The 72,089-nt window shown below is 39.7% G+C and overlaps 1 protein-coding gene across 8 annotated transcripts; it reads right to left on the bottom strand.

The window, feature by feature from the left end:
- Positions 1–21,138: 21,138 nt before the first annotated feature.
- Positions 21,139–71,805, bottom strand: ZNF438 (zinc finger protein 438). 8 transcript variants are annotated; one of them, XM_071428721.1, is made up of 8 exons: positions 71,688–71,805; positions 69,530–69,611; positions 68,992–69,045; positions 57,259–57,389; positions 39,815–39,871; positions 30,084–30,188; positions 23,686–25,528; positions 21,139–22,144 (listed from the first exon to the last, which is right to left on the bottom strand). In XM_071428721.1, the coding sequence occupies exons 5-8, from the start codon at positions 39,840–39,842 to the stop codon at positions 21,532–21,534; spliced, it is 2,589 nt and encodes an 862-aa protein (XP_071284822.1). In that variant the 5' UTR covers positions 39,843–39,871; positions 57,259–57,389; positions 68,992–69,045; positions 69,530–69,611; positions 71,688–71,805; the 3' UTR covers positions 21,139–21,531. The 8 variants fall into 8 exon arrangements, with proteins under 8 accessions (XP_071284822.1, XP_071284826.1, XP_071284821.1 ...); XM_071428725.1 differs by lacking the exon at positions 30,084–30,188; XM_071428720.1 differs by lacking the exon at positions 57,259–57,389.
- Positions 71,806–72,089: the final 284 nt, after the last annotated feature.

Here is a 72,089-nt window from a genome sequence, read left to right as displayed (position 1 = left end):
GTGAGAGAGGAACTGGCAAAGGAGGTGTTTCTTCACAGAGATGGGTTTTGACAGCCCTCAGGCCACTGGTGCCTCCTCATTCTATGAAATAACAGCTTTGTTAGAGAAATGCAAGGGAAAGTATCATTGCCAGATTTGCACTATTTCCCCTCTCACAGATTGTGTATTTTACACAGTGTATTTGTTACAGCCTACCTTCAGATGTGTGCCAGCAGGACATACTGGAAATTGTGCATCCAGACCAGAGGATTTCTAACCATAGGCCTCTGACATCTGCTGCACACTTGTTACATGGCTGGAACATGAACAGAGCTTTTAATTTTGCTCTTTGATTTTTGCATTCCTGTTTTTAAATGCTGTTTGTGTAATTTATGCCTTGCAAGCCCACAGAAGTTTGGTGGAAAGGAACTTCTTTATTTGAACTCTCTGAAGTGCAATATTTCTCTTGGCTTAATTTTTCCCTCCTTCTAAGCTTATGAATTATCATCTGACAAATTGGATCTGTTCTTTTCCAGCAAGTTATTTGAACACATACTTGTAGCTGTTTTTAAGAACAGTACAGCTTTCAGATAACTTCATTGTTATTTTATGTGCCAGATGTGGTTTGTTTTCCACAGTTGGAGTATTAGAAAAATGTTGCATAACCACAAACATCCATCTATTCTTTTACAAATAGAAATTAAAATCTACAGATAAAAGGTAAGTGGATCATGCAGAACCCAACACTGCCTGATTTCACTTGTCTCTTTATGCTGAAATGAGTTCAGGCTTGCAGTCACCTCCCTGCCAAAACACAAGCTTGTTGCTCATCTTCCCCGTGCCTGGGCTTCCCCAGCCATCCTGCTCCTCTGCACTCCACTGACTGCATTTCACTTAACATGCCCATTGACCAGAAGTATCCAAAGAAATCCTTCTTTATTCAAACCTTCAAAGCAAGTTCAGTAAGCCTTCTGGTTACTCTCCACTGACTGTGTCACCCACATTAGCAGATTTACTTTTGATATTCAGAGTTTCATTAAAAGCTAGAATGTGCCCTGAATTTTATCCATATTCTGTGCAGCCTCTGTTTATTTCTTTCTTTTGGGAGTTGTTACACAGAGGAATTGCTGGTGTCTCTGACTTTTTATCAAGTGCCCTGAATATCACTTCTGGGGGCTGTGGGATGAACCCATGGAACTCAGTGGCTCTGCAGTGAGATTATACACTGTGAGACTCTCTCCCTTCAAGTAGGTTAAATGCAAACAAACACATTTAACTCAGTGGGGATCCAACAGGGCAGCCAGCATGTGCATCCAGCTGTGAGCTCTGTGAGGTCTGGGTGACACTGACTTTCTTCAAAGGAAAAGACTGAAACAAAATGATTTTACAAATTCCATGAAAGCTGCCTTTGCAGATGATGACTGAAGAAACAGAGGTACCAGTTTGGCAGAAAGCTAAATTTGCTCCCAAGTTCCACAATAACAGCAGCTCATCTTTCTTTGGGAATTGCTTGTCCGTGTGTGTCTGTGTGCAGCACTTGTCACTGGGTGCTCCCTTTGCAGAGTGTCCTGTGTCACCAGGGTAGGCACAGGGTGGAAAGGCTGCCATGGTCCATGCTTCAGCTGAGGACAAGGGGAGGTAGCCCAGTGCAACATGCAAAGCCAGACAGTGCATAAATTACAATTACTGATGAGCCAAATCTGCAGAAACCTTCAAAGCAGCATGCTTGAAACATTGCTAATATTTTAACACTTTAATTAAGTAGATGTTTTATGTATTCATGCTGTAAGTTATTTCTGATCACTGACTCTGCAGTCTTCTGGACTTCAGACCTCAAAGAGGTAGAAAAGGGAACACCCCACATACAGGAGAAGAAGAGTCTTCTTCAGATGACAGGACTCAATATTTTTCTGGTTTATTTTTAGTTTTATAGATAGAATTGATCAGGAATTGACATACCAAGTCATTATGCCTTCAAAAAGTTTAAATGTAAGCCACTTTGTCATTAGAAGAATACTTAGGGACATATGCAGCATTTTCTGTTTTCAAGGTGCCACAATTGTTAATTAGCAAATGAATTTTGCTTGCCTTAGCTAGAAATGTCCCCTGTCACTCTTGGACTTTCCCCCAAAGCCAACAGCAACAGCCTTTAGCATAACTGCTGCAGCAGCACTGGGCACAGATCATGTCTTGACTAAGGAGATATGATGCAATAAAAAGCTTTATAGATAATGAAACCATCCCACTAAAGCAGTACATTGAGAGGAGACTGGACACTGTTACAGGAAGTTATGGATTCCCAGCCCATGCTGCCAGCAGGCAGCTCTCTGCCCACCCAGCACAAACCCAGGCAGCTTCCCTGGTCCTGCTGAAAAATCCCAAAGGGATTTCACCATGTGGGCTCCTGCCCCTCAGAGGGTTGTTGGCATGGGCCTGCAGGGTGGGAGTGGAAAGCCTTGCATGGTGCTGATTTCCATACCCTGAATCTGCTTACCCAGGGATATAAAGGCTTGGAGGGCTTCACAGCCAAAGTGGTCTTTCCTTGGGGAATATACAGCCTGGAAAATTCATGGGATGGAGCTGCTGTGAAGGGGGGTTCTCAAACAGACAGGTTCAATGTATTTTGGTTTGTCTGTGCAATGTTCTAATGTAACAGCTCCCAGTTCCTTGGTTTCTAAACTATGTTTCATCAGTAATTCTGAGGTATCCTAGGGGGACAGCAAAGTACAGGAATCATGTCTTGAAAAGGAACAAGAGCTTCAAATCCCTTTATTTATCAAAGATATTCTTGGTGACAATGTAATGAAATACTAGAAGGAATCAAAATCACAGAATAAGCTGAGTTGGAAGAAACCCAGATGGATCATCAAAGTCCAACTCCTGGCCTTGCACAGAACAGCCCCAAGGATGACACCCTCTCAATGTGCCAGAGAGCATTGTCCAAAAGCTTCTTGAGCTCTGTCAGGCTCAGTGCTGTGACAGCTTCCCTGAGGAGCTGTTCCAATGCCCAACCATCATCTGGGTAAAGGACTTTTTTATAATATCCAACCTAAACCTCCTGTGAAAACTTCAGGCCATTCCCTTGAATCCTGTCACTGGTCACCAGAGAGGAGAGAAAAAAAGGGAAACGGTGTCTGTTCCTTCTCTTCCCCTCACAAGGAAGTTGTAACTGCAGTGAGGTCTCCCCTCAGTCTCCCCTTGCCCAGGCTGAACAGACCGAGTGATCTCAGCTGCTCCTCACACGGCTTCCCCTCAAGGCCTGCACCATCTTTGTGGCTCTCCTTTTCATGCTTTCTGACAGTTTTGTATCTTTCTTACACTGTGGCACCCAGACCTGCCCCCAGCACTCGAGCTGAGGCCCCTCCAGTGCAGAGCAGAGCAGGACAATGCCCTCCCTTGCCCTGCTGGCCATGCTGTGCCTGATGCCCCCCAGGACAGGGTTGGCCCTCCTGGCTGCCAGGGCACTGCTGGCTCAGGTTCACCTTGCCATGGACCAGGACCCCCAGGTCCCTTCTGTGCACTACTCACCACCCTCCCATTGCCCAGTCTCTACATCCAGGGTTGCCCCATCTCTGGTGCAGAATCCAGCACTTTGCCTTGCTGAGGTTCATGTGGTTTGTGAGTGCCCAAACCTCTGATCTGTGCAGCTCTCTCTGCAGGGCCTCCCTGCCTCAAAGGGAGTCAACAGCTCCTCCCAGTTTTGTGTAAACTGCAAACTTCCAGTCCCGTGTCCAAGTCATTTATGAAGATGTTGAAGAGCACAACAAGGATGGAGCCCTGTGGAACCCCACTAGTGACAGGCCACTGGTCTGGTGTCACCCCATTCACTGTAATCCCTTGTGCCCAACCCACGGGACAGTTGCTCACCCACTGCATGACGTGGGGAGCACAAGGACATGGGTATCACATACAAGCAAGAGAGGTCTGCCAACAGTGAGGGAGGGAAGAGTCTGTGGCTGTACAGAACTCAGGAGTGAGGCTGGGAGCCACAGAGGTGCATCCACAGGAAGGTGCATGACAAAGTCAGAGTAGAGGAAAATTATTTCAGTGAGACCAGTTTTGGTAAGAGGATTGGCAGACTCAAGGTGAGGCAGAGAAGAAAGAAGATGGAGAAACAGGCTGTACTAAACTGGATCATGAGGTAACATTCTACAAGAAATTATTCTGCTTGTGCATTTCTTTATGTCTCCTTTACAATTCTATGCCAGCATATCATATAGGTAAATCTTATTTTCCCAATTATTCCTGTTGGCTCTGCATCACTGTAATTGAAGGGTTTTGCTCTTCTCTCAGCATGAGCTCACCAAGAACAAATTGCTCTTACAGAGGAGCTGATGTGTGAGCACATGCTGGGAGGACTTGACAGCGCGTGGGGCAGCTCAGCCCCTGGCACAGGACCAGCTCTCAGGGAGCAGGGAGCAGGCATGCCACTTCTAATTACATGACTTCTTAATGTCAATATCTCTGGGAGAAAAAAATAGTGCCTTCAACAGGACATTTCTTCCCCTGGTCTCAAAATGCTCTCCAGAGGTGGTGGTATCTAGTCACAGTTAGAACGAGACACAGTTAGAAATTCAGCAATGTCTGTCCATCCTGATCTGAATCACTAAAATCTTTTCAGGATTGTTAGATGGGAAGAGGAGGGAATCAAAAGACTGTTGCCAACAGCATCTGCCAACAAACCTGCTTCTTTTTTTTACCATCTCATGTTTGGACCTCACAATATCTCATTGTGGAAAGCATTTCTAAGACTCAATTTCATTATTCTGATTCATATCACTACTGCAATCATGCTGGTCAATGAGTTCTTTGATTCTGATGTTAACTGCCACTGTCCCACTAATTGACTCAATAGAGAGAATTACAGTTACTGGTCAGTGTAGTGGAACATTGAATAATCACAACTGTTTCAACCTTAAAAAAAAAAAAAAGGCTTCAAGTAGCTGAGATAAAGCACAGGATTAAAGGAACAGGCTAATAAAATCATTATAGACAGGATCTGCATTTTTTATTCTGACCAGCACTTTGCAGTCAAACACAACACCTTTTGTGTGGTATATGACAACACTAAATTTTAAAGAAAAGTTCCACTGGGCAGGTAAATACTACATTGAATTAAAAGGTGCCTCTCATTTCCTATGAGATTTAAAATTATTAACCTAGGGAAAATAATTGCCTGACTGCAGAGAAATGATACATAAAGCAAAGTCATAAAGGCATTATATACTCTGTATGTATTTAAATGTTCCCTCGTTACCCCTGATTACAGCTTGCCACATCAACAAAACACCTGGTCTGGTATTTTTCTTACATTGAAGCCTCTTGGCCAGTTGGAATTTTTATTTGAAAAGCAGCTGAAACCTTTGTTTACCATCTCACAGGACATGTTGTTGCAGTCTCGTGCTGAAGATCTTTTTTAATGACATGCTTGACGGGACTGAACGGTGCGTGTTCACCAGCTTTCACCTTCACTATTAATAACAGCACAGTTCCTACCTGAAATGTCTTCTATAATTGTGTAATTACACAGCTCATTTATCCAATTGTTAAGCCAGGAGTCTGATTAAATATTAACAACAGCTTGGTTCTCCTAGTGTCATTAGTTGGAAAGCAACCCTGTAATCTCAGGTAACCCATGATGGTAATTATCCTTCACAGTTCCCCTCAGCTGAAAATCCAGCACAATCAGAGCAGATGAGGCTGCTGGGCAGAAAACACATCATCCCTCTGTTCCCCCTCACCTCAATACTACCTGAGCCCTGTCCTGTGTTTGTGGACTTCCCATGATTGAAAAACAGGTACAGAGCACTGCAGAGGGTGGCACGGGCTCGATTTGCTTCTTTAATCCCATGCTGCATGTTGAGAAATTACAGCCTGATTTCCAAAGTCATTTGTTACTTTAAATCAAAGAAGGGGAAGTTTGGTTTGGCCCAAACATTCCTTCCCATGGAAAACAAGGGGAAAAGCAGAGCATCCCAGTTTGTGACGAGCTGTGAGGGATGCTCCTGTATGTGGTCTTGCATCAGAGGGGCACATGCCCAGGGAAGATCCCAAATTATAGATGACCTAAAATGAAATGCATAAACCAGGAGCAAGCTGCACTTCCAATGCACTCTGCATGGGAGCATCACAAGGCCCTTTAAAATAAAATGTTGCAGAAGAGAGCATCAAAATGCTATAAACAACCCAAAGCAATGGCAAACAGATGTTTAGCTGAGCCCCCTGAGGAGGAGCCCTGTGTGCTGGGGCAGCAGCCCCACCAAACACCTGGGGACCCACCTGAGCTGGGTGGGAGGACACGAGCAGACACTCTGTGCCTCTGGGATGGGGACCACATCATGGGGACATTTGAATGAGCAATGGGCATGGGGGATGCACAGGTGTGGGCATTGCTGAAACCGATCCAGAAGATCCAATTTTCCCAGCTGCAGCGTTAACAGACGAGTGCCTGGAGCAGCAGGGCTTTCCCCCCATTAACATCCTATTAGGATGAAAGGCACAGTTTATACCTCCCAGAGTTATTGCTTCCAGCCTTTCTGCAGACTCAGGTGAGGCCGTGCATCTGGTTCAGGTTTTCAGCCTTTCCGCTGCAGCGGGGAGGACGGGATCATAATTTGTGTGTGAGGAGAGCAGGGCTGGAGGTGGCTGGGACGGGGAGGGGGGGTTGCCACCCATCGAGCTGGGCCCCCAGCCCAGAGCTGCCATGAGCTGTGCCAGCCCCTCGGGGCAGCGAGGCCCAGCGCGGCCTTGCCCGCGGGTCCGGAGGGGAAGGGCCGGGCTGGGCCTCGGGGTGCTCCGGGACCCCTCCCGGCTTTGGGCAGGGAGAGCAGCAGCAGCAGCCGGCACCGGGCAGCCCCGGGAACCCCCTGATCCAGAACTGCTCAGGCTCCCAGCACGGCTCTGCCAGGTGATGAACCTGAAATAGGATTTGTAGGATCAGAGTCAGAAATCAATAAACTCCATCAGCTAGGATCTAGCAGCTGCCCGAAACAACAGGTTACGGCAGCTGATAAATACTTTAAGGTGGAGGAAATGAATTAAAAATAAGACCAAAATATGATCATAAATCATGCTCTCCAGCTGCTAACACTATATGGGGAACAAAACCCAGGAAATAACCATGTTCAGGTATATCCCTTAAAACACAGGTAGCACAACCTCTCCAAGGGTGGAAACCTTTATAGGGAGGGCAGGTTATGCTACAAGTGACCAAATAGCTCCTTATTTAAGTTTTAGCTGCCAGGTTCTTGTGGTTCAGAAAGCTGAATTACCAATTCCTCTATTCTTTCTGAAATCCACTTCAGAAAATCCTCATCCACCCCTTTCCAGTAATCTTTCTCTTATATTTGCACCAATTGTGTAAATAAATGATTCAGTGAAATACTATAGATCCTCATGACTCTCAGCCTCAGCAGGGATTTTTTGGAAGCAGAGAAAATGTTTGGGCTCACCTCACCAGCAGGCATTTTGCAGGTGGGACATGCATTAGGAGATGCTCTTGTCTGAGAAGCATTGGGGAACCCTCCATGGCCTGCAGCTGAGGCTTCCTTCTCCTTCATTTTCCTTTGCAGCCAAAGCTATTAAAAATGGGTTTTAAGCTAGTACATATTAATATAAACAAGAAAGACAGAAGACCAACATGTCTGAGAGGCAGGGGTGGCCAATGAGGCAAGCCTGGAGATATCAGAGCTACCTCCATCCTCCAGGACCAGAGTGGGAATTTCCCAACTTCTCCAGCCTGGGCTGGGACAAAGCACTGGGACCTGGCTCTGCCAAGGCAGGCTGGGGAGATGCCAGAAGCTTCACTCTCCCTGGAAGTGCTGCCTCCAACCCTGTGAGAGGGAGACCCAGCAGTCTGTGAGAAGAACTGACTTGTCATTAATTTGTTACAGCATCCAGGTGCCTGTGTGGCTGCATTTTCTCCTGTGTGGCACAGGTCACACACAGGGGGTGACTCTGCAGTCACCTGTGGGCAGCAAATGTGGAGCTGCAGGCTCATGTGCTGCTTTCCCACTGGAATCACAGGGAGAGTTGGGGCAGATGGGCAGTTGTAGCCTTTGTGGGCAATGGATGAAAAGCACACAAAATATTGGCAAGGACACTTGTTTGCAGCCGTGCTCAATAGCTTTAGCAAGCTCCTAAGGACTGCAAAGATCATCTCAGGAAAGGAGGCTCTGACATGGCCACCATTCCTGAAGATGTTTCTGGCTCATTACAGTCTTTGTGCCTTATGCTAAATAAACCACTTAAAATGATGTTGTTGGTATTTAAACATTTGTAACAATTGATAATCAGAAAACATCCAACAGGCCTTTGATGAAGAATCAAAGAGATCACACATGAAACTTGACTTTTGCAGCACATCACTCACTGCCTTCTGTAATGCTGCAAGTAGCTCTACTGAAAAATAAAACCACCTGGAGGAATAAATTTGTTCCGTTGAGGCTGACCAGAATAAAAGTTGGTTTTTTTTTTCCTTCTGGCCTTGCACAGACATTTTACAAACTGTTGTTTTCCACACCAGTGTATCGATTTTCAGCAATACTGAGGCTGTGTGCCAGGGCCTGCCTGTGCTCTGGTGCTGCAGAGGATCACAGAATGTGGCTGCTGCCCTGCAGCAGAATTGCCCAGCTCCCCAGAAAGATGTGAGCAGCCATTCAGAGACCCAGAGCAGCACCTGCTCCAGCAGCATGTTAGTTCCAGCCAGCAGAGCTGTGTGATCTCGGGGAGCCACCTGCAAAAGCCCACACAAAAATGCTCCCCAGAAACCTTCCAGCCTCATAAACCTCTCACAGGCCCCCAAAGGCCATAAATCCTGCAGGGTCTCTCACAACTGTTTCAAAACATTTAATGTTTTCCTTCTGCTCTGTGGTTTCACTGCCCACAGTGGGATCTCTGCACCCACCTGATATTGAGCCTGGAAGAGTTTTGCTCCATATGCCAAAAACTGCTGTGGAATGGAGCTAAATTGTCTTAGCTGATGCCTGTCTAGATAAGATATCTAACCCACTTCCTTTTAATATTATTTATTTTGAATTAGACAGGGGAAAAAAAGCAATTGGGGTAAGTATTTGAATCAGATTTTCAGTTTCTGATGCCAGGCTTTAAGATACTGGTGGAACAGTTTAATGGCATCAGCTCTGAACTGAAGAACTTGAGTGTGGGACAAGTATAATATTTCTCTCCATAAACATAAAAATGCTGTTTAAGAACCAGCACCCCAAACAAGGAGAAGCAACTTGTAAGGAAAATGCCTCATCCTGTCACCTCAGTAGGAGTGAACACTGAATGAGTTACTGAAAACAAAACTGATTGAAAATGCAAAGTTCACTCATATAGGAAAGAAAGTGTAGGAATGTGAACAAACCCAGCTGGGCCATGAAAAGAAAACTGAGAAATGGGAATGGCAATGCAAAACTGGAAGTGCCTGAAAAACCACCTGAAAAAGATTTTGTTGCACAGAAACTGGGAATGACCCCCTTGTTTCTGCTGCCAAACATCAAATGAAGAACATCGATATGTGAGCCAGAACTACATCATAGAGAGGGAAACCCAAGCTATAATCTCCATGATTATAGCTAGTTTGGTCCATTCTCAATATTGAACTGTGATTTGGAAGCATTTATGAAGAAACATAGGAAAAACAAAAGAAAAAGAAAGACATGAAGGTTGGTATATACACCCCAAAGTTGTCAGCCCTCAACCTCGTCTCCCACCATTCTTCAGTGAGATGAGTGATGTTTTGTGAGTGGGGTGCACTGGGTGAAATGACCTGCACCTCATGAGGAGGTGCCCTACAGGAACAGGGCACTGAACCAGGCACTTCTGTCATGGGCAGGGACAGGCCCAGAGGAAAACAGCCTTGGGCTGTGCTGAGAGAGGAGCCTCAGGAAAGACAAGGTACCACCATTTCTGAAGGCTCAGCATTTCAAGTTATTTATTTAATACCTTTTATTAATGAGGTAGGAGAATCCTAATGAAATCTGTGGATCTGACAAAAGTTAATTGGTTTAATAAGAGAGATTGGAATACCATGCATGAGACCTGGATGACTTTGTGGGTTTGAGTATTAGAAACAGATAAAACTTGACTGCACCAACTGTTCATCACACACCTGGAGACTCCTAAGTGGAACTGTAGCTTTCACATGGGGACTTACTTGGTTTGACATCAAAAGGGAAGAGCTTTAGCTCACAGGAGGATTATGAGCTGCCAGCACAGTGAGGCAGTATGGAATGAGATCAAACTCTAGGACCTGAGAAGTTTATTCCTATTGCTCTGAACTTCATGAACAGCCACTCATGCTTTCTTCTGCAAGGGTTCTTCTGCTCATAGTTCCCTGCTGCCTGCAGCTCCTGTGGGAGCTGCCATAGCCCTCCCAGCATGGCAGAGCTCCCAGGCCTGTTTGCAGGGCAGCCACTCCTTGAGTGCCAGCTCAGGGCACTCACACCACACGTGGCGAACGAGAGACAAAGAAATGAAATAATGTGAACCCTTATATTGTCTCCAAAACTTGGCCAAGACTGTAAGCCAGCCTTGCAGCTGGGCAGTGAAAGAGACGCTCTGCTCTTCCTAGCTTGCCACCATGTGCAGAATCCTCCTCCCTCTGCTGCAGCTGGCCCAGGGCTCAGTGGAGGAGAGATCTGTGTGCTCCTTGCTCCTGCTCCTCAGCCAGAGTGCTCGAGGCTTGAAGTATCCTAATGCACCAAGCTGAGCTTCACATCCATTATTTTAACATGAAGCCTGTACCAGATTCCACTAGCAAAGCATTTCTTGTGAGACAAAAATATTCTGTTTCCAGCAGTGAGCCATGTATTTTCTTGTTTGGGCACTGATGGAGCCTGTGATGGAAGCACTGAAGGGGAAGCAAGAGGCTCGGTGTGCTTGTAGCTCTCCCCTTCCCTGGACACACATCTCCCCAAAGGAAAAGGGATTCCACTCTGTGTCCAGGGGTGCACTTCACTCAGTTGTGATGCTCATCACTTGGTAAAAAATATACAGGTTTTTGTTAATTTCTAATACCTTTTGAAAGTTTCTTATACAATGAATGACTAAAAGGGATTTTGCTGGAAGGGACTTCTATATGCAAAGAGGAGGGTACAGATGGAAGGACAACAAAAAATACTGCTTAACACAGCACACCTGAGAGTACCAACCTGCTGCTACATTTTCATGGCTATTTCTGAAAGTACCTTACAATCTTACTCTATTTGAAATCCCTGAAAACACCTCCAGACCTGCTTGTCTTCATTAATTTTCTTACACTGTCTATAAAACATCAATCAATAACCAGTGCTACAGATGAGAAACTCTGTGCGAGGGAGGAAAAAACTAAAGCAAATCATGTGGTCTTTGAGTTTCAAAGAAAGAAATCACTGTGGCCACCTGTGGCTAGTCAGTTTTCACTTATTAATTTCTATTTGGCATTAGATGCTGCTGTTCTTTGCAGAGACTGAGACTTTTTACACAAATGATAATTAGGAAATTTTTCTGCTTTCTACCTGAGCAGCCCCCACTGCAGTCAACAGGAGCCCAGGGAGCACAGTGAACCTGCCCTTGGTGAGGGTCTTGATGAGGGATGCTGCCATGTCTGAAAGAGAACACAGGAAGGGTGGAAAAGCTCCTCACTGACTTTAACCTGAAATGGGGTTAAAGTCATTTTAAATACACTTTCCTTTTAATTTCCTTCTAAAATACTCTTTTCCTTTTAATCCCTTGCAGTGATTTTAAAAATACATTTTAAAAATTGTACGTAAAATACCTTTTTAGTTATCTTACCTTCACTCTTAATAAATATCTAGCTCTAGAAATATTTTAAAATTTCTTCAGGTCCTCTCATGCTTTTATTGCCCTGGCTTGGTACCTTCTGCAAAATGCAATTTGATGGGTGAGTTCAGACCAGTCTATTCCAGCTTATATTGTAATTGTATACAATTATAATAAATAATTTGTATACAAGATGTTCCAGCTTATACAATATAAGGTGGAACATCTTTCTTCATAACTAAGTTAACATATTTCTCCATAGCTAAGTAAATAAAACTATTCCTTGGATTTCCTCATTTTAACCTTCCTGTCAGACTCACTCTTTGCCCCATAATTACTTATAACCTACCAGTGAGGACATTCACTGAAATCCAAGTAAGGTTCTTGTACTGATATTTGTCTTTTGTTTTGATTGCTGTAATCAGCATGAGGAACAGGACTTTTACTGGTTCACACTCAATTTTCTCATGAATGAATTAGAAGAGATAAGATACGCTGCTCCATAATTCACTTAATTCTCCCTTCTCACCATATCCTCCCATAACCTTGCCCAGGGCTGTGGCTGTTGGCCAGCAGGGCACAAGACGTGCCAGCAGGGGCTGGTTGTGACATGTCACATCACGAGTGCCTGTCCTGCAGAGGCTTGCAGTTAGAATACTATGAGCTGCCACAGAAATTCTCCAAATATCTAATTGTTAGTGTTTGCAGGATCTGCTGCCTAAATCTGCTGCTTTGGTGTTTGCAGCCCCCGCTGCAGGGCTCCCCTGGCTGGGGCAGCAGCAGTTCCTGCCCACGCTGTGCCAGCTGAGCCCAGCCCTGGGCAGCCACCGCAGCCTGAGCCAGGCAGAGGCAGGGGCTGCACTGGGAGGCACAGCATGGGCTCACCTGGAGCTGGCGAGCCCAGGGGTGACCTCAGCCCTCCTGAGTGAATCCTGCTCTTGAGACACATCTGCTTCTAAGGCTGTGAAAATGTTTCCAATGTATTTTATTAATGTTCCACCAGCTGAGTTACGGAGCAGCTCAAGGTTCTCCCACCCAATTACAGCTCTGGCCATTAATGCACAGGTTATTAGAGCCAAGTTGAAGAAGGAAAGGGGCTGGATTTGCCACACTGCTTTATTTCTCAGAAGCTTGGTGCTTAGAAATAAACTAATCACTTCCACAGCAAACAAGGCATTCTCTGCTCTGTTGTCCGAGTCTTCAGAAGCCTTTGGATACATTTAGAGGTTTGTTAGAATGGGGTTTGCCTGTTCAGAGCAGGATGCTGGGTAACTGTGCTGAGCTGATCATATATATGGGTGATATAACAGGCAGAAAATTTGAAAGGTGAAAAGGTGAATGATGAGAGCTTCATTATAATGCCTTTTCTTTCACTGAAGACTCCTGTTGCCAAACACTGAAGGTTCAGTCAATTTTCAGACTTAGCAGAGATTAAAGTTCTACCATCTATTTGCCATGGAAAAGTACTACTATGGCATTATGTCAAAGAAAGGAGGTTGCAATCAGATGCTGCACAGAGAACTGAACAGTGATTCCAAGTTAACTTCATACCTGCAGCTCCCCCTTGCCTCAGGGAGAACTTCTCAGTTCCCCTTAAGACAAAAAGATCTAATGTTTTCTTTTGGTTCAAAAGTTGTTCTCAATTATATTGCAATTTCATGAGAGTAGCTGAACAGCTAGACCACTCTACTATGAATTTTATCTGTAAGTAGTCACTTGCACTCAGAGATCCTGTGTGTGTTGGGGATTTTTGTTGAGTTTTTTTCAAAGCTTTGTTTCTCTCTGCTTACAGTTTACTTTCTTTTTCCTCTCTTAATGTTTTCAGCCTGATGTTTTTGAAAATCACTGCCATATTTCAGGGACTCTGAAAAGATCTTGAGTAATAAACCCCTAAATTTTCTTTCAAGTGAGAATGAATCCTAAAAAATGTCATGAGCTGGAACGCTTTAAAACAGGGAATGCTTCCCTAAGCCTCATGTCAACCATATCTCCTAGAACAAAACCTTATTCAGTGCTGAGTAAACAATAATGTACTTCCCCTCTTAAATCTAACCTGTTGATTTATCATCTTACTTTCCTTGGACACAACAGCAGAAGCAGAATTATTTTTCACAGCTGACAGTGGGAATGCAGAGCCCAGGAGTCTGAGAGCCCCAGAGACCTGACAGTCTTCTTGAACTGCCTGAAAAATGCCTGAAAAATGCAATTCATCTGAACAATGCAGAGAAAAGGCAGAAAAAAGGATGAGCCTAATTGGTTCTGACTATTAAAGTCAGATCTCAAGTTTTCTCTAGAGATGTGTACTAGAGCAACCACTATTAGTGTACCCAGATCCCTTTTAAAAGGGCTAATTTGATCAAATGCTACAATAATTTAAGCATATGACACTGTCAGGAGATCTGCATATGATACTTGACAGTAAAAACCATCAAATATCTGTCATTGACAGCAAATGAATCATTTGGAAGATGGTACCAGCAGGAGCCAAAGGCAGCAGTCTGGCACACAATGAGGCTTCAGAATAGAGTTTGCTGAGCACCAGCTCAAACCCAGATCCTATTTATGATGCACAAAATGAACACAAGACAAAAGCTCAAAAGATGAAGAGCTCCTACCATGCAGGTGTGGAACAGTTTATCACCAAGTGATGGCTGAGATGAGGTTGGTGTCAGCAAACCCTCTCGTGCTGCACACGATGCTCAGTGCTCCCAAACCCTCGGCTGCAAGGAGCAGCTTTGGTCGAGCAGCATTTCCAGACTGGCCAAGCCTCCCCCAGGGCTCCCAGCACACCTGAGGGGAGCAGGAACTGCAGCAGACTTTCCCTGTGCCCTCTGCCTGCATGTGGAGCTTTCACATGGATCCCCCAAGGCCTGCAGCTTTCTCATTTTTTTCAATCTCTCACCTTACATAAGCACTTCATTTATCAGAAAGAAAGGAGGAAAAATCCATTCCGTGTTGAAATTGACTGCCACCTGCATTGCTTCCTAATGTAAGCAAATCCCAGTGGAAAGGTTTAGCACCAGACTTTCCTGCTGGACCAGTAAATCACTCTCAGAAATATCATTTCAACCTTATAAGTGGTGTTAACCAGCAGGAGTGGCACATTTTTTAAAAAGAAATTCCAACAATACAACAATTAATCCGATTTCCTGGAAGAACTTGTGTGACCTCTGTGTATTTCAGGGTTCAGATCAGCCATACATATATTAGCAATAAAATAATAACACTGCTACTGCATTTTAATAAAAATAATTAGAAAATACTGTCCAGTGTGACATTAACATGCAGGTCAGAAGCGTTCCAGAGACTTAATCCTTTTATAATTTTGTGTGTGATTGTGTGTGCATGCCTGTATAGACACTGGAAACGCTGCTCTTGAAAGACATGAGACTATTAACCTGTGCAGCCATTGCAGTTCTCTCCTGGAGTGCTGGTATCCCATCCTTTTATCAGCCCAGCTGTCTCACAACGTAAAAATAAAATGGTGCTTTCAGTTTAACAGGCTGCAATCAACTTAAGGAGCAGGGCTGGGCTCTGCTGTACTGGGCTTGGGAGTCTAAAAAGTGGATTAGGAGAGTAGCACATAAAACAGCACAAACCTCCTAAATTCTACCCTAGAAAACTTTGTCTACAAATATTCATAAAAAAGATTAAAAATAAGTGAGCTTTCAAACAGTCTGTACCAATTCTCTATTTTATAGTTCACTGCAATTTCGTTTAATTACCTTGCAATTTAAATTGGTTGAATCCTAGAGCTGGTTCCCCTTAAAAAAAGTCTTCTTGAAAACTTTGATTAGCTCCAGAGAAAAGAGAGCAGATGACTTTAAATGGCACAGAGGTGGATTTATTGGCAAGTGGGTCAGGTTTGCACTTAGCAAGGAATTGGCAGATAGCAGAATATGGCTGGACAGGATTCAAACTCCAAGGACTTGGAGCTGAAAAAGGATTTATTTGAATAGCAAAGTATAGGAGTGTATTTGCTGCAGTTAAAATTATTAGAAGCTTTTAACTAAAAATATGAAGAAATTAAACTTCCCGTGAAAGGCAAGCAACTGCATTACTTCAAAGGTATTGTCACAGGGACATTTATTTCTTTCCTCCCTCACTGTGTCACTTACTGCTCCTAGCAATAGGAGGGTATATGGATCTCCTTGATCAGGTGTATGGTCAAAAGCCAGATTAAACCTGAACCTGTACAAAATTACTGAGCATTCAGGAAATGAAATGCTTTATTTCTATCTTAAATCAACTGTAGGGGAAAAAAAAAGTAGTCTATTCACTGCATGTGAAAAGTAGGGAGCCTGTAGTCCCAGAAAACGCAGAGTCAAAGGAGCGTGAGCTGTTTCACATGGACAGACAAGAGGCTTGGCCATGGTCTGAAGCAGCAAAGCCAGGGGGGTGTGCTGAGAGAAACTCACATTTACTGAAGGACTGCCAGCTGAAACTAGAACTTTATTTGGGGTTGTGGGGATGTTTTTGTCTCAAATATCATGTTTTCTCCAAAAAAAGTAAAAAAATTGCTTGTGACAGTGCTTGAAGTGTCAGGTCACACACTGGAGCCTTGTTTACACTCATGACCCTCACACTGGCAGTGAACCAGTGGGAACTGCAACAGAAGTGGCTTCCAAAAAGCAAAAACCACTGCTCTGCTCCTGGGCTGGTGCTAAGCCCTGCTTTGTGCAGGAGGCTGGCCCAGCATCCCCTGCAACCTGTTTTCCTGACACATTCTGCAAAGCAGTGGTCAGAGCTACCCAGTCCCAGGGTTTGGATGATGAAAAAGAGGGGCAGGACGAGGAGAGGCAAGGTGAGATCTCAGTCACCGTGTGTCTGAACTGCTGCTTTATGCCATCACATCTGCGTGAGACACTTTCATGGAACTTCTCTGATTCCATTCTTCAATTCTAAACAGGTGACAGGGCATTCTGGTCTTTTACAATGGCACATAAATACCCCAAATCCCATTCAGCAGCTGTTTTTTCTTATAGCAACACTTCACTTTTTTTACCCTGCTACTTATCAGTGTTGCAAACTGCAGGAAACTCAGTGAACCATTTTCCTACTTTTTTAAGCACAGATAAAGCTTTTGATTTCATGTTTATGGACTAAAGCTACAAGATGTTTTCCTCAGAAAGCTCAACAACCACATTGCATATCTGGCAGCAGCTGGTCTCAGCAGCCAGCACGTGGCTCACCCAACTACCAGCAAGTCACTGAGACACCAAAAGAAGAGGACATTGGCAAAGGAATCTGTGCCATTTGGAAAAGCTCATGCCTAAGGCAGCTGAGGGTGCTCCAGACTGAGGTTCCTCACATGGAAGCAGAGTCTGGAATGATGGAACAAAGGGGGTGGAATGGAGAAGTTTAAGGCTCCAGGACACTTCCACCGGTCACACAGAAGCTTGAACTTACATTCAAAACATTGTGCCAGCCTCCATCACCACTCCTTCCCTCACACATTCCCTTCCCTTTCCTCCACTGAAATCTGCTCTAAAGCCCCTAGAAAGTGCTTGAATGTCTTCATGGCTTGGACCACAATCTGGATTGGCACAACGGCAGAAATACTTAGCAGAAAAATTCAAGTCAAAAAGAAGGCATGGACATTTTTAAATTCTTATTTCCCTTGGCCAAGCTAAGTAACTCTAGATAAGAACAAACTGTTTGTACCATCAGTAGAAGACCTGTCCTCTATAAACATCACCCACAGCAGTATAAGTGTGCAGAGCAAGCCTCATATGGAACACTTTGCTCACGTATCTCTTTCCTATAGAACTTGCTTTTTCTGGTTTCATCTGTTATTCTAGATGAAAATGGGAGGTTTCTGCAAAGCAGCTTCAGAATGGTGTTTCTGGGTTTGTCAGCAGCAAAAATCATAATTCATCCCATCATTTCTAATGCTTACACAGAAAAGTCAATAAAATTTAAAAAAAAGAATGAAAGGGAGAAAGCTTCCTTTGTACTCGACAGCATCAGCATTATCATATTTTACACCACCTCTGGTACCACCACGTCCAAAAAATTGCCTAACAAAGCACAAATAGAGAAGTATCTTATTGCCATTTTTTAGGATTTCTTGAAGGTTTGTCAATAAGGTATTAGAAATTCACCCAAGTCTGAAAACCGAGTTATTTTTACACTGAAATTTCTAATTCCTGAGAACTTGAAAACTGCAGAATGCTCAGCCTCATGGGGTCATACACTGAACCCCAAACCTTGCATGTTTCCCCACATTTTGCATATATACATGCATGTGTGTGTGTATATATATGTATGTATGTATGTATGTATGTATGTATGTAATCCCATCAAGACTTTTGAGTCCATGGAACATGTCTGCTTGTTTAGAACAAAGGAGACACATTTTTCACTGAAACTTGCTTGCAGACTCAGGTCTTCTTCAGTACTCCTCACCAAGAAAAATCATGGCAATTTAATAAAAAGTGGAGAAAATCCTGCAATGTGACAGATCAGCTATAAAAGTGCACACTGAAATGAGGACAACCTTTAAGCCATTAGACTTTTCTTCATGAGACCAGATTTTTTCTGTGTCATACTCAGCACACAGAGATTTTCATTTTTCAGAGCTATAGGAATTTGACAAGTAAACCTACTAGAGTTAATAGCATTTTAATCTTTATGCATAACAATCCCAAACCTGCATTGCACAGGTTGGATAATAGTAACTGACAGCTGAATTTGAAGTACACATTTCGTTCCAAAATAGATGCACGTGTAGGTGGATGTGTTGTAGAAATACAATGTACTACAGGGCTGAGCCCAGATAAGCTGGTGATCCTCAAACATCAGCATCATCTGCATGAAATGGGCAGAATTCTACTCCTTTAAATACCTGTTCATCCTTCTTATGACACCTTCTTCAAAGAGCTCAGTGAATAATAGATAAAATAAGAATCTAATGAGGTATGACAGAAACTCCAACTGAGCTAAGAAGCAGCAAGCTGAATTCTAATAAATAAATGAAGCAAAACATTTACTGCCAGCAACTATGTCAGGTTAGACATAGGAAACTGTAGCTCTGCAGCTGGAGAAGGGCAATACTCTGCAAGCCAGAAAAGTGATGGAACTCCTCCAGCTTTGGTTATTTATGGTGTGATGATGAAGGAACAACTTTCCATGTGAGGAATGGCTTTAAAGTTGAACAGTGGAGCTGAAAGAGAGACTTAATGAAAAATCAGAGGGGAACAAAACTACAGCTACAAAAACAATGACATTCGGTTTAACAATTTAAAAACATAATTTGTGTGCAAAACCAGATGTGAACTTGTCCAGCTTCAAGGTAAACAGCAAACTGTATTTATAACAATCCTTCTGCAGGACAGCAAACACACACTACTAAATGTTGCAGTATATAAGGCTCACTTTGGGCCTCCAAATCTTACCAAAATGAACACAAATGCCAAACAAACATTTTAAACAAAGGATACATCTGTATTTAATGCAAAGCTATTTTCAAAAAACCCCAACCTTTCATAATCTACCATAATTGCAATAGCCTGAAACATAAGAATGCTTTCAGGCTCATAAAAAAAGGCTTCTAATTTTAAACATTTATGAGGACACTGAGAAGTGGCTTAGAACTATGCTTTAAAACATGTTTTCAGGTTTTAAACTGCTGAAAGCTGAGACCCCTTTACCCATTTGGCCTGGAGAAAGGGAGAGAAGTACAAAAATATGATGAGAAGACTGCACATGAAAATTTCTACTACAGAAAATGCAACTGACTCCTTCATTCCAGCCCCTTCCTCCCATCACCAGTGCACCTCCCCCTCCAGGGAAAGTGCACCCCCAGACACATCATCGACATCACTGGCTCTGATGCACCACTGTTTGTAACAAATACCTTTTGAAAATCATTTTAAAGGGCCACTCTGCCATGGCTGCTGCTGTTCCTGAACAGAAGGGACTCTGTCTCAGTACTGAATTTATGTCAGCTCATTTTAAACTATACCTTGGGATGGGTGATTTAATGTTCATTCTACAAAATATCACGATCAAAACTTTTAAATGGTTTTTCCCAACTCATAAAATGCATGCTTTATGCTGGGAATGAACCTCCCTTTGACACAGTGTAACTATGGGAAGGAGGGATTGTTCTCACATTTCTGTTTCATGGAAAACACCCTGCTGTTTGATTTTTAAAGTTAAAGGATTAAGTTGCAGGGGCAAAAAATGCTGCTAAATGCAGCACACTCTACTAAGTTAAATACAGCCTCAGTCTGAGATGAACCACTGACTTTAAAAATAGCTGTTCCTGACCAAATATACCAGTGAAAATAAATATGAATATATTGTAACATTATAAATAATGTATAATATATTGTAACATTAAAAGATGAATGTGTCAAGAATAAGTACTACTTTTAGGGTAATTTAGCATTAAAAAACCCCAATATATGAAAGCAAAGAAACAGCTACAAATCTGAATTTATAGCAACAGATAGTAGGAAGAAAGTTTTGAAAATCCATGGGAAAATACAGTTCTGTGGGTATTTTCTTTTTGTCTTTTGTTATTCTTGATTCCTACTTTACAGTTCAACTTCAGGGCAAAGCACCACTCAACAAGAAATCACATTCAAAACTATTAGGTAGTCAAAATTGCCTTTACTGTTTAAAAACAAAACACATACACAAAATATTGCAGCAGCTTGTGGAATCCCACTCAGAAAGCTCAACACTTTTAGACCTCTTCTCATGTTTTCATCACCATAATTTTTGCAAAATTGTAAGAGGCAACCCAGGCAATTTTAGGAATTACTCTTTTCTCACTGCAATCCCTCCATGACAGCTGAGCACAAGAAGGAATGAATAGAGTGGTACTGCAGGGACACCACTGCTGTATCTTTCAACTTGTGCTCCTCTGATGTGCTCTGACTTTTGCTGGAGAATGATGTGGTGATTTCTTAGACTTGCCTCCATTATTGCTCCCAAAATAATTCAGAGGAACATAAGGCTTTAAGCAGTTTAAACATCAATTTCAATTTGGATTCAGTGGTTTCAAGGACCTTTTCAGCAAAACCAAGCTCCAGAACTCCACCCTCTCACAGCCTGACCCCCTTGGAGCTGTGCTGGGCTCCATCTCAATGGGTGCCAACTCACACTCAACCCAAAAAGCTACAGGCATATAAATACATGTGAAGCTTTTACTTCTAAAATACAAATGTCTTTGCTGTTACCAGGACAGAACTGAACACCAAAAACACCTGCAAGCAATGAACATGTTTGAAGACACTGAAATCAAGAAAACAAGAATCAGAAGTTCTTAAATTATAGACTACAAAGCTCCTGAGTGCTGGCTGCATGAATGCACATTTAAGTGATTGAGAGAACTGCATGGAAATATTCATTTACCACAAAATCTGGGAGCACTGTCGGAACCTGAATTCCAGTCAAGTTTTTAATTTCATTTAAGACTGAGATTACTTCATATAAATTGATTTATTTCTGAGTGTACAGTATATTTTAACTTGCAAATATATTTCAGTGAGGTTAATAATTAGTATTGAGTATTTGCTGTTATAAAGTTCCTTAAGCATGAATTTTAAGTACAAGGATTCATAATCAGCTTCCGTGTACCCATCTGGAATGATACAGAATAAACACATTTTCTAGTCACCAAAATAAACGTTAATATGGCTTTGTAAAAAATCCCCTACAAACCCAACTAACAAACCTTTTAAGTGATACATCTGTTGAGTTAGTTTAGCAAGACAGTGAAAGAACAATTTGTTAAGGTAGTTAAGGTTTTTCATAGCATAGCAGAGTTGAGCTTCAATATTCACCATTATCAGAAAGTTCAATAATTCCTTGTTTTGATACCAAAGTAAAAATTGTCCATAAAGTGGAAGGGTCTTCACAATTATGATGACTCTGCCAATGATTACAAAGATCCTCTTTTCTTCCAAATAACTGTTTGCATAAGATGCAGTTATAGCCTGCTTTAGACCAAAATTCTATTTTTTTCCTTTGTGTGCCAAGCCCCACATTTTGCATCTCCTTAGAGGCTTCACTACCTCCTGACTGGGTTGGTTCACTTTTAGGTACAATACTGACATTATTTTGCTGGTGGAAGTACATCTGTCTCTTTGGTTTTGGAACATTATACAGCTCCTCCTGACGGGCACTGCACTGTGCTAAATGTCTTCTCTCATTGTGCTGTTTCCACACGTGGGTTGTATGTTTGACCAGCTTCCCCTTTGTTCCTCTGTTTTCTTGCAAAACCCCTTCCTTCACTCTTCCCTGAATCTCTTCTCCATGACAGCACAATAAATGAAACTTCATTTCACCAAAAGACTCTGCAATAAACTGGCATCGACCACATTTGACCTGTAATTTCACTCCTCCTGGGTTATGGAACAGGTCCTCAAAATTGCACTTATTCCCCCTGTTAAAAAAAGGAAATACAAACTATATAAGTATTAGCCAGGCAGAGAAGAGGGATGGCAATTTCTGTCCTTACAAGTTCCAAGAGACGACAGTCATGAAACACTTCTAATTAAAAAAAGGCATTGCTTCTACAGTATCTAATTCATTTGGAAGAAGAAAAAAAAAAAGAAAATAAATAAATACTAGCAAGGCTGATTAGTAAAAAACTGAAAACAAATGACACTTTTGAGTTTAAGAATTGCCTCCAAAATTAGCTTTGATAGAAATAACCTTTTAATAACCCTTTAATACCCTTTAATAAAAGGCTGATAATTTTTGTTAAAGTTCTGATTCAGGGAGGTCAATCCAAATACTTCTAGTGCTGTGCTAGAAAAGTGAAAATTACTATTACCTGCAATGTATACAAGTAAGAGAAACCTACTTGTTAACAGTGAGTGACCTAGGTCAATTTGAGGCAAAACCACCTCCCTTTCCAAGATGGAAACTGAAATTTCAAAGTTTCTTGCCTTTTTTTTTCCTACAAGTGGGTAACATGGTTAGGAATAGTTTAAATACCTAATAGGCAATTGGACAGCCCCTCCCCTGATTTAGGAGAGCTCTGTAGTATAAAGGATACACAGGCAGTCCTTGGTTAACACAAGATCTCCAAACACATCCTCTCACAACATCTCCAAGAAGGACCTCACAACACTGTATTTATACATATTAGACTGATTGCCAACAAAACAGATAAACTGAATGATTCAGTGTGTGACAGCTACTAAGACTGACAGAAAAGGACTGGTGTTTCTTAGTCTCAAACCATAGAAGTTTCTGACTGCTGCTCCAGAGAGTGGAGCTATGAAAAGTAAAATGAGCAGAATGGAACTGCAGTGTTGCAGTGAGCAGTTACATTGAAGCCCCAAGTGTTCTTCAGCAAAAATAAATGCACTGGAGCAAACAAAAAAGGCAACATTTATACTGTATCAAGGGATTTCACCTCAAAATCATAATACAAACATAAAGGTATGTTCTACCCATCTTAATATAATGCATGTTAACTTTTCTACTTGGCTGAGTGATTGCAAAAGCAGCAGTAAACTCAGGTCAGATTAGCTCACAGCATTCTCAGAAAGGAAGTGGGATAATGATATTTAACAGAGAAAGCAAACTACAGGCTAATACTGAAATATTGTTTTTTCCTTACTGCAATTGGTTCCCTTATCTTCTAGGGAAAACCCCAAAGTGGGTAGGACAGAAGACAGAGCACTAGCTACAAGAAACCAACTGACCCAAATATGGCAGGATATCGTGTGTTACTAGATTATATGCAAATTTATTTTGGATATTCAGGTGTCAATAATGATTTATAGCCAGTAAATCAGCTAAAATACACTGGTTGGTTTAATGGATCGACTAGATTCAAATGGAATATTTACACCATTAGGAATCTCACTTGGTGGAAAAAAGCAACAATTTTCATAGTGGTGAGGTTTATTAATTTCCACTGACAACCTGAAATCCAGTTTTCATTCGCATTTAATTAGTGAAAACTCTCACCTCTCTGCAGCTTCTTCTGCCTCTTTTATATTCCTGTCTCTCTTCTTTAAAGTATCTTGCACCTGCTGCTCGCTAGTGTGGGGCTCTGTGCTGATAACAACCCTGTGGACTTCTCTGAGGTGCCCAAAGTACACTTTCGCATGGCCAAACACTTTAGCACAGAATTCACAGCACACCAGCTTTTTGGATTTGCCTTCATTGTGATGAAGCTTCATATGGGTGCTCAGGCTCCCAGAGTGGATATATGCCTTCCTGCAGATCCTGCAGCTGTAGGGCCTCCTGCTCGTGTGCGTGTTCATGTGGTCCTGGAGGTGGTGCTTGAAGCGGAATGTATGGTTACAAACATGGCACCTGTGCAGCCCCTTAGGGACGGCTGAGTGTGTATTTCTGCTTAGATCACTTGATTTAGCTGCTGGAGCACCACTGTGCTTGGAGCTCACACATTTATTGGTGAGTGAACCATTTAAAAGTGAGTCCTGCCCACGAGACGGCGTCTCCACGACTGCTGCAGGAGGCAGCGGCGCGAGCGCCTGCACGACCACCACGGGTTTTGGTCTGATACTGCGGTACCGTTTCACTGCTCCTGCTTTGTTATCTTCAGGTGTCTCACTACCAACCTTTGCCCTCTCTCTTCCTTCTCTAAACTTATTAATGATGCATTTCCTTCGCTTGGCCTGAAAAGCCAATAAATCTTCCGGAGCTCTTTTTTTCCTGCCTCTTCTTTTAGAGGTTGCACTGCCCAATTTTTTAAGACTGTCGACATCATCCTCTTTGCTGGAGGGAGAGAAGGTGTTTTCTCCAATGGATTGTTTGGGGACTTGTGTAAATGATACACTTAATTGCTTATCAAAGGCTCTGGTTTTCATCAGAGATGGTATCTTTTCACATTCAGATTTTAGTAAATGACCAGGTATGTCCATAACATTAATATTCTGCTTAGATTTACAGAAAACTGAATTTTTCATTCTGGAGTAAGGCAAAATAGGAAGTTTTCCTTTTGGTGCTGATGGAGTCATCTGAATTGTACTGCCAAAAACTGCTGGTGACAAGACAGCAACAGGATTTGCAGAATTTGTGGGTTTCTCCTTTAGTTTCTCAGATGTCAGGAGTGATTCTCTTGTGGTTTCCTGTGCTGTCTTCACAGAGTGTAGACTTAGTTTCATGGGATTAGTTGTACTTGCTGGCTTGGATAGAGAGTTTTCAAATACAGATGGTCCAGAAGTATTATTGCTAACAATTTTAGTTTTGTTCATTAAAAGAGATCTAGACTCCACACAATTGCTTTTATTCATTAATGTGACAACTCCAATTTCAGCTAAGTCACAGTCTGCTATCATCCCTTGCTCAGCTGAATCTGAACTACAACGAGCTTCAGGACAGTCTTCAGGTAGAGCAGTCATGGGGGAAGTCTGTGATGAGATCAGTGCTTTGGTAAGAATCTTGTTACGCGCACTCAACCCAGAGATTTGCGCTGGTTTTCTGTCACTCAGCAATTTATTTCTTACAGATTGGTACCTGGGGATGGGCAGCTTTAGATTTTCAGAGGGGGCCACAGTCGACTGCTGAACTTGCTGTGTTAGGGCAGGTGCAACACATGGCACAGCCAACAGGGAAAATGTGCCCTTGTGAGCAGCCACCTGCATGACAGCATAGTTCTGAGCTGGCACCACCAGGGGCTTAGAGCCTGAAGCTGAAATTGGTGTCATTGGCTCAGGCAAAGATGACTGAAGGCAAGAAACCACTCCAGATGTTAAAATTTTTGGTACCATTTTTGGAGCAATGGTCCTAAACTGACTTTTCTTCTGAAAACTTTGTATTATATCCGAAGGGGATTTGTGTTTATCTGTAAGAATAACATAACACAGATGTAAAATGATACATGGTATTTTTTAAAAATTACTCTGTCAAAAATAAAACTGCTTATGAAGAACACTATTACACCCAAGCTTATTAAAAATAAGCTTGACCACTAAATGACCACCAAATTAAATCTAGAATTGCTGAAGTTTCATAGACAAAAGTACTGTCTGAAGCAATGTGCTTGAACAGAGATTTGCAAAATAAACTTCTCTTAATCCAATCTTCATTGGATGTTTCATTCTAGGTTAGAAACTACATGACATTTCAGAACAAATACACTCATAAGCCTCTTCAGCCCTGGAAAAACTGTGAGAGCATGCTGGCAATATTCTGCTGGAAAAGCAGGACAGGATTTAAGCTCCATGACACAGAACTTCTCTGAGCACCAGCTCCGAACACGTATCTCAAACAGAATCATGCCATCTTTCACACATTCTCTACTATTTAGAATTTGTGGGTTTTGTAGGATACAGACCAAAGTTTGCCTGATGAAGTCTTAGAAAAATTCCTGCTACAAAACATGCAAATAATGTATAATAAAATCAAAAGGACTTGAAAAAATATGTGAATATTAACTACTGTTAAATACCCAATCACAAAAATTACTCAGGTGGCACTAATGCACAACAGAACTACTGCAGTTAATTGTTTAAACACTTCCTTGAAAGATGCAATTTATCAAGGTTATATAACAATTTCTTCCAGTTTCTGTTTGTGCTCATAAAAGTCACAAATGTTTTTAGTAAAAAATGTGAGGATAATTAAAACAAACAAAAGGAAAATTACAAAATCCATATGCTATAATATGCACTAGGTAGCAAAGACACCTGCTGACCTTTCAGACTCCCCAGAAAAGGAGTTGATACATAGTTAATTTTACCACTACCATTTCATCTATCAGTCTCATTACCCACTCTCAAATTCAATTATTGACGCCTCCAGTTCTCCAAACCTGAAACAGGTTTCCTGGAAAAATGGAAATTGCAACCACTGAAAATTCAGCTACAAAGATTCCAGGCAGAAAGGCAATTTGGACATAAGCAAAAACCATTTGAGAGAGGAATCACATTTGAATTGAATACGTGAAACTAAATGCTGCAACCTTGAAATATTGTAGTACGATAATTCCATAGGAAAGTTTCCATTCCTTGCCATTTTAAAGACTTGTATTACAAATGCATTTATAGGTGATTCTGGACTTAAAAACATAACTGTGAATTAGTACCAATACGGCAAACTCCAGTAAATTTATCTTAATCCTGGATGTTCTTCTCAGACATCACACACTTTGCAACAAGCCCCACAAGCTACAGACCTATCGTGTTTCATGACCAGAACTCCTGGACACATACATATGCATATCCATGGTGTGCACATGTGCAGTAAAGCCACTGCCTTCAGGACATGCTGGATTCACTGAGCAATCACATATAAACTGAACTGTTCATATTTAGTGGATCTGATGCTTTTCAAAACTCTTTGATCAGCAGATTCATAGAGCAATAACTATGCAGGGCATAAGCCTTTGATCCTTTTATTGCCTTCTGTTGCATCAAACCCCAAGTCCATTATGCACTTTCTTTATACTCCAGTTAAGTGAAACTACTGGGCACCACCATAACTTTCTCTCTGCTCACTGGCTGTAGAGACCTTTTGAATTTCTAGACATTCTGTGCAGACTGGGTTACTGTACACCTGGAAGTCCTACATAAATAGAGATCCCTGCACACAGGGCTAAATCCAGGTTTGTGCAACCTAAAAAAGGAGAGACATGATATGTTTAAAATTGTTTCCCTACAGCGTTTTTCGTCTCAATTTTTAATTTTTTTTTAAATCTAGTCACCAAATGTATAGAACATTACATTTTCAGCTACTAAGATTTCTGCTAGTCAGATGATGATTTGTTTCCTACAAGGTATCTTCCTGCTGCTTTTGAGTAAACAATTTAAGTACTTGTGAGAAGAAAAATAAAATTATGTGAAGTATTGTAATGACTAACCAAACTAGCCCTGAACTTTAATGATAGTTACAGGTCAAACCATATAGCTTAAATACAGCAGACACCAGAATAACAGTACTTTCCTTTTAGGGGACAGAATCAGTTCTTATTTATCCAGATTATGCTTGTGACAATAAAGACTTTCTCCAAATCAGCAGCTATTCAGCTTGCCACAATATTCAACATGAAGCTGTTTCCATTCTCTCTCATTTCTCTTTTTCCTCTCCTTTTTTATTTCAAAATTTCATTCATTGTGTTGCATAAAACTTTTAGGAATGCTGGAGTTTCAGCAGATTACTACCCCTGCTACTTCAAGTTACAAGGCACCCACTCTTCAAGCAATGGTAACAGGAAAAGGTGGAAGGTTTGCTGTGGACATGTCATCTCTACAAATGGCAGCCATAAAAGCAAGGTTAATTTGAAGTTAGGAGGAAATATTTGTAGAAATAATGTATGGCATTAACTTTAAAAAGAACCATATGTTTCTCAAATGCATTGACTTGCCTAATGCAGAATTAAGCAGTAAAATCACTTTTCTATAAAGAAAGTATCTCCACTTATTTTCTCAGCATTCCACAGGAGAGTGTTGCTCTAAAAGCCAAGACCTTCACCGATATCAAACACAAGAATCTCTTTGAAACAAGGTCTGTTTAGATCAATACCCTTCTTACACAGGTAACACAATACTAAGAATGGATAAAACTGCTTGAGAAGGGATTTTTATACAAACACTTTTTCCAACTAGTGTAATTTTATCATAAGTTTTCCAGGCAAACTGTGTTTGGTACCAACCTTCAGTACAATTTTTTTTTTTTTGTTCCCCTCCTTTTTCACAAGTTTACATTAGACATTTTAGTGCACAAATATTCATTGCAGTGCTTCTGGTAAGCAAAGGAATACTCAGCTCTGCATTTCCCTCCCCTCCAACACAGCTACTGTAGTTAAGCTGCTTAGCCAGTGCCTAAATATAGAGCAGGGCTAGATGCAGACTAGCTGCCTGATGATGCTCCAGGCTCTGATAACATTTTGCCTGCAGACTGGGAAAGCTAATTGGAAGAACTGGTGCAAGATGACTTAGCATCCTGGATCAGGAGAAAGCAGCCAGTCAATTCACAGACTGGAGGTTCTACTGACCCCACCCAGAGCATGCAAGTATCATCAAGGACTAAAATTCTGGTTTTAGTTTATGGTTGGTGAAAAGTTTCCTTTGCACACAGCAAGAGCTATAGCAATTCATGTCTTCACCACACTGAAGGACTTGAATATGCTCTGGCTGGCTGGCTTGTGCAAAGGCAGCTTGGAAACCTCATATGCATCTCTCAGGAGCTTTCCATTTCTTCCAAATTATTTCTGTCTCTGACTCAAAGGACTCATTTTGACTTGTCATCTGTGAGCTGAGGAAAAGCCTTTGTGCCTATGCAATCCCATGAAGTCTTCCACCAAAGAAGGGGAAATTTCAGTTAAGAGAGGCTCTGCAATGGCATTTATGAGGATGGTCCTTTGTTTTAGACAACATTCTTTCCACAAGTAAATCTGCAAATCATTCACTGGAAGGCAACAATCTTTATACTTTCTTTAAAATTTTCATTAATACCAAAGGAAATAAATGAAAGCATTAGATTTAGTATCTGAAGGATGTGAAGCTCATTTTTAACTGCTGTGTCCTCAGTCTTTCAGATGAGTGTGAAGGTGGGGCAACAGGTAGACACTTTTACATAATTACACACAAGGCTAAACCAAATGCAGTTCAACCTATTTACTTTAAAAGTCTCTGTTAAAAGATTAATGGTTACCATGCTAGGACCTGCAAGTATCAAATCCCTCAGATACTTGCAGGATGTCATAAGCTTTCATCCCTTCTAAATAACCTTAAAATTGTGTAGAAGTGGACAGTGACACACCAACACAAAAACCAATGATGCATTAAATTCTCTGACAGATCCATGCTGGGAAGACTCCTCTGGAGGAAATGGAGTTTCCATGGGTTGCTGCTTCTTCATGGTTCCCCTGCCTTCCCAAATCATCCAAGTCTGGTCTACCTCAGCCTAGTCTGCCTTATTTTGTGAACTTCCTTTAGTCTGTTCCCTATGTAAAGCACACAACATTGCTGAACTCAGATGCCATAGAATGTATCAGAAGAAATTTCATTTTCAGTACTATCTGGTCAATTTTGAAAATAACCACCAAACAGCCACCACAGAAACCACTGAGTATTAGTGTTCATTTTTTAAATGATCCTTGTAGGTCCACCTCAGCTGTGCACGTATGCATTTCATTTATGCATGAATTGACATATGAGAGAAAATAAAACTAAAAAAAGAATAATCTTGTTTTGAAGGACAAGGCAGAATACAGATGAAGATTAATGAGTATTCAATGAATATTAATGCTGCTGAGTCTTTTGCTGACTTTGAAAGGAAGAGTATCTTTTCTGTGGGAAAGAAAAAAATGCACAACTGTCTAACACACAACATTAGATCTTTTTCTGCCAATGATAGTTAATCATTCATTTTGCCAAATCTCCATACACACTAAATACCTGTGGATACTGTCTTTCCAGCACAAGTTTCTTGCTTTTGCTGACCCAGCATACTTTGTTGGACACAATGTTTCTCTGCAGGATTAGCATGCAAAAAAACACCACCTGCAAAAGTGCTTCAGTTATAAATAGATCCCAGGACAAAAAACCCAAAACAACCAAACCCCCAAAACCAACAAAATCCAGAAAAAGACAATATAAAATGTTAATAAAACATTAACTTAGAGTTAATGCATTAAGAAAACTATGGCTTTTTGCTCTTTGCCATTTTTCTCTCCTCAAAATACACTTTAAAATCTAATATGTTACATGCCAAATGCAAGGTGATAGCTTAATAACTGAGTAAAGCTGGTTAATGTGGCAAACAGATGGGATGGTTTAGCTTCAGTGTCATGGCAGACAGTCAACAGCAGCAAAACAAAATGCTTAAAAAAATGAAGATCCAGTAGCTTTATTGAGTAGTTTTAACACAGAGGCTAAATTCTGTGCTCATTTACACTTTCCATAATTCCATACAAATAAACTGCAGATTTTATAGAAAACAGAATTTGGACTTTATTCAAAACCAGTCTTCCCAAACACCTGTACAAAGTAAGATCAGTAATAAAGCCTACAAACCATGAGTTTCCAGGTCTATACATTACAGCAATTAATTTGTAGTTGTTTCTACCTTTGCTAGTAATAACTACCTGAGTAGAATGTTCTGGGTATTTGCATCAGAAAATTTTCTAAAATTAATTTCAGCAGAAAATACCAGCCATTCTCAGTATGTCTGCATTAAAAAAAAATTTAAAAAGAAAGAAAAAAAATAATCTAGTGACACATCTGTGCATCAGGTGAAGATCTTCATATGTGACACATCAATGTCTCTTTGATCTGTGAAAAGCTACCCAAATTAGGCAAAGCTGTAGACTCTGGGCATGTGTTCAGTAGATACTTCAAGCAGCTAACTTTTCCAATGATTACATTCTATTGAATGTGCTCCTGCTTCAGCCTGGGCCGTATTTTCCCTGAACTATGGCTTTAGGTCCAAGCACCCAAGCTGGGAAAAGGAAATGGCCTCTCCTTATCTCTGAACTGCAGAGCTGCCAGTGTGGAAGAGAAACAGGAGAATATACAGGGCAAGCAGAAAAAGGACAAGACTAGAAATGAGACTTGAAAGGTGTCCAGGCCAAAGAGTCAGGGTGGGATACGGGAATTAAATGCAGACTTAAGACAGGTAACCAACATTACACATGAGGTGGAAAGGAGAAGCATTTAGGCCAAAAGAAGAATCTCACATTTCTTAACTTTTCAGTACTTGATTTTTTAAAGAGTATTATAACTGTGTTTACATAAGAGTGTTTTTGTGCAATTTAAACTGGCATAGAAAAATAAACAATACAACAAAGTATTTTAATGCAAGATTGGAAAAGCTCTGTAGATCATTCACATAAACACTAAGATACAGAATGTGCAAATACACTTAAAAAACTTATTCTGGTATTCCAAAGGAGGAACAAAATAATTTGTTAAAATTCTAGAAGCTTTTAGCTGTATCTTTAAAGCTATATATAATTAAATCTGATTTAAGCATAATGTGATTTGCTAGTTGAGCAGTAAGCATTATATAATTTAGAAAAGTCCTCTTTACAGACTGTGCAAGTTTATTATTTTAAGGGATTAGGATTATAGAGCATTTCAAGAAATTCTGTGAGCAGTGGGATGCTTTCTGGATTCCTTAAATGGTCTCCAAAAGACTCTCCTTAGCAGAAAAGCACATTGAAATAACAAAGGTTCACTTTTTTTTTTACATTAATTGGACTCCATTAAAGAGGATATTCAACATTAAAATTTCTAGTGGCGTTTTTCAGCATGGGGATAAGCTACCACTATTTTTAGCACAAAGTGTCACCTTGCAGAGGTAAGTCGTACAGTAATCCAAGATCATGGGTATATAGTTTGCATTTAAGAAGTTCTCCAGTTTCCTCTCTAATTCACTCTTTTGTTTTTGCCTGAAACGTCCTTTCTGCACTATTAACCATATATTGATATATGCCAAAGTTTATACAGATCTAATACAACTTAAGAAAAAAAATTAGATTACACTACTTTCTCAGATCCCAGAATTGACTTCCTCTGTTGCTTGAAAGTGTACATAGGAGAGGCCTTTCACACAGTCCTTTTCTCTAAATTGGAGCGGTATAGACTCTGTTGATAGATGGACTATTGGATGGATAAGGAACTGGCTGATGCCTATGGAGAACAGCTCAATGCCCTTATGGAGATGGGTGACATGTGGTGTCCCTTGGGTCCATACTGGGTCCAGTGCTGTTCCATATCAGTGACACAGGCAATGGGATTCAGTGCACACTCAGCAAGTCTGCAGGCAAAACCAAGCTGAGAGGTGCAGCTGGCACCCCTGGAGGATGGGATGCCCGAGGCACCTGGACAAGATCAAAAAGTGGCCCCATGGGAAGCTCATGAGTTCCTGCATGTGGTTCAGGACAGTCCCTGGTATCAATACAGGCAGGGCCAAAGTGATTCAGAGCAGCTCTGCCAAGAACTTGGGGGTGGATGAAAAGCTGACTGTGAGCTGCAAACGTGCACTCCCAGCCCAGAAACCAAACAGTGCCCTGGGCTGCACCCAGAGCACCATGGGCAGCAGGGGAGGGAGGGAGGGAGGGGATTCTGCCCCTCTGCTCTGACCTGGTGAGATCCACCTGGAGCACTGCAACAGCCTTGTGGCCCTCAGCACAGGAAAGACATGGACCTGCTGGAGCAAGTAGAGTAGGGCCACAAAAATGATGAGAAGGATGGAACACCTCTTGTATGAGGAAAGGCTGAGAGAGAGATAGGGTTATTTAGTCTGGGGAAGGCTCTAAGAAGATCTAATTGGGGCCTTACAATACCTGAAAGGGGCTGAAAAGAAAGAAAGTGACACTTTTTTATAGTGCTTGCAGAAACAAGACAAGGCATAATGGTTTTAAACTAAAGTAGATTCAGACTAGATCCAAGGAAGAAATTTTTTACCTGCCCATCACTCTCACCAGCATCTTGGCTTCAGTATCTCCGCCCCCAGAGAAAAGTATAACATAAAAAATACCCATACTAAAGCAGACTTGTTAAATACAAGTTAACACATTGTGAGATATTTAGTCACTATATTGGCAGCATTAGCAACAGGAATAATTAAGATATAATTTTTGATTTCTCACAGATTTAGATTTCATGGATCTCTGTACTGTCCCACCACAAATAACTTTTAAAATACGTATGAAATACTGTTTCTGCAGGGAACCACAAGTGGCCAACAGCTTTGAGGCAATCTTTTGAGTTGAGACCTGAAATGTATTAGCCACACTATTCAAAAATCACTATAGGTAAATTACTTTGGGTAAATCACTATAGGTAAATCACTATTCAAAAGCAGCTTCCTATATATAATGTGGGCAATGCATGGCTTAACACAGCCTCCTATTATAAATAGCCTTTTTTGTGCTACTGTATAAAGGAAGAAAGTCTTCAAAGTCTTTCCTAAGAGTCAGAATACATATACATAAGAGATTTTTAGACACTTTTGCAGTGAATTTGAAATACATTTACTAGCAGATCTAAATGCTTTTTTAGCATCTCTCATGCAGTGTTTGTGAACTTTAAAAGCTTTCCATTTTTTGAAGGCACAGCCTTTCAAGTTATAAGCTACTCATTTCATATTAAGGTCAACAAAATTAATAGGTCTTAAGCAGATCAAAATATTTTCATATCAAGAAATGAAAACTGGCATAAAGAAAGCTAGACATAAAGCATCTGTAATTACTAGTAACCTTTCCCACTTTTACAGCTGAAGAAACTACACAGACCTTTTACACTATGGCAGTATAAGAACTAAGGGCTCAAAATGGTGCCTGGCCTATGCAACCACACAAATAAATGATTGAATTTAATTCCTATTTAAGCACTGAACTTCTTTTTGAGAGCCACCGTTAGATACATCATCAAAGACTGTATTTCAGCTTCTTTATGCCTCTGCTAGTTTTAGCAACCAACCATGTCAGCCTCAAAGTGGGCATCATCTAGAAGCCCTGGTGATCTGACAGGATGCAATTGAGTGGAATGGAAATTATTTTGCTATAACCACTGCAAGTCCAGAGGTTATCTTTGTTAGTTTTGCCCAGTCATTCTGTTCCATAGAGGACACCATCCCTGAAGATTTGCAAAGCAAGGCTGCAGTGATGCAGCCACTTGGGGGAACTAATTGTTCAGAAAATAGTTAAAGGAGATGATGGAAGCATTGGTCATAAACCAGTAATTCATAACCCCCCAACAGCATTGCAAATATAAATTAGGTACTTTAGAAAGTGGGGACAAACACCTGTAATTGGATTTTTCAAAATTCCTGAGAGAATTGCCAGTGGAAATTTCTTTTAGTGAGCTTCAGGAAAGATATGGACCTAAACAATAATTCATCCCCTGTAAAGTCCATGTATAGTTATTTTTTAAGGGTCTATCAAGATCAAATCAACATGGACAAAATTTCAATATGCCTAACATAAGTAGTAATTAATGGACTTATTTTCTCTTAAGTACTAGAACAGTAACTACCAAAACTACTGCTACAGTAACTACTGCTACAAAAATCAAGGCAAAATTCTTCAAGAACTATGCAGCATGAAAAGGTCAAGTAGAACCATTTAATGAATAAAATCATAAAATAGTTTCTGATTAGATTTTTTCTCTTCTTTCAAAAAAAGGTAACGCATCTTACTGGCAGTTCAACAACACACTTTGGGACAGAAAACATGTATGTCTCACTTCAGGAAGGGAATTAGGCCTCTTACTCCCAAAATTTAATCTTTCTAAATACTGACGTGCAAAGAAAAGAGAACACAAGAAAAAAGCAAAAGTTTTATTCCTGTTAAAGAGTACTTTTTCTTTTTTGTGAGAATCAGTGCACTTTTTTCTAAAGAAAGACTATATGCAAGAGAAAACAATTAATTTGCCACTTTGCCTCAATATAGCAACCATATTTTACTTGAGGCATTAAAAACATCTGCATGGTGACTTCTGTAGTACAAACCTCAAAAACATTCCCTCATGAACAGAGGATCAAAAGACTGCCAGTCTTGGCTTGGACTATTCTGAGTCCTCTGTTATAAATTATACACAAATTTATCAATCTCCAAGGAAAGGGAAAATTGTTAAACTCCAAGAATAGCCAGAGAGTATCTTCTGGGGGATTTCTTAAAATTGATAATTTCACTGAAAATTACCTAAGTGGTCTAAGTTTTGACTGGGAAATCCCTATCTAAGGTTTTTGTTTGCTCTAATTGTGTCCCCTTTTCTTTCTTCAGGAGCCAGATTTCTTCAGAAAAACTCTCCAGCTCTGGCTGACATACACATAACATTGCTACCTGTAGTTAATTCCACTGAAGATTAAAACTAAATTAAAGGATCTCCACAGTGCTTCAAATAGGTATGTATATTTTTTCAAAGACAGACATGACTCTGCATAGCATAAGAAAACTAAAACATCTTCTGAAATACTATGGTCCTAGCTAGGCAAACATAAGTCTTCCTAATATAAAAAATTATCACTTGCTGCTGAACTTGAACACAGCTAGACCTTACTGGCAGTAGGATGCAGCAGAAAACAATTTAAATTACAGTATCTGACTGGTTTTCCTCCCCCAGTGCATAATTACAATTATTTGCAATGCTTATTGACATTGCTGGCTTGCCTGTGCCAGCCACCATGCTGTTTAAAGGCAGAGCTGGCTCTCCAGAGAAGGGGCTGGATGTGCTGTAAAGGAAGGGTGGAATACACACACTGCTGACAGGTGATAATGATGAGAAGGCCTGGCAGTGGGAGGATGGAAAGGAGAGGATGAAGCCCTTAGCCGGCCGTGTGCCGCAGCCCGGCCCGGTGCTGCCGTGGCCGTGTCCGCGTCGCCCGGAGCGGAGCCAGCAGAGGGAGACGGTGCCCGTCCCGCCAGTGCCAGCCTGGGCCACTGCCCCACTGGCAGTTTCCAACAACACACAGGCCTAATAATTTGCCCAATAATCTTGTAATGTTAAATACAGCTTGTCCTGAAAAATCCCCCAAGACACAGAATCAGGTACAGAACCGCACCCAACCTCCGAACAACTTCGTGGTGAGTTAGCTTGGTTTTTCAAAACATTCCACCTCTGCAAACTCTTCAGTCAATTCATTGTTTTGTATAACTTGAGAGCAGCCTAAAGCTAAGCAGTTGAGCCTTCCTGTTTGAAAGTAATAACTTCAATTAGCATCTTCTATAACTGCAGTACAATTATTGTGCCTGAGATTAAAAAAAAAAATCCTTTACTGACCTTGTGTTAATCTGGTCAATGGCTGAAATGGCACGTCCATGTTACTAGAACCACCACTGTTTACACTAGATGTTCTTCTTTCATTACACATATGAAAACAAAGCACTGTTACCAACAGATTTTCCCATCCCAAGGAGTACCCTGAAATCTTTGTCAAACTTTCTCGCTTTCATCATTGCTCAGCTCATCACACAAACCATCTGCATAAATAAAGATGCAAGCATCTGCTGTATGGCAAATGGTCTCAGGGGCAGATGTTTTTATCCTTGCATTCATGTCACTGGCTTGGATACATTATTTGAACAGATGTACACAATCTGAAAGTGTCGTGTCCCACAGTGAAACGTCTCCAACTGCTTTCTATCAAAGTATATAAATGCTATTTGCACCTGCATTTATGTTAATGATACAAAGGCAGCAGGGGTTCCAGCAAAGTGAGAGCTGATGCTAAGAAACACATTTACAAGGCTAATGGAAGTTTGAGATCTCCCAGCACTGAACAACCATACTAACATGGATACAAAATGTGCAGAACCACACTTGACCTATGATTCTAAAAAAGTTAAAATAAACATACTTGAAGGAAAAAACTATTATTTTAGCATGTGATACTCTTTTCCAATGGATATTTTAAAAAGACAAAACCTATTAGATAAATAAACCAGGACAGCCTTATATTTTGCAAAATATTTGTCTAAGATACACAATTCTTTCATGTTTGAGTCATTTAACAAAAATATTTTATAAATCTGATGATGCCAAGGGTATTTCAGTTCACTAAGTCACAGTGGTATTGTATGCCATGGTGGAGCATTATAAAAAATACCAACACTTCCTCAATGGTAAATATTTAACATGAGTTTGAATAGTCAAATATAATGCTTCAGTGTTTGTTGTCATGTCATATGTTGTCATATGAATGAAATGATAATTTCATAATCCTGAGGAAGAAATAAAATTTGACAAGTTCGATATTTATTGTTCAGGAAAGTACATTAATTGAACATGGTGTTACAATTGCTTGCTACTTAAAAGATAGTCACGCTTCTTATAAAATATTTTAAAACTGAGAAAAATACAGATGTCTTGAAGGAGTACGGATTAAATTACAGAACACCTGCTATTACATGACAAATGGCAGCAGTGAAGTGTTTAGCTGTCACTCAAGGAACTTGCACTAATCATTACTTCCATACTTAACTGAAAAATAACAAGCACACCCAAAGTACAGAAACACTGACAAATATGTCATATTGAATGTAACTGATGGACAGGTTCTATTTCCAATCTAATCTATTTCCAAAAGTTTTATTTGTAAGAAATTTACCAACATAAGAGTTGTACATAAATCATCACAAATTACTAATACCCTGCATGTTTTCAAAGTGCTACATTTAAGAAACAAGTGGAGCTTGATAAAAAGACAAAAAAGTATCATAGTAAAAAATATACGGAGACTAATGTATTTGTAGAGTATCATCATTTTACACTGATATCGCTCCTGGTCATGATCTAGGGAGGCCCTGCAGAGAGATCTTGACAGATTAGAGGTCTGGGTAACCACCAGCCACAGGAAGGTCAACAGGCAAAGTGCTGGATTCTGTTCCTGGGATGGGGCAACCCTGGATGTAGAGACTGGGCAATGGGAGCCTGGAGAGCTGTGCCACTGAAAGGGACCTGGGGGTCCTGGTCCATGGCAAGGTGAACCTGAGCCAGCAGTGCCCTGGCAGCCAGGAGGGCCAACCCTGTCCTGGGGGGCATCAGGCACAGCATGGCCAGCAGGGCAAGGGAGGGCATTGTCCTGCTCTGCTCTGCACTGGGGCGGCCTCACCTCGAGTGCTGGGGGCAGGTCTGGGTGCCACAATATAATAAGAATATAAGGCTCCCCAGAGCAGTGGTCACAACACCAAGCCCAATGGAATGCAAAAAGTGTTTGTGCATTGCTCTCATACACATGATGGGACTCTTGGGGGTGGTGCTGTGCAGGGCCAGGAGCTGGACTTTGTGATCCTTGTGAGTCCCTTCCAACTCAGCTTATTGTTATTCTGTGACTTCCTACATGGAAGCTCACTTCCAAGTGATCTTTACCATTCCCTCTGGGTACAAGTCAGTAACAGGATACTGACTGGAATGGATTTTGATTTAGGAGGAAAAAGAAAAAGCCTTCAAAAACATTTCAAAGCAAATGCTTAATCAATCTGAAGTTTACATACAGCTTCACAGTCTCTATTCTCCTATTACTATTCAAAAATGGCTTTAATGTAAGACTATAACCAGGGGCAAAATCCTGTTACTTAAAGAAAAAATTGAATTAATGCTTTTAAGTATTAGAATTGAGTACTTCAGTCACAAGCAAGGGAATGTAGAGCACACTCTGGGGTGGGCAGCTTTACCCAACAGGAAGTACTGTCTTCCTTGAAAGAACAGTCCCAAGAGACACAGAACTCATCAACTAAGATCAATCAGAATGACATGCTTCTGCAACAGCTTCTCAGAATTATTATAGCATCATAAAAATACTCAGTCTTCACAAAACAGGTAAAGTGTAAACTTACATGACAGTAAAAGCTCAAGGCTTCAAATAAAGTAATAGATAGTGCTATTCCTAATTAACATAAGTACTAACAATGGAAACTTAACTGACAACCAGCAATGGTTCTGAAAGGTCCATTAGAGCTGATGTCATACCCATCAAACATTCACTCACATTTAAGTATCATTAAAAATGACATTCATGTTAAAAATCATACTTAAACATTAGCATTGAGACACAGATCAAAAGAGAAAGGAAACTGAAGTTACAGCTACACATTTAGAGGCTTGAGAATACATAAATACCCTTACTAATTACAGAGGGAAAAAATCAAGACATCAACCCTAGTGAAAACTAAATCATATGAAAGACAACTTTTGAAGAAACCACATAGAACAAAGAACTAAACACACAAAAAAATTAGTAAGGATGGGAATGTTAAAGAAAAGGCATTTAAAAAAAATCCAAGTTAATGCTTCTTCCTGTTTCTGCTAACTGTAGCATAATTTGCAGATAGATTTAACCCCATTTAATATGAAGATCAAATATAGGAGGGATTTTCAAATATATGAAGATTAAAAAAAAATTAATAAAACCTGAATACTTAATTCTGCTGAATCAAAGAAGAAGAAGATTTATGCACTTCAGGTGTTAACAGTAATTAGCAATGCCCTAAAGAAGAATACAATTTTAGCTATTGTAATTGTTTAAAGTGATAAATGCTGCAGTAATGGCTTTTTTTTTTCAAATCATACCACAGCAGAATACTAGACACAAGTAATACAGTGATTAATAATAATGATATTTCTTCCACATTTTGAACCACAAGCATCTAATTTCTAAATAAAGTATAGAAAGCATACTATACCTGCAGAAACTGTTAACGGATTCTGCATTATGCCCTTTAACAGTTACGACAATGTTCCTAGAAAGAAATACAGATACTTAGAAGCTCTGATAATTTCTTACAAACTAACAAAAAAATGAACAGGACAATGGCAATAGTTTCCAGACTTGTATTTCAGAATGGATCCCAATATGCCCATAGCTCTCAAGAAAACACCACCAGAGATTTACACCAAGGGTTTCTTTGGACCCCTATATGTGCTCTCCATATTTCAACACTACTAACTTAGGTTTCTTGTGATTGAACAACCTTCTTAAAGCCAGGAAAGAGCACAGTCATGAATCCCAACGTGGCAATACATTCTGAAGAATCACAGACAATACAGGGTAAAGCAATCATTTCCCTTCAAACATGTGGACCTGTTGGGGAGGATCCAGAGGAGAGCCCCAGTGTTGATCACAGGGCTAAAGCCTAAAACCTTTAGGCTAAAGCCTAAAGCCTAAAACCTCTCTGTGAAGACAGAACTGGGGCTGATCAGCCTGAAGAATGGAAGGCTCCTAGGAGACCTTATAGCACCCTCCAGGACCTAAAGGCAGCCAGCAGAAAAGCTGCAGTGGACTTTTTACAAGTGTATCTGCAGATAGGACAGGGGGTATTGGTGTTAAACTGAAAGAGGATAGGTTTAGATTAGATACTAGGAAGAAATTCTTTACTGTAAGGGTGGTGAGGCACTGGAACAGTTTTCCTAGAGAAGCCATGAATGCCTCCCCAAGGCCAAGCTGGATGCAGCTCTGAACAATGTGATCTAGCAGGTTACCTGCCCAGGCAGGGCTGTTGGGACTCAGTGGGGCCTTTAAGGTCCCTCCCAACACAAATCATTGTGATCCTATGTGACTGCATGGATCCCACATAACTGTCTGACCAGCAGAATCCTCCATGGATGCTACAATGAAGATACTACCTTGCTCTTGTGAACCAAACATTACACTGCCACCTGTCCTGAATGTGCTGTGCTGTTGGTAATTACAAGATGTGATGCACTGCATTTGAAAAAATAGCTTTACATCAAATGGCCACCCAGTAAATGAAGAGTTGGCTACTTCTTTCCAGTGCAGCTGAGTGTGCTATTCAAGCTCTGCTGAAGTGGGATTCAACAGTCAGGGAGGAAAGACACAGGATAACACAATGACAACATAAAACTGTTGTTATCCACTTAGATTTATTTTTCATAAAATGGCCTAGCTTTTGGAATGGCTGCATCATAGTTTGGTTCAAATGAACACCCGTAACATGTTAGACATCACAAAGGGTATGAAGCTCTTGTTCTCCTGATGCAGCCAGAGGCTTTGGGAAGGTAACAGAAAAGTCCATTGACCAACACAGATGGAACTAAAACTTCTTGGGGGTTTACTCAGATCTTGGCTTTCATAGTAATGAACATCTACAACATTTCCACAAACAAAGCCAGCTGCACAGATGTGGAGATTGCTGATTTTCCTGACCAATTTAACAGCCAGGAGAACCTTACATAAAGAACATGCCAGACATGCACTCAAGACACATCTTCTGAGCACATGAAGTATCAAAGATTAGTTTTGCTTAAGTACAGAATACATAGGACAAATAGTAATGCAAATACCAAACAAAATGAGCCTTGAACATATTTCCTTACTGTCATGCAATTGACTCTCAAAAAGCAATGGTGAGGTTCTGGAAGAAGATGGTTCTGTAGGTAGCAGTAAAGTAAAAGGAAAACTTTCCACTTTCAGAAAGCTCAACATAAAGCACAGAAGAACACTAAGCATGGCTGCTGTGAGGAGACCTCTCACAGAGCAAACAGGTGAAGCTCTCTGGTAGCTGTACCTTCTGTTCTGAGCCATGGTAACATGCATGCTGGTACATCAACCAGCACCTCCTGGCAGTGGCTTCCTCATGCCCATCAGCAGATCCCCACCTGCCTCAAAGAGCCTCTGTCCGTGGTACTTGAGCAGCCAAGCCATGAGCTGTCAGGCCCAGCACACAAACACACACTGGCTCATCTAAATGCAGTTTGATGTTGTGGGAACAGACAGACAGCTCCCTCTGCACATCCAAGAATGGAACACATTGGCCACATTGATGTAATTCTGGAATGGCGAGACATGTCCAGAAATCAGTGTGGGTTTCCAACTTCTGTCACCCACATTGTAGGACATCCTTCTTTTTAAGGCCATATTGATCAATAACAGCTTTTCAGAGAAACAAAGTCTGAAGTTTTTCTCCCCCCTCAGTATTTACAGGATTCCAATACACACTGAAACATTTAAAGCAACACGTATTCCTGTAAAAACAATTTGAGAAATTATATTCAAATAAAGTTTCTCAAAATTATTATTTCAAAGTCACTTTTTTTTTTAGGTTTCCATGGTCTTTCCCTGTGTATGGGAGCATTAAATAATGTTAAGAGGGTGCCTCATCTATAGTTACTATCTACTTTTAGAATTACAACAAACCAGACTTCAGGATACAGATCAACAATTCTTAGAATACTATGTGGAAATAGAAGCTCCAGACATTTTCCCAATGTTCCTCCCAGACACATTCACAAACCCTAACACTACAACACAAAATTCGATCATATAAATCTAAACATTTTCCAGAGGCATCTCTGATTTGAATTAAACTCTAACTGCAGCAAGGTAATGGCATTAACCTAGAAAATCAGTGCTTATTTGACAGACATTGATCACCTGCTCTTAATAATAATCATAATAATTTTAAAAGAGTATAATTTCTCCAATTAACATTGATAATTTCTTTTAGCAATTCATGAATAGTATTTTTATTATTGTTGTCATATCAAAGAACCTTTCACTACACTTTATATTTGGAGATATTTAATCAAGTAACCTCCCTTTTTGGAAAAACTGAAGAGTTCAAGATTCTGAAATCAGGACAAATTTTAATCCCTTCATTTTTTTCTATCCATCCTTATATGAATTATGTGTTAAAGCATGTTTTCTTTGACTACATATAGTTTACAAAGCAAACCATAAACATTGTGCATTGGTCCCATCTGTGTTTTACACTGTTTTCAAATACATCAATTGTGATTCTGTCTTTTTGATCCTTTCTCTGACAGTTTTTGACACTTTTCTGCCAGGCTCTAACATGTTTAACAGATATTTATTGTCTACACACATTTTATGCATGTCCTAAACAGAAAATGCAGTCTAACTAAAAAGTTCTGTATAGTACATTGATTCAAACTTTTAGAATTTGAAAATTATAACCACAAAAGTACTTATGCCTGCCCTGAGCAGGTATGGAAGTTTTTTTCCCATTTCACTATAAATCTGGCTTGGTATGACTACTTCCCAAAAAAAAAAAATCCATGCTGATGTTCGAAAAAAAGCTATGCTTAGAACTAAAATTATTAATTAAATTTTGTACCTCTTTTACATTCTTATATCTAGAAAAAGATTTAGGCTGGTCAGCAACTAGTAATTCAGTATGTCCTGATGCTTTCATTGAGTACTGAAGAGGCAAATGTTTTTCACTCTTCTCTGGTTATATTTGAATCCAATACTGGCTCTTTCCAAATACATGAATTTCTATCTGCCAATAGCATAAATTCTTCTCCACCTGAGAGCTTATCAAAATGATAAAGATTTTTAAAATTCTATATAATCTTAAAATTTGTTTTGCTCAGTTTATAAAACTCTACCATAAAGCCCTAAATAAAATCATTCAAGTCTTAGTGTTCCAGAACTCAAATTAGTTTTCTGGAAATCTGCTGCTGACTACTCAGAGATGAAAAGAAATCTATTATAAGAATTTCAAGTGAAGTGGAGTTGAAGCTGGACAGAATTAGAAAGTAAGTTCTCTCTTAATGCCATAAAATAAGCTCTATCATGCCTGTACTATTCCTCATGTTACCAGAGAATGAAAGAATAAACTTCATTATTCCTAAGAGGTAAAAATAGCAAGCAAACTGGAAAAAAAAATCCCATACTGTAACTCAGTCTTTAACAACCAAAGGAAGCAGAGCATATACATGTAATAATTTCAAAGCAATTTTCACAGGAAGATACCCACAGGTCTTTTATAGGAAACAGGTGTCCTGATAGACACACTGAATATGAATATCAGTTGAACCCAATTAACCTAATTCAATGCTTGTCCATACTAAGACATTTATCTTAGATGTTACACAAAATCCTTTAGGATATTACAGAGAAGCGATAAATAGGCTGTAAAGGTTATGACATTAATTTTACTGTCATCCTCATGCTTTAAGCAGACATCAAAACTAAAAACCTCATCCTCTGGGAAGGAAGAACTACCTGAAAGTAATTATAGGACTTATTATCATAACAGTATTAAACTAGACCACTATGACCCGAACCAAATTTGTTTTTGGTACCTTTTGTTAAAAGAACAAAGCATCTCAATGACGACTGTACCTTCTAATACAGTGTACATTAGTACAGGCACTAGAAGAAAGCATTAAATCAAATCTTGTAACTTCATATTAGGTTTAATTATGAATTTTAATTTAAACTAAGCATGTGAAGAAATATTATGTAATTTAATTTCAGAAGGAAAGCATCCAGCTAAAAAGAAATATTAAATACTTATTACAGTTTAGAAAAGACATTGTCCTGACAGAAGCCCATGAAATGCCCATTTGTATTTCAAAAGCAATTTTATTCACTTCATTTTTCACACCTGTTCTTTCACATACCATGCCATCTTGTAAATGAGTGCCATGCAAACAGTATTTCCCATAATTTAGAAACTTTTCAACTGAAACCAAGTTCCCCAAAAAGCCTGAAAGTATTGAATCAGCACAGCTTCCAGGAAAGTTGGCAAAATCCTTTGTTATATAAAGGCCAAGTTAGCCTTGAAATAAAAGATTAAAACATTGAAGCTATGAAAAAATAGAGAGAAAGATAAAAATGACAGACACAATGACTGACTAGCGTAACACACAAAAGCATTTGTTCAAGCAAGTGTATTTGCCAAAAGCCTGCAGTGCTTGGCTACTTTATAAAAATCAAGCACAAGGCATTAAGCCAATTTGTTTAAACAAATAAAAACCCCTCCAAAATTCTAAACCCCAATAATCAAGCAACAGCTGATTTACATTTCTGAAAACCTGCAAAATATTCTGCATTTCGCTATTCGCATCTTCAGTCTCAAATGTCTGATTTACTCCATGTTTTCTATTTTTCATATTTTTACAGCAGGAGTTAATCCTGTTTCAGATCCTAGTCTTCCTATTCTACACCCAAAGAGATATGCATGTAGTCACAAACAACAGCGTGTGAAATTGCTCACTGCTTATGTTTCCATACTTAGATAATTCATCACGGAGAAATTTGTGTCCATGGCAGAATTCTTTTGGCTGAGCCCATTAGATGACTTCAGCAGAACCACAAAAAGAAAGAGAACAGTACAAACCCAGCAGAACCTAAAACCCAGGCTATTTTTAAACTTTTGGTCATCCTGTGAGATGGACCAGCCCGAGCGCATTTCCTGAACTTCAAGCCTTACATGCACTGAATGCCACAGTGGCAATCCTGGACAAAAATGCTTCCCTTCATACTCTGCTGGGTGATGTGGGGAATGGTTGGCTGGCAAGCCTACACTCTGCCCATCTGTCAGAGTGGAACTGTGCCTACACGACAGGTTCTATGCCACTTTCAGTAACATGTTGCTGAGAATAAAAGCTTATTTATGAAACAACATAGGGCAACATCAACATTCGGCTTAAAATAGCAGGCAAATGAAAAATGATTGCTTTTCTTGAGGATATAAGTCTTTTGAAATCAGCTTGGAGGTTTTTCACTTTATGAATAAAGACTAGCACATACACTGCAAGAAATGAGGCTGTTCCACACATTTTCTCCTATTGTGGCCAAACTAGCATACAGTCTCACCAATTATTATTTTATAACTATAACTATCTCCAAAAAAGCAAATTCAAGGACCTGAAAAAAATGTATTAAAGTGAAATTTCTCAAAAAGACACTGGGAGAAGAGAAGGCTAAAGAAGGTGCAATATTGAGTCTTCATTTTATGAAATGTATGTGTATTAAAATAAAGTGTACTGGAACAGTTTTTATGACTATAAATAACCCCAACTATTTTCCATTTAAGAAAACAACTCCATTCTGAAAAAATTCAAAAGAGCCTGGTCACTATTATGCCTGATATTAACCAATTCATTGAATGTCAAAAAATAACATCTTTTTTTCCAAATTTCCAATTTAAAAGGACAGATTGTCATATTATGTTTTCCTTAGTAAATTCCTTCTTGGTAGGAGTGCTCTGGAGAGCACTGGAGACCCAGGTAAGTTCCATGTCTGGGTCAGACATCTTTTCTATTTCCTTGTATTAAAAGGACAAATCAATCTTGGTTATTACTGGTGTGATAGTAACTGTGAAATGATGAATCAATACAAATGGATAGATTTTGTTCTTGACTCTTAGGACAGCTAAAAAATTAGTTCTGCAAAATACAAATTTCATTTTTATAGCATACTACATGAAATCTATGCTGCCCACAATTTAAATTCAAATTAACTTAGAACTTAAAACAAAACAAGAAACAGAAATATGCACCATTCTTAGTAGGTAATGACTAATCTAGAATTCACTTTATAATTCAAACAGCACAATTCCTTCTACTCCTGTTCCTCACCATCACCACATTATCCTGGTTCTTAATTAAGCACTCATTTATTGCTTGGGTCCAAACTGCTTAGAAGCTTTGCTGGGATTCTCAACAATGCAGTTTCCTAAGACACAATCTGTGTATCTTACACTTCTGTTAGCAATATATTATGTCATTCATAGTAGAACTGCAGCACACCACTATGGTTTTCAGTTTGTAATACCTAATTAAACTCTGAGACTTTTTGGCTTTTGATCGTAATTAATTACTGATTTGACCTGACTACATATTTTATCTCTCACTGTGCTGTACGTAAGCTTTCTTTTCAGATAAACAATATCACAAACACTAAAACAGCAATTTCATTGGAGTTACACTAAAACTTCACAGAACCAGACAAACATCTGTGGCTGTGTACACAGCTACTCACAAAATCATTCAGGTTGGCAGAAACTGCACAAGGTCATCCTGTGCAACTTCCCTGCTGAAAACAGGGTCAACACTGGCCTTACAGCTTTGTCTGGATGAGTCTTAAAAACATCAACAACTGCCTCTCAGAAATCAAATTGTATTTACTAACTGACAGGAAAGGGTAGCCTGAAAATGACAGCAAAATTTGGTCTACATACATAGGACAGATTGTTCCATCAATTCCTATGGCAATGCTCTTACCATACTTCAGAATTACCTAAGCCTCCCATATTTATTATTTAGTTATGCTGATGGATTAAAGAGAACTTCAGATTGACTGGCAGAGAATAAAGACATTTTGTAATAAAATGACATATATACTTTTTATTTTACCTGATGAATAACCAGTTTTTATACTAGAGAAGTCCAGATTATTTCAAAGAGCAGAAGGAGGTTAACATACAAAGGTACCAACCAAAATAATTAAAGAGGAGTACAGGAAAGATCAAAAAGACTCATTAGTTGTATTTTACTAGTTTTTTTTATCTTCCTCCACTTTAACATTTGAAGAATAAGCTATTACTAGTAGTGTTACAACTTCCAGTGAAAGCTTTAGGTTTCTGTTCATTTTAGACTACAGAAAGAACAAGGTCTGCAATGCTGAAAGGAGAGCAAGTTCTGTTTAATTTGATAGTCCTAACATATTTTAGAGCTACTTGATACTTCAAAACATAACCACATGTACAAAAAATTTATTTGAATGTGTCAGATAACACAGACCTAAAAATTCCACTAATAATCAGAGGATTAAGAGCGACATTCATCCGCACAATTTTGACTGATTTAAGTTTGAAATGTGATACTGAATTCTTCACAGAATCACAGATGGCCCTGAAGTTTTGTAGATACTAAACAAAAAATAGTCAATCACTTCTTCTGACTGAAGTATTTTGGGTTACTTCAACACCAAGCTGCATCTTTCTGATAAAACTTCCTGGGTCATTCAAGAAGGATTTTCTACAGGGTTTCATTATTTTCATATACTCTGGGTATGTTGTTAATGTTCTACTTAGAAGAAAAAACAACAGCTGACAAAAAGCAAAAAAACACTTCAGGCTTTGCAAGGTGAATTGCTTTTGCAATTCTGACTAAAATAATGGAATTATTTCTGATTTTACAGCTGCAAACTTGAACAAAGTACTCCATTTTGCTATGGCACCAAATAGCAGCATCATCTACAGCTCTTTCTATAAGAATTTCCATTACAAGTTTCTTAAAAGGTCAAGAAAACTACATTGTGGCTTTTATAAAGTTTGTGTAGCAATATCCTCTATACTTCATAAAATGCAGTGTATGTTTTTTAAGTTCAATATATTGTATTCACAGACCCAAGCAAAACAAGCATTCAAGAACTAACATATAAAAATAAAAGTTAAAAATAAAAATTAAAATAACATCCATTTACTATGACTGTGCCCAATCAAGCAATAAATGACCTATACCAAGATGGGATGTACTTCCAAGAAGTTAAAATTCAAACTGCCTACCAAATGATGACTTTCTGTTTAAATTCCCTCTCAAAAGGGCTCACCTCTAACACAAATTCAAACTCAAATTCAAACACAAATTCAAACAAGACAGAATTTGAAACAAAGAACAGGAAAATGGTATTAGCATCAAAAAAAACTAACATTACCACATGCTTAAGACCATTAAAGCAAATTAAATTCTAAGGCCTAACAAACAAAAAAAGCTCTTAATTTGAATTATACACAGAACTATTTCGTGATTTATGCTGAGGGAAGAAACCTGTTTTCTTCAGCTGAACTCAAATGCAAATTTAAGTTTTACTGAAGAAGCAGAATTCATTTCAGCACATGTAACTGTTGTGAGGCACAACTGGTCCTTCAGACAGCCCTGTAGTAAAAAATATTCCAGGTAAGGAATCAGATGTTGTACTAAGAACTGGTTCAACTGTTTTGGTGTTACACTCATTCTGCCCCCAACCTCTGCCTGTAATACTGCTAGCCCAGACTGTGCCAGGGCTAAGGATGGTTTTTTTCTGGATAACTGAGTGTTCAGTACACTTCAAGAACACATCTGCTTTTAAAACTAGAGATGCAAATACAATAGTAGGATTTTATTTTAATACCCAACATTAAAAACATTGCTCAACTGTGAGTTGTATCTTATGTTTCCCAAACACTATCCTACTCACCAGAAAGGACTATGTGTTTAACAGGTCATATCTAAAAATCCTCTAAATATCTAATGACTAGCATAAGCAGCTTCCACCTTTACTGCCTCCCAAGCACATAATGAACTGTTCTGCATTAGAAGAATCATCAGACAGTAAGCTGACAAATTAGAATATAATCTCACTGAATCACCCTCATAAAACCCAGAGTTCCAAATTTAATGCAAAAATTAAATGGTCACATTTTATATAAGTTCTGTCACAGCTGGTGCTTAAAGTGTTAAAGAATATTGTGTAAACTTTCTATTTGTAGATAAAAAGAATTCCCAACATGCAACCAATGCACTCAAAATTATATTGCATAATTAAGGGCAGTTCAACATCCACAGCTGAGGATGTGAACTACAGCTCTGGAACCCTCACGAGAGCTGCAGCCAGGGAAGTGACAGCGCAGCTGAGAGCTGAGCACAGGCAGCAGAGGCAGCATCTGCCCTCCCTGCTGCTGCTGTGCCCAGACTAATTCATACAGACCCCAGCAGAGAGGTTCAGCTGCTCACCCACATTCTTTGCTCGGTCACATCCCTCTCGCTCTCTGGGAAAGGACTGTCACCACTTCGATGGATTCTCCTGCATGGAATGTCCCAGTTCCCTGGCTGGGAGCTCCCAGAGCTCTGACCCAACTGAAAAAGCAACTGCTGGGCTGAAGTGACTAATGTGTCATTTACTTTAAGAACAATCAGAACATAATAGAGTGTATTTTCTCGTCAATCAGGTATACATACATTTTTTAATACATATAGTAGAAGTTAAATAGACACAAACATTCCAGATGTAGCTAGTTTTGGTGACAAGCTTTATTGAATAGCATCAAGGAGCACACAAAATACCAGAAGTTGTTCAAAACTGGTACACCATTCCTACAAAATACACAGGACAACATATTCTGTAATTTATTTAAATGATTCTCTTTCATGCAGTCTATTATTGTCTATCAGCACTGTGTTACAGATGAACCATACTTACTACAAAAACTTTCACACAGTTAAAAATACAAAAAAGAATAAATCAAAATCCAACCTGTCCTAGTTTACTGCCTTCACTCAGCTTGTGTTGTTCTCATTGTGCAAATAGTCCTTGCCAAAATAATTTTCGTTTTTGTATCCACCACCCTGTTTGTTGTCTGAAAAACGTTAAAGGCACAGAGCTTCAAAGACTATCGGACATTTTTAATGAAGTGTCCTTAAAACATGTTCACGGAGAAAAAATGTGAAATAAACATGTCAAAATTATTCCTGGATGCTGTCCAGCAACCAGCTGTGGTGTGCAGTCTATGCTAACCCTGGGAACATTCTTCTTTCTCTATGGGCCTCCAGCTTTGTCTTCTGTTCCTACGGATATTTGTATTCCAAATGCATTCAGTTAAATCTCAAACTAAGCAAGACCAAACTGAATTAGTACTTCAAGAGGAAAACAATTAAGCATGACCAAGCTTTTAAATCAGCTAGGTTTTTTTGGTTTGACACACAGTACCTTTTCATGAATTTACCATAAAAGCCATGCTGTGGGACACCTACAATGCTCGAGTCATGTCAAGCCTTCAAATTCTAACACTCAAGTTCTGCTGACTTAGGGCAATTAAATAACCAAACATCTATTTTTTGAATAGCAGCACTAATTCCTACTTTATGTCCAAATCCAAACTTTGCTAGTCATGCTCAGTGTCTTACAGCAGAGTTCTAATTATTTAAGACACTACTCAAGCACGCACATAGAGAGTGAAAAAAAGGCAAAGGTCACAAAAGAAAGGCTAAGGAAAAAGTGGGCCTAATGCTTAGCAGAGAAGGTGAATGAAGCCACGGAAGAGGCTGAGGCACTGATATAACATTACCAAGAGTAGATGAAGGTGCAGTGGTACAAATCCACAGGATCAGAAGGATGCTTTCAGCAGTGTGGAGAGAGCTGACCAGTGTCACCACAAGGATGCACTCTATCATCTTCCAAAAATCATGGCCTCAAGGGAGATCCCCAGAGACTGGAAAAAGGCACATAGCCATCTTCAAGAAAGGCAAGAGAGAGGATCTGGGGATCTACAGGCCAGTCAGTCTAATATCAGTTTACAGAAAGAGTAACCCCATGGAGCAGTACAATGTAGGTCTGACTTGCCCATTCTCATCAGCATTAATTATGTAATTCTCCTTTAAATCTTTACTGACAGCATACTACTATCAGCCTTTTCAAGGTGGACTTATTATACTTTCTAAATTTGGGCACATTAGTTCCCCTTCACCTCCAGCCTTCTAAAATTTCTCCACTGTTCCATGATTTGTTAAAACTCAAAATGAATAATTCATACAGCTTCTAAGCTTTTTTTCTTTTTTAGTATCTGTAGGTGTCAGTGCAGCAGATTTAAAAACATTTAACATTAATAGTTGCTGGTACAGTGATAATACATTCTTCCCATCACTAATGATGGAGGTGGTGAGATGTAAAAGCATCATCCAGCCTCTTTCTGAATACAGAACAAAATATTTATTGAATATTTATGCCTTTCTCTGCACAGCAGAAATTTATCATCCTTGCCCAGTATTGGACTTCTATCACTACTAAGCTTCTGTACCCTTCAAGAACATCCTCTATATTTAAAGAACTCCATTGTACTCCACTGCCCACGGATTTTTATTAATAACTTTACCTCCTTAATCTCCTGTCTCCAAGCCATACAGTGCTTGCCATCATCAGCTCCCCATTCTTTAAAACTGTATTGCTTCACTCCCTTCCTTACCTTGTTTCAACCAAACAAATCATGTTTCCTGAAAGAAGAATTGTTCTGGGGGTAATAACTAAATGAACAAGTAGGTGTCAAGCAAGTCACATTTTTATGCTCAAGTACTCTTGTTTTTTAAGCCTGCTCTTCTTTTAAAGATTAAAGCAGGAGGTATGTGCATGCAGAACTTGTTCTTGGCTCCCAACCTGCAAAATTAGATCACAGCTCCTAACACACCTGCTCTATTTATTCTACATGCCTCAGAAAGAAAAACCTGAACAGAAGACAACAGAATGGCTTTTATTTGTTTGAAAACTGTCAGATAGATGTAAAGAATTATTTTCAAAGCTTCAAAAATTGATTCGTGGCCAAGTGATTTATCAGCATAAACTCCAAATACCTGCAACAGGCTGAATTCTCATCATTTTTCTTTACTGAATACAGAATGACTTTAAGAAACTGCTCATCTTTCTAGGATCTGTATTACATTAAAAAGTCTCCAATATATTTTTTTCAGATAAAAACACTGGCACAGTACTACTCTACTTGTCTTCTGAATGGTGAGAACTGTTCAAGCAGGCAACAGAACATTTAATACACAAAACCACAGAAAAATCTGTAAGGTTTTGCTGTGACATTTCATTTTTTAGAGGTTCTCTAGTGAACACTCATTAAACATGTTTTAACATACAAATTATTTCAGTCAGCTATAGTTTCTTTACACAGCTGTGCTTTGATTTTTTAATCTATCATTTTGCTTTATCTCAAAAACTGGCACTAAATAGCAAAATATACAAGCCTGGACACAGAACATGGTATCTTTTAAGATTTAGATAAGGGTTTTAATATGGAAAGAACATTACCAAATGTATTTCTGTAAAACCAAAAATCAATGCTTCCCTTGCAGCAAAGCAGAAAACCCTGCGTATTATTTCTACCACATTCACTTCTGCTCTTCAAAGTCATTCACCTTTCACTAGGAGTGAAATAATGCAAGATCTGTGTTGTAAACTTTGTAGTTTTGAACTGTGCACTGGGTGAATGCCAACAATCTGCATCATCCTCTGTATCAAACATGGATTCATCCAGCTCAACTACTTCTTTTTAGGGCACTGGAAGGGAGGAGGGGAGATTAAAAATAATGGTGATAAGCGCCAAAGACATTTTGCACTTTTCTTCTAAGCTATTTCTGATCTGTGCGAATTCACTCGCTGCATGCAGGCCTCATGGCCCATACCATGTAAATGTCAATGATCATGCCACAAGTCAGAACTGAATTAACCTTAAAAATGAAACACAAAATTGCAATGACAAAGGGTTCCCTTCAAATCCACAGTCCTGTGATGAATCTAAAAAAGTAAGTATTTCCATTGATGACAGTTACCTTCAAAGATAAATAAGTATTTCTTTCAAGATTTCTGGCTATATATGTATTTAATTTGCAAGTTTCTTTAAAAATGTTTACTGCAATAGCTGTAGCACCTACAGTATTCAAGTACCACGAAAATTCACAGACTGGAAGCCAAATTCATTTTATACAGATGTAAGAATTGAGCTTAAGTTTCTGAAATGTAGAGTTTTGGATGGGAATTTTAGAAGAAGCCTCCCATAAGTAAAAAATTTAGACAATATATATACATTTACCAGATGACAAAACATAAAATTACTTCAAGCATGAGAGCAGACAACAAGAACAGAACTCTTTCTCTACAAGACAAACACATAATAAGGATAATAAGGATATAGTGTATTCTGTTTCCTAACATCTTTCAAATTGCTAAATACCTTGTAAGGTTCTCTGTTTTCCTGACTGTTAATCTAAAACCATAAAATTAACAGGACTTTAAAAAACAGAATCACAGAATAAGCCCCTGAGTTGGAAGGGACCCACAATGAGCATGGAGTCCAACTCCTGGCCCTGCACAGCATCACCCCCAAGAGTCACCCGCTGCGCATGAGAGCGTTGCACAAACACTTCTTGAATTCCATTGGGCTTGGTGCTGTGACCACTGCCCTGGGGAGCCTGTCCCAGTGACCAGCCACCCTCTGGGTGAAGAACCTCTTCCAGATATCCAACCTAAAACTGTTCTGATGCAACTTCAGGCCATTCCCTCATGTCCTGTCACTGGTCACCAGAGAACAGATCAGTGCTTGTCCCTCCTCTTTGCCTCACCAGACTGCAGTGAGGTCTCCCCTCAGTCTCCCCTTGCCCAGGCTGAACAGACCGAGTGATCTCAGCTGCTCCTCACACGGCTTCCCCTCAAGGCCCTGCACCATCTTTGTGGCTCTCCTTTTCATGCTTTCTAACACTTTAATCTCTTTCTTACACTGTGGCACCCAGACCTGCCCCCAGCACTCGAGCTGAGGCCCCTCCAGTGCAGAGCAGAGCAGGACAATGCCCTCCCTTGCCCTGCTGGCCATGCTGTGCCTGATGCCCCCCAGGACAGGGTTGGCCCTCCTGGCTGCCAGGGCACTGCTGGCTCAGGTTCACCTTGCCATGGACCAGGACCCCCAGGTCCCCTTCTGTGGCACTACTCACCACCCTCCCATTGCCCAGTCTCTACATCCAGGGTTGCCCCATCTCTGGTGCAGAATCCAGCACTTTGCCTCTTGAACTTCATGTGGTTGGTGGTTGCGCAGACCTCTAATCTGTCAAGATCTCTCTGCAGGGCCTCTCAAGGGTGCATCAGGCACAGCATGGCCAGCCAGGCAAGAGAGGGGACTGTCCCACTCTGCTCTGCACAGGCACAGCCTGCCCTTGAGGCCTCTGTGCAGTTTTGGGCACCACAAGGAAAGGAAGACATAAAGCTGTCAGAAAGTGTAAAAAAAATCCTTCACCAAAATGGTGCAGGGCCTTGAGGGGAAGCTCGAGGTGTGAGGAGTGGCTGAGGTCCCTTGGTCAGGAGGAGACTGAAGGGAGACCTTATAGCAGTCTACAGTTTCCTCATGAAGATAAGGGGAGGGACTGGCACTGATCTCTTCTCTCTGGTGACCAGTGACAGGACCTTAGGGAATGGCCTGAAGCTGCATCATGGAAGGTTTAGGCTGAATATTAGTAAAGGTTCTTCACCCAGAGGGTGGTTGGGCACTGGAACAAGCTCCCCAGGGAAATGTTCACCAAGTCTAACAGAGGTGAAGAAGTGTTTGGACAATGCTCTCAGGCACAGGGTGTGACTCTTGGGGCTGCCCTGTGAAGGCCCAGGAGCTGGACTTTGATGATCCTTGTGGGACTCTCCCAACTCAGGGTATTCTGTGATTTTTTCTATGCACCAATGGCAAACAACATAATTCATCAACATTTTAGCAGTACTTAAGACTCTGTATATAGAGTTCAAGTCAAAAAAGCCATGGAGATAAATGTGCCCTTAAAAATCCAGTCAAGAGGAGCTCTGTGACTGAACAGCTTGTGAACACTGAAAGTGAGAAACCACTGCATTTGAAAACAAAGCGCTCTCAGTTCTACTAAACGTGCTGTGACACCGGATGTGTGTTAAATTTGTTTACATGTTACTTTTTATAGCCAGTTCCAAACTGAGGCACTTAATCTATCCTTAGATAAGTAAAATGAATTAATTACTATCAAATCCTAGACACATTTATGCATTTTGTCACAACAGTAATTTACATGTCCTCCCTAAGAGAGAACAACTCTGAATATGAAAATACATTTGACTACATTGTCTGAAAGCTTAAAAGCTCCCCTAATACAAATCATTCCTTATTTCTATAGCAGCATGTTAAAACCAGAGTTTCTTTCTCTGCATTAAATACACTTAAGGTTAGGTCCAATTCTTCCCTGCATCACAGCTATCTGCATCACCCTACCTCTAGTACATTACAGACACCAAAGTCCACAAGAGTTTTATGTTAAATCACTAGATCAACATGGACACACACACAGAGGATAAACAGAACCAGCTAACATCCTGTAACATGACTTCTACACAAAAAGCAAGAGGCAATTCACATAGACTCTGAAACCACAAATTTTTCATGGAAGAAAATTCATTACCACTCAGGGTACTTTCCACCATGAAGGTGAAATTCATAATAGAGTCTGGTTGGTTACATTCTAAGTATTTTACAAAACAAATTCAAAACAGGTTAGCTTTAATTACAAAATAGTGAGTAATTCTTCTCTGCCTTCATCTAAGCAGATGCAAAATTAAACAGGTAAAGTGAATGGTAAGATGAACTATACATCCTGTGAGATGGAAAACAGGCCTCAGGAGGGTCTGCCTCTCAACTAACTCTAAATTCATCCGTGTTTTCATAATTTATAGTCAAAAGCAAGCTGTTTTGGAAAAAAAACTTTAAACAAAGTACTACCCTGCTGTACAGAAGCCTATCATGCTTGCAATATGTTGAACACATACCCAAGTGGATATGCAAAGGTAAACCCACTTCATACAAAGTCTTCTAACAAATCTCAAGTATCTGAGGATGACAAGCAGTCCACAATAAAATGACTGTGTAACTGGAAATTACAAGCAGCATCCTTTTCTGACCAGTTATACTCACCTAGTGCTTCATTGGTTTTTTCACATAACTACTGTACAAATACTTTATGCCAGGACTGGATTTCTCTATGTTGAATAATACCCCATAAGAACACCCGGTTCAACAACAAAACCAGACAGATCTGACAGCCATGTTCCCAGTTACATGATGGAGTATGCAATTAAGAACTGGGCAGCATACTGACTGCATTCCAATTGTAACTAAGGCGTCAAATTTAAGACTTCCTGAAAAGATTAAAGACATTTTCATTAAAATATATTCTTCCTATCGTTCACTAGCATTGCTGCACAGTCAACAACACACATGCCAGCTGTTTTAATTTCTATTTATACAGTAAATCACAGGCATTGGAGTGCATGAGAATTAAATTAAGAAAAGGGCTCAAACCAATACCATTTATTACCTACAAACCATTTTCTTCCAGGTATAATCATATAATCCCCATTGAGCTCACAGTTACACATTCACAAGACTTCAGTCAGTCGGTTACTGGGAACACTGCTGAGTATCTGTGCTGCAAGTACAATAATACAGCTAAACAAAATAGAATTACTTACAGTCTGAGAATCTCACAAAGCAGCCAATTAAATGCACGAGTAAGTAAGACTAGGATTATGACAGAAAAGTTACCTATAACAGAATAATAAGATAATGAAATTGCTCTTAACTGAAGTATCAAAATTCAGGCTACTTCTTGAACCAATAGAGCACAGAACTTCCAACTACTTTCTCTGATATTGTCAGTAAAAAAAAAAAAAGAAACACAAAACTAACCCAACATTCACCAGTGTCAATGTATCAGCACATTACAACTCCTCACACCCTAAAAAAACCCTGCCATCACAACCTTTCATCTTTCTTGGCACTGTGAGAAAACAGCATAAAGGTCATGGAAAACAAACTTCACTCACATTCTTACAGGTGTCTCCTCCACATTAAAGCTGAAGAGCAGCACAGAAAACCTTTTGGTGCCTTTGCAGAACAGAACACTTCAGTTCCCACACCTCTGAAGTCAACATTTTTCAGTAGTATACAGTCACTTCTATTTAAAAACAAAATAATACCTTGGGTTTAGTGTTTATATACTAAAATTGAAAATCAGAAGAAACTCAGGATAACTGAACTATATAAGAAAGACAGAACTGAGTAAGATTCTGGGTTTTTCTTTTTTTTTTTTTTTTTAATATGCTGCTACTGCAAAGAATTCAAAAGAAAAGATTCCTGAAGGCTCAGCTAAGTAGTTCTACATTCAAACAAGCTTAAAAAGATTTGCCAATTATATGGTCAAAAGTAAGAAGCTACAGTCAAAAATCTGTCTTTTTTATATCACAACCTATTTTCCAAATGTATTAAGAAAAAATAATCTTCAATGTGAACTCGCAGTCATTCAACCAAGATTCAGCAAATTCTTAACCCACACACTTGATTTGTGATGTATTTTGGCTGCTAAGTCTGACTCTAAAAGAGTGATGTGCTACCTTATTATTATTTTTTAAAAGATTTCTCTTGGGATTGCACAGCAAAGCAATGAGTATGTAGCCTATCTTACACAGGAAGGAGAGATTTTTATCCTCAAAAACAGGAGGTTCGCCCACATGATCACCTGGGACAAACTTAGCCAGTGCAAGCAGGCTAGAAGGTTATAGGAGCCTGGGAATGTTTAACATCAAGAAAGTAATTACAGCCCAGCAAGATCAGAAGGAATTACACAGGAAATGTGAACAGTAACCCTTTCCTGCCAAAAAAAATCATGAAAAAGTGAGCTCTCAGCTGCCAGACTATAAGGCTGCACAAACCAATTGCAAAATGCAGGAATGGAAAATACACTATGTATTACTAGGCTATAAATTCCCAACGATGTGGTAAAGCTACACCTCCATGAAAAGAACAAAACCCCTGGTCTTTCTTCTTGCCATGTATATGCAGTATAATTAAAGCCCAGAAGAAACATGAAAAAGTTGCAAACATCACACAAGAACGGTCAGTTGTCTCTTCTGGAATTTTCTCTTAAGTTTACGCTGACCAAACAGTGCCCCCTTTAGAAGATGGTCAAATCTCTTGTTCTTATTTAGTCAAGAAAATCTCTGTCCAAAATATATAGGGCATTATTCAAACAAGAATGCTAACTCTCTCAGTTACCTGTTCCCTAAAAATTAATCTCCCAAATTCTGAAATAAACCCCGTAACTCAGCAGAATGGGCTCAAAGTATTCCATGTATTTGCTGGTGAAACAATCTCTATTCTTTAGGGACATGGGGGAATTTGAGTGACCTGACTGTAGTTCAGTTGAGTTAGAAAGCCTTCAAGTGGGATATTGGAAAGTGAACAGTGATCACATGCCTGTCCTTCACACAGAACTGGGATCCATTTTAGTGAGACGAGATTTTTTTCTTAAGCTACTCAATAAGGAAAATAGCATTCTTTCAAATCTACCAAGACATAATGCTGTACATAACCCCAGTCAGATAAGAGATAAGCAATAAAGCAATCAAGCACTACTGTTTTTATTAATTTATTGATTAAAATTACCATAAACCTATCCTCAATAAACAAAAATATACTCCCCTAAAATGACTCCTAGTGTGTATCTGCTCTATTGAAAAATGGGATTAAAAGATACTTTTACAATTTAAAAAAAATCAGTGAATTGCCTTATTTAAGCAACACACCTCTTTAGCTATTCTTAAAATTACAAATCAGAACAGTATCATGACAGATTGCAGTACCAAAACCAGTGTATCACTTTAGCTTCTTTTCTTCCAACCTTGTGACTCAGGTGTTTCCTTCTACCTTCCTTTACTACCAAAGCCTTTCTTTTCTCATCTCATCTGTTGGATTATGTTTTGTTTCCTTTTCCTTGCCTTCACATCTAAGGTGGGTGGGATTTTGCCATCACTAAAGCCACATGCACAACCAATTCCTGCACGGCTGAAGTCTACTCAGCTACCTGCTCAGTGGAATCTCTAAATAAATAACATCAAGGGGCAAAAAAAGAAGAAAATACAAAGGCAGCACATGAGAATTTCAACTACAGGTATGCAAATAGGGCAGAGACAGCGCAGTAAAGAAGCAACAAGGACAAGAAGTAATTGCTGACATTACAGCCTGCACAAGTAACCATAACTCCCATTCTTCAGGAGATAAAACTGAAGCATGAAACTATTATATTTTCTATTATTTTACTGAGATGGAAGCTGAAAAGAGACAAGCACTGTGACCTCACTCTGGAGACAAAGGGAAAGTTCCATCTTCTCCTGCACTAAACTTAATCCCACTTCTAAGGGTTGGTGATTTGCAAAAATAAACTGAACTAGCTTTCCCAGTCAATACACGTTCTTCAAAGATTAAAGTCACTGCTCCTAAATTTGTCTGTCTCCACAGCAGATTAAAGATTTAGCAGTACAGTATTCAAACAAGATGTTAGCCAAAAAAGCTGCAGTAGTGGATGAGCCACTAGTTTTTCAATAGCTATAAATGCAACATGAATCTATCCACAGCAGATAACACTGTGTTCTGTTTGTTCATCAGTCAGAGAAAACCATTTCAATATTGTTGCAAGATATTCTGTTTTCAAAGGACTTGTACATGTGAAGCAAAAATCCCCCCAGTGACAGAATGTGGTTTTTTTCAGTTCAATGTGTTTAAAACCACAGCCTATTTTCAGCCAGGTGAGCTGACTGCAGTCTGTCAGAAGGCAGGAGCTGCCTACAAGGGCTATTACTGTGCAAAGGCGTTGGTGGCAGCGGCCACGGGAAGGGTTCCCTGCACCTCCCAAGTGTAGGCAGCACATCAGAATCTGAGCATTCCTCTCATGAGGAATTTGCAACTGACTCATCTGCTGCACCCTGAAGCAGCACTGTGGCTCACAACACTGGGCACTGCACAGGATTCCTTTGCAAATCAACATTTTCCACCTAGCCACATCTGCTCTTTGTGAAACTTCTGCAGAATTTGTATCTGAAAACTTGTAGGAGTTGAACCCAGTGATCCTTGTAAGCCCTTCCAACTCAGGATATTCCACAGTTCTAGTGTACTGCTACAAGTAATGCTCTTTAATTGGGAGGTTACTGGCATTCACCTTATTACTAGAAAGAAATGTAATCAACTTTAAAATCCTTAAAGTAAAAAATGTCATATTTTGGGCCTGTGAAACCACTTTGTAATGAAAAAGTGAATTCCAAAGATACTAGCTTTGAAAATTACTATGCTTCTAAATACAGTTAATTGTAATATGACTAGAAATAGAATAGAAATTTAAAACTTCCTCTTCTGGGGACATCTACAATCAGCCAACCTAACATGAATTAATATTCCCACCCAGTGCCTTCCACACTGCAAATATACACATTAAACATTTTATCCTTCCCAATCCAGAGCAGCTTTCTAAAGATAATTACCAAAAACTGAATTATCAGTTAACCACACCAGTGACCCACAAGTCTTGGAGAGAGAGAGGCCAGTAAAGAAAACCTGAAACCATTCTCTGTAAATATCCTCCATCAGGCAAGCATGGCTCTATTCTCTCTCAACCATTACTAACATCTATGAACTCTTTAGGTTTATCTATTAATTTTGCAATTATTAATAAATATTTTGGAAATGGTCTTTCTAGTGTTTCATGTTTGAAATAATATGAAGAGAATTCAAATAAATAGTTTTCATTATTGAACACTTTAAAACTTAATTCCACTTTGACAAAAAAAAGGCTCACATGCCCAAGTTAATTACATCTCTCATCACTGAAATCCCTCAGGGTTAAATAAGGCTCAGGATACTTAGCCTGTCCTATTCTCCTGATAGAATACTTGCAATAGTCTATAGGTACAGACCACTTCACAAATTATTTTTTTACATTTTGTTTTCTAGGAGAAAGATGCTTTATGAATTTGTAGATATTACCATCAATACATTATTCTTTTTCCTTGACTTGCATTTTTGATGATGGTCAAATTAAAACACATTATTCCACAACTATGGGAATAACAGTTGCAGAATAATGGGTTTTAACTAACTATATAAGTAAGATTTTTATATTGTTTATTTTTTGCTTTTCCAAAATGAACAGCTTCCTAGAACAGGAAGAGACTTAACCAGAGCAAACCAGTTGTATATTCAGGAGTTTCCATCAATTTTGTTAGCGTTATTATTAATCTAAGGAATTTTTATGCTTCTCAAAAGCTGATCAGCTAAATCTTTCAAAGGTATCTACATTTCTGTAAGTGTAGAATAATTTTAAAATTGAAAAAGAAAAGCAAGTTTGGTCCACTTTTATCTTGAACATGAACAAAGCTTTCTTTCAAAATCAAACAGAAATTTCACTTTCCAATAAACAGCAATATTTTATACCAAATATTTGAAGATTTTTAGATGCAAAAAACACCTTCAAAAAGGTTTCAAAACTTTTGCAGTGAATTAGATCAATTATACCTTAATAACACCCTAGACCAGCTCTCCTCACAATACCCAGCTATCTTCAAACCATGCTAGTACATTTCTGTAGGTTTGACACTTGCATGAAATCATTAAAAGAAAAATAAAACAGGTAAAACCTTGATCTAGCCTAAACACTCTACAGTTTCATGCTTCTTTTGAAGCAAAACCTTATCATGTAAAAGAAACCTTACAAATACTTAATTACTTAAATCCTCTAGAACACAGTCTTTAAATACAGAATCCAAAACATAATCATTTTTCTAACTTTTTTAATGTGGTCATGAAGTCCTTCTGACACAAAGAAATTTGACAACAAGGTGAAAAATAGCTGTAGGAAATTAACTTCAGAGCAAACATAAATGATGCTAATCAAACACACCAAAACTGTTAGTTTCACCAGCTCACCTTAGGCAGTACATGCTCTAAACTGGTCAGAGGTGAAACATCCTGCACTGGACTAGACTGAGTGTGTGAAAAACCCTCCCAGCAGCTGTTGATCAAACCTGCTTCCTTATCTTTAAGGAAATCCAGAAGGCTTCACTCAATCCTCTTGGAGCAGCTCCGACCACAATTATCCCCAGGCCTGTCACTTTCAAGTCACTGAAATCAGCTGTCTAACCAAGAAACTCAACATGTTACAGCCAACAGGCAAGTTAGACCTGTGCTCTTTTAGTAGTGCACTGACATTTTTCTTCAACAAAAGACATGGGAAGGTTTTTTCTCAAACCTGCACAGCAGCACACTCTGCCCAGCACTTTGTAGAGAACAGAGCATGTACATTATATACCTTACACATATGATGCTTCTGTCAAGCGACCCCACTATACCAATTGCTTTTTAAAATTAAGTCAGACTTCATATCCTTATTAAATGCACAATAGCGTATATTCCTTTTATTTCAAATTCCATCTCCCCAGCAAATTATAAGAGCTAGACAAGATTTCAGCTTCAGCAACAGAATAGAAGTCCCAAAGCAGGAGTCAATGTGGTTTACTAAAACACTAATACAAGATCAGTGAGTACCATCTCAAGGAAAAGTACATTTATTACTGTCCTCCCCTCTAGATCACTGTGTAAATAAAACTTTTTCCTCACAGAAAAAAAAAAATTCCTCCAGAAATTATCAAGTACATCATTCTACACATACAACAACAGAGAATTGGCACAATTTTCAAATACAGCAACATGCAATCAAAATTATGTAAATATGACATAAATTACATCATGTTTATGTTTCTATAAACTATACTGTGGCAATATATACTCTTGCAGTGCAAGTAGGTGGTGAATGAAAAATAAAGATGTGAGAAAGAAAGACAAACAAGCAATCAGGCTGCTACCTAACAAACCACATCAAGTATTTTCAGAAATGGCCCTTAATGAGGTAAGATTTAAAGAAAGAAGAAGCCACCACTGACTTTCAGAGCATTATGATAATCTACAAAAGTGAAAAGAAAAAACCCAAAGCAAGAAATTTCTCCAGGATCCCACATACATCTGGGACCCACCTGATTATGTAAAGAATGGCAACATGCAGCAGTGGCTTTTAAATGTGTATTTTTCGAGTAGTGAAAATCCAGAATAGCAAAGTTTGCTTTTCAGATGTTCCAACCCTAAATAACATTTAAAAGTTGACTGTTACTTTAGACTTATCATCCCTGGCAGAGTACCTCTCAGTTACTGAAGTTTTTCTGCCTTGACAGGGGAATTCCATTTCTAGGATTCACGCAGAGAAAATGTTTCAGTATAAATCGTGGCTATTCTAAGCCAGGAAAATGTCCCACGGATTGCTAAGTTACCATCCTTCAGGCAAGTTCCCTGTAATTAAGGTATCAATTATAATTTCACAGGCATGTTTTATTTTATAAATAAACTCTGTTTCCATAATTTGAGCTGTGGGAAAGAATGTCTGCGTCAGTGCATCAACCCTTGCAGCACGGCAAGTTTTGAACTGCATGCCAGCTCTAAATGTTATAATACAGATTCTAGCATGGAAAAAATAGGAGGAAGACTTCCCTCTCACCCCCAAATTCCCACAAGCCTTCTGGATTTTTTTATTCCTGTCATGGCACCTCCATGACATCTGCTCTTTGCTGCTCTAGAGCCAAATACAACAAATTTAACTCAATCTGCTGCTAAACACACCAAAAGTAAAAACTGCAGCCTGCACTAAACAGAGAGAAAAGGGCATTTAAGTGGGAATGAGAAAAAGCCGATTCTGCAGTCTTTTTCTGTTGAACACTGCTCCCGATGCTTTTATGACAGAGTTTTATATTTGAGTTTGATAGAGACTGAAAGCAAACAGTTTCTAGGACTTGAACCATGCCAAGAGAAAAGACTGGCAAAGCGACAAGCATGCTCATTTAATTAAGATACCCCCACTGCTATTTTTATGACTTTTTACATACTTGCTGGGAGTTGGCAGGCTGACACAGAAGGCCAGCGTTAGCTCATTTCATCCTCCCAAAATATTCCATCACTCTAGGTACAGAACAAACTTGTGTACTGACTCGAATTAAATTACTGCAGGAACACCAACTTCATGCACGAGCCCAGGCAATAGAAAAATCAAAGCTGAACAGAGCAGTGTCTCACAAGCAGCAAGTCACACAAACAACTGGCCTACGTAAATTCTTGCCAACTTCATGAGGACCCTGATGTTAATCCCCAAAATCTCTTCTCCAATATCCACATCTACAAGAGAAACAAAGTAAATCAGTGCATCCTACCAAGAGAACTAGACATATTGCCTAGTGGGTATCTCCCCTAGATATAACCCAATACAGGGAAAGAGAGCAAACAAATTACAGATGCTGTAATTCTTTCTCCCATAAACAAACTAGGGATAGACTTAATTCCTTCACTCACACCATCAACACATGGTTTTTAGATGAGCTTTATTAAGACTCATGATGGAAAAAATAATTTTGCAAGTGAGGGATTATATTATTTTAGAAGAAAAGGTAACCTGAGCCTGTGTAAATACTCTTGCATTCTAACTCATTCAATTTCATTAGAATTTTTCTAAATTAAAATTATCCCTAGACTGCAGAGCTCAGTCTTACCGGTTTATTAAGAAATAGATCCTTTCTCAAGTTTCCTTTCTCACTTTGTCACCCAAATTTTACAGAATGTCCCCTTATTCCTAGAGCATGAACCAAAAAATCAACAGTTTTGAGTTACTTCTCAAACAATTCATCTTTCTGTGTACTTGTGTTATACTTCTTCATATTCACTGCCTTTCAAAGGCTGAACAATCTCTTCTTTTTTTTCCAATTTATCTTTATAAAAGCAAATTTCCATCCCCACAGATTCCTTTTTTAGACTCTTCACTGATTCCCTTCTTCTCTACATCCTTTTTAGAGGCATCCAGCACCACATCCACTGTGATGACATGCTGTATGACAGTAAGATACTGATTTTTACCACAGCATTTTATACTCCATCACACTTTGTTTAGTTTGATTGCAAGTATGAACACAGGTATCAGAAGTAAAGAGAAAAAACAAGATTTTTAACACACAGTCCCCTACTTTGAGTATGTGGCATTAGTAATATGCCAAGACATCATTTGGGGCCAGGCAGTGCTTGCTTTTTTGTCTTCAGCATAATTTATTCTTTGTAACTCACCAATTACAGACTGCAAATCTTTGTCATTTGCCTATCAGGGTACCCTCCCAGAAAGAAAATCGCTGGTTTACAGGAGAACACAAATATACACTAAGCAAAGGTAACTGCCCAGGACTGTTTGCTTTTAGGTCTTCAATGAGGAACCAAGCGTGCTTTGGCACAAAAACAAGTCAATTTTTCAAAGGGTAGGTCTGCTGTATTTTTTACTAAGACTGTAATAGAAAAGATAAATCATACTATGGAGGACAAGAATATTCTGCATCCTACTTATTCTACCAGAACTATGGAAAATATATAACATCTCTGAATTAACTTGCTAAACTCCATAAAATCTAATAGATACTATACTGGCCCTTACAAGGTACAATCCAGCTAAAACTACAAAAAGTTTCCAAAAACACAGTGCATTACATTTATAATCTGAAGATTTGAAATCACAACAGCCTATCACTATTTTTCTCTGGAAGCTAAAAAAAACCAAGAGAATCTATAAGACTTTTTTTTCTCAATGATGAACAATATTTTAAAGTTTGCTTAATATTGCTGTTTAGGGAAAATAATAATAGAGCGATTGACCTGACTCTCTGTTCTTAAACACTCTGCTAAAAGAACAAACTATTTGTGAAAATAACAAAAACCAGCTGAAGGCATTTGGGTGGTCTCCATTTGAGTCCTGTAATATAGAACAGTTCCTTTCTTCTAAATCCAATACTGATTTGTTTTCCTGCTTTGGTAAAGCCTCAAAACCTGTTGATGACAAAAGCAATGCAACCCACTGAACATCCATATTAATTTACTGGCAGGCTGCTAACTTCCAAGTGCTTGATTCATCACACACAGAGTACTACACTTACATACACAACAGGACTATGCAGGTTTCTATAGACTGATCCTTTTCAATTCCCTAACAGTATTTAGAGGGGTTGTATAGTTTTATCTTTAAGACACTGCACATGATTAGCAGAGACCAACATTGGGTAGTTCAGCTTTACTGCCCTGCTTCCTAAAAACATGGATCTATCTTATTTCTCCACCAGCAGTTCTGTTTTGATTGAGCTAAGGAAGAGCAAAAACTGTCAAAACTTCATGTCTTGGTGTACGTAGCACTCTTTGAAAGGACAGCCTGATATAAACCTGAGATCACACACCCTCACAATCAGCAGACTGCAGTCTCCCTTAGGAGGCCAACCAGTCATGGCCAAAAAAATCCACCAGAATTAAGTTCTATGTCATTCAGCAGAAGACTGAAGTGTGCTCAAAACTATAAAAATCAGTAAAATTTTTTGTAAAATCCCTATTTTCTACAGTTCATCCCAAATAACCACACATATAAACATACATATAAGAGAAGTGGCAAAGAAGCACAGGTGTAACAGCAATGACATCAGTCTAAGCTGTAATTTGTCACCATACACCATTTTCACAGTGCTAACCCAAGAGAAAGATCCTTTGAAGAAGAGACAAAGTCCCTTGCAATTGTCCTATTCAGCTGAATAGTGCACCTTTGAGGGGATTTTTGATTTGGTTTCTGCTTTGAGGTCATGTAAAACCATTAAATAATTCCTACATACATTTCAGCATTCAGCTACTGGCAACAAAGGGCTTCATGAAAAAGACTGAGTATGGGAACACAGCTCTGACTGCTCTGCCACTCACACTTGAACAGCAAAAATATTCCCTGGAACTATAACTTACAACCAAGCTAATATCCCAAACCAATTTCAGTGATAGATCCTAGTAAGTCTCCCAGAAGTTGTTTCTTTCCCCATAACTCCTTTACCCATCCAACAAATTTTCCAAGCTGCTTTTCCATCTCTTTAGCACCTGCAAATACCCAAGTGAGCCACAAGAATTCTCCTGTCTCCCCAGTGACTTGCTGTGACTGAGGCTCTTCAGCAGGGCTGAAACAGCCCAGCTCTGAAGCTCACCACATGACCTCTTCTTGGCATTAACCATGACACTTTTTCTAAACTAACAATCCTGGATTTAGACTTTCTAAAAAACAATAAACTGCTAAGCCACAGAATGAAACATGATGCATACACAGAAATGAACGTCCTACAGCAGCCTCTAAAAGTAAAAGTCACACTTCAAAAAAAAAGCATGTTTATGATTCAATACTCCATAATTTTACTCTTTATATGATTCCATGAAAAAAAAATCTCATTATTCTGCAAAAATAAAAGTTTAACCACAAATGAACTGACCACAATGTATTACAATTCTGAAAGATGGACTGAGTTGATTACATTCTTTCCTTTCCATCTGTGCAACAATTCAAGGTGAACTAACAGCTAAGTACTAAACTTCTTCTGGCATGAGGACACCAGCCAGCTCCCTTCAAACAAGGCTTTCAGTATTGCATAGCCTTCAAAAAGATGCAAGAAAAGAACCAAAGAGAAAAAGGACAGTGCACAGTTTAGGTGAGGAAAACATTCCTTCCTAAAATGGTAAAAGACTGAAGTGACAAAGCAAAGACAGTCTTTCCTTAATTGATGCCCTTTCACATCCTTGTTCAATACACAGTACAGTTCTACCACAGTGAGGTTTATGGTGGTTTGATTATGTTCTTGATATTGACTGGAAGAGTTATCAGACTACAATGTATTGCTACACAAACCACGCTAACTTTCCTACAACATTCAATTACACTATAAATACCCATGAAATCAGGCCTTTAAAACAGTAATGCTTGAATACCACTGACACTAGGTTTAACCAGACAATTAGGGACAAACTAATACCAGAAAATACAGTACTATAATACAATAAGTCAAAGACACAATTAGCAAATATCACACTTCATGATATTTTAATAGAATGGTTTTGACCCAGTTGTTCTGTGGTTTCATGAGGTCACAAGACCAACAGTCACAGAGCAAATACAATACAAAAGAACAGCATTCTCAAAATGCCATTTTAAGCTGGCAGCAAGAATCTCTTTATTATATCAGCACAAGAAAAAAAAGAAATTTAAAAAACAACCCACAACTTTTTATTTTTAAAATTAAAAAAAATTTAAAAAAATAAAGATCTCTGTCATGTAATTTAATGGTGGTTACATTGTGAAGAAGTCTGTAATTCATTTAATTTTGACAAAAACATGCAAATATACTCCATGAGAAAGAGCTCAATTATTACTCAATCAGCACTGTTTCTCTTATTTGCCAATGTCAGTCTTGTAAAAATATGTGGTCATGTTTTAAATTTGTTTTAAAAAAAATCTTTTTAAGTAAAACGTGTTCTGGATCTCTGTAAGTGAATTAAAACACCAACATGGAGTATTAAGACTTAGCAAATAAGGCCCATGTCTTGTCTTGACTGCAAGTAAGGATGAGCATCAAAACATACTTTCCTGCTGCTGAACCACTAATATCTTTTATGGAAATTATAAAAACAATCAGTTTCACTGGAGTACAAGCCCAATGGAATATACCCTCAATGACCTTAAAGAATTTCAAATGGGCAGAGAAACAGCAACTCAAACACAGAGGCAAAAACTGTCTTTGTGTTCAATGGACACAAAATCAAAATCTAAAACACTCTGTAAAGATATTACTGTAATCTTTCAACATACCCACCTTATTTGTCCTGCTGCTGCTATGACCAATGAAACATTTCATCCATCTTAATTCCTATTTCAAGGAAATAAAAAACAAACAAAACCAGAAAGTTCCAATATCTCAGGAAATATATTAGCAAAGGACAGAAAATCGTATTTAATAGAAAAGATAAACATTTTAAGAAACAGTGAATAAAATTCTAATAAAACATGTTTACCCACAATACAACAGCATCTCCTCTTGGGTATACCATACATTAACAGGACTTTAGACTACAGATTACAATAATAAATATCTGAATAAATATTGCTAAAATAACTGATGAGAGTTCATACATTTCTGATTTTTCCATGCACTTTTAAAGTTCTGAATTTTCTTTATTTGCAACTGCAGCAATATTTCCAGTCAGCTTCCAATTCAAGTTCTACATTCAACACTTGGCTATTTCACTTTGACCTGACACCATCTACCTCCTTAGGTGCAAATAAATACATAAAACCATCACCAGTTTCATACAGACATTTAAAACATTAAACCACTTCTATAAATGTTTTACCTGTGCACATAAAAATGCTTGAAACAGTCCAAGTCACTGATGAAGAACACTCCTCCCACCTAGCACAACATAATCCTTGAACCTGTACATCAAAAACATATGTGTGACAATCACTACACATTTCTAAGGCTTCAGTGAGAAAGTCAGAAATATCTCATATATGCTCTCCCCATCATTGCTAGTTCTGATATTCTCACTCACAAATAAGATGCAGGAAACATAAGAAACCAGTATTTTCTTCATTAAATGCTTTGAAAAACACTTCAATTACAACTTCAGCTATCCCAATCTATTTCTTTAATAGCCTGCTCAAAAGCTAAAAGCATTTGCATAGTGCTGGTTTTCTTCTGATCTTCCAGTTATCATTACCCAAAAATATCTTTAGAATTAAATGCTAAGAACAATAGATCATTATGAAAAATATTTTAAATATATGACTTGTCATACACTTTATTTCTCCCTTTTCCTTTCTGTCCTTTGACAAACTCTAAGATGGAAAATATCCAATTCTTCTAGCTACTGAAACAGAAAAAAATGCACTCATACCCGATGTATTTTGCTTTACAAAAAAGTAACTTTGAAAAAGATTAGGTTAAACTATTACTAAAAATAACTAGCTACAATCAAGTTATTGAAAAAACAAACAAAAACAAGAACCACAGCTCAGTATTTTGATTGCTGAATAGTTCTGCGAGGAAAGAAACTGCAATAAACTACTGTGATCCAAGGAAGCTGTGCGTTTACCCAATGTTATCCTCCTCTTTCCTTTTTATTAAGGAATAATAACATGAAAGACCACTTTTAATGGCATATTACAGGTTCAAATAAATTAGTACGAGAAAACTCAAGACTATAATTAGCTTAACTATACAGCATTTAAGAGCTAGGCTGTTGACTGAGACCTTAATACACATTAAAAAGCTTCAACAACAGTTATGTTGGAGAAGAAAGGAAGTGAGCACAAGACATACCACATCAATTTTAGTTTAGGTGTAGAAGTATGTAAACCTTTTAATAGAGCATGACTTTTGGGCAAAATAAATTGAAACAAGTCTCTCTTTCATATCGTTTCAAATCTGCACGCTGTAGACATTCACACAGTCTTCTGAAAACTCTTTTATGCGGCTTTAAAATGCTTCCCTCCTTGTATTATCTATGCCAGACACATCTGATTACTTGGAACCTGGGATTTGTTCCTGATGTCATTATTAAAAGTTCCAAAGGATTCATAAGCCGACAGGCCTCAGCAAGTTGCACACAAACACTACACCCATTTGCTGCATCCACTTCTGCAACCACAGGACAAAACGCCTTTGGCCGTCAGTCCCTTCCAAACCGTAAGGAGCCCGAGAGGGCTGCGCATCGTATTTGTACTTTTATGGAAGCAGCAGCACGGTTATGAAACATCGCTCAGGCCTGGAGTCAAGAGCTGGGCGCACAGCTCTGACTCGCGCTGGCAGGGACAGCAGGGGAGCCAAACGCTGCCCCAGAACCTGGAGGCACTCACTGCCACCCCTCACCGAGCTCACGCTCTATGGCCACCACTGCAAAAGCGTGAGCCGTACAAGCAACCATCGTGACTCGTAGGAAGCGGTCACACGCGGCCTTTCTGCAGGTCTTTATTACAACATCAGAACCGGCAACAGCAGTCACGCCCTCTCGCAGTTTCCGCACCCGCGGGGCTGATACCCAGGGCCGGGCTGTGGCACCCCCCGGCCGGACCGTGGCACCCCTGGGCTGGCTGCGCTGGCTCCGGGCTCGCACGGCGCCCCCGGCCGAGCGCCGCAGGCCCCGCACCGCCGCTCCCGGGCTCCGGCAGCGGGAGCCGGGCGGGCCCCGCACACACCTCGGCGGCCCGGGGGACGCTGCCGAGCCCACCGCGCCCCTCGGCCGAGCAGCGGGACCAGCCGTGCCGTACCAGGGCGAGCCAAGGGCCCCGCAGGCGCGGAGCTCCGGAGAGAAACCCCTCGGGCTCACCGAGTGAGGGCCGGAGGAGGCGCCCGCCCCGCCGGGAGCCGCCACCCCTCCGCCTCTTGCTTCCCGGCCCCGCGCCGCCAGCCGGCTCCGCAGGCGGGCAGGGAGCGGGACAGCCGCGCCCCGACGCCGCCCGCCCCCAGCCCGGGCCGCGGCCCCACCGCCGCGGGGGGAAGGAACTTACGAACACCCGCCGTGCCCGGGTCCCGCCTCCGCGGCGCGGGGCGGCGGCGTCACCCCGCGGGAAGGCGCAGGGGCGGGGCCGCCGGCGGGCGGGCGCTGTCGGACCGAATGGGGCGGCGGGGCCGGGGCTGGTTCTGCGCTCGGGCCTCGGCGGCGCTGCCCCGGGGATGCGGGGCTGCGGCCTCGGGCAGCGCTGTGCTGAGTGAGGCCTTCCCTCCCCGTCCCAGGCAGCCGCTGGCGGGGGAGAGCTGCGCTCCCAGCCGCTCCCCGAAAGTGATGGTTGTCAGGCAGTGGGATAGGGGGTTTTGGGGGGCAAGGCAGAAAAAGGAATCTTTAAAAAGTACAGGAATTGTGCTGGAAAATAAGCGTAAGAGACTTGAAAGCACTGGGTCAGAGGGGGCGC

This window comes from Agelaius tricolor, unplaced genomic scaffold (genome assembly GCF_023055355.1).
Source record: "Agelaius tricolor isolate 1412-34295 unplaced genomic scaffold, bAgeTri1.0.p SCAF_6, whole genome shotgun sequence".
NCBI classification, from domain to species: domain Eukaryota; kingdom Metazoa; phylum Chordata; class Aves; order Passeriformes; family Icteridae; genus Agelaius; species Agelaius tricolor.
The sequence above is the reverse complement of the archived record's forward strand: the minus strand, read 5'-3'. Positions and strand labels throughout refer to the sequence as shown.

Excerpts from the sequence above, each read along its gene's own strand:
- ZNF438 (XM_071428721.1), bottom strand. The coding sequence starts at position 39,842 with ATGCAGAATCCGTTAACAGTTTCTGCAG. Across the intron at positions 30,189-39,814 it reads TCCGTTAACAGTTTCTGCAG|GTGGTGTTTTTTTGCATGCT; the intron begins GTATAGTATGCT and ends GCACTTTTGCAG. Across the intron at positions 22,145-23,685 it reads GCAGAAGAAGCTGCAGAGAG|GGGGAATAAGTGCAATTTTG; the intron begins GTGAGAGTTTTC and ends TTTTTTTAACAG.